General features: G+C 32.3%; 1 protein-coding gene across 1 annotated transcript; it reads right to left on the bottom strand.

The window, feature by feature from the left end:
- Positions 1-8,620: 8,620 nt before the first annotated feature.
- Positions 8,621-58,996, bottom strand: LOC129229930 (centrosomal protein of 192 kDa-like). Its single transcript, XM_054864310.1, has 18 exons — positions 58,834-58,996; positions 53,284-53,368; positions 52,381-52,542; positions 46,846-47,026; positions 43,491-43,570; positions 42,352-42,452; positions 42,127-42,224; positions 40,550-40,730; positions 39,368-39,604; positions 36,564-36,629; positions 31,842-31,944; positions 28,590-28,782; positions 22,703-22,782; positions 20,292-20,489; positions 17,711-17,793; positions 16,808-16,919; positions 10,245-10,303; positions 8,621-8,829 (listed from the first exon to the last, which is right to left on the bottom strand). Exons 3-18 carry the CDS (start codon positions 52,507-52,509, stop codon positions 8,697-8,699), a joined length of 2,034 nt encoding a protein of 677 aa, XP_054720285.1. The 5' UTR covers positions 52,510-52,542; positions 53,284-53,368; positions 58,834-58,996; the 3' UTR covers positions 8,621-8,696.
- Between the last annotated feature and the right edge of the window lie 4,312 nt (positions 58,997-63,308).

The following is a 63,308-nucleotide window of genomic DNA, read 5'->3' as shown; positions in this document are numbered from 1 at the left end:
GTGAAACTATCCAATCGAATTTTCAGGGGTTTAACTCTTTCCTTCTCAGAATACATAGTCGAACTCGTCCGAGTGCCTTGAATAGGGAAGTTTTCGATTTTTCAATTTTATTTTTATATGATAGAGTAACATGTATGAACATCATAGGTGAAAAAATTTTTGCGATACGATGAGTAGTTTTTTTTTAAATTAATTTTTAAAGTTCAAGCGCCTGTGACGTCAGATGGCATAGGAAGTGACGTTATGCGCCTTCCGGTAGGGCAGTAGCCGAAGGTCACGCATTCGACTTCGAAGACGAAACGTAAAAGGCTATCTCCTCGCATTTAACTCCTCGCGTTTCTGGTACATTAAACCTCTCATCCTCTCGGAAATATTCGAATATCCTCATTGATGTTACATGAGGAAGATTATTTAGATTGTGCTTTAACGAATCCGGTCTCCATAGTGTGTTCAAAAGGATTATTGAATTTCTAAAAAATATAAATATCAGCGCGCTCAAAATATTCCTAGCGAAAACAAGGGATCTTCGGCGGAAGGCCCGTTCGCGCCCTGTGACATAGGCTCGTGACGTTTCAGAAGAGCGCACTTTTGCGCGTGGATTTTTAAAAATTCATTAAAAATCAACCACGGTGTTTTAAAATTCGGCGATGGTGAATTTTTTAGTTTTGAGGGTCAATTAACAATATCCAATAGCCAAAATATGAACATTTAATAGGTTGCAACTTCCCTATTCTACCTTGAATAGACGAACGTAGCCTAGAATCTAGAATATTTTTTACCACCTTCAAGAGCTAACAAGCGTGAATAGGGGCGTGTGTGCGGGATCAGGATTCGACAGGTGATATCGGGATACAATGAGAAAGGAATGCATAGGCTGCGTCGAACTGAATGGTCCTGGCGTCGAAGTTTCGTTTCAACTTGACATTTTCAGTGCTGCTGCTTTTACTCTAGAAGCAAGAACATAGGACTCGAAACGGATTTTTCAGTTCATGAAACAATATCAATTCGGAAAAAAATCCCCAATATTTTAAAGTACAGTGACTCGGTGACATCCAGTAGCTTATCACAGGGGGGGGGGGGGCGGTGGGCGAAGGATGGGGGGTCCGTCGGGTAGCACCATTAGCGTACATAAGGGAGGCAAGAGGGGACACCAAGCTTCCTTAAAAATTAGTACTTCCTTGCTTTTATTACCACTTTTTCGGCCAAATTATTTTTAAAAAACTCTAATCTGCACTGAAATTGCTTTCAGAATCACAAAAGTGTCTCTCAGTATTCACTTTCTTCTATAGAAAATGAAAAGAAAAAAAAATAATAATCTAAAAATTATTATTAAAATTATTATTACTAACAGAATAAATTTGATATGGGTTTTCATCATAACCAGGGCCGTCATTTGGGGTTCGGGGGGGGGGGGATCAATTTTCCCCTTTGTTTTTAGGAAATTAATGTTTTTACAAAAAGTGGGCAGGTTTTCCTGTTTTTGGTTTTTATTTATATTGTAAATATACCCCTCCCCCGGGAAAAATTCGAAGTGACAGTCCTGATTATAACTAATGGTTTCTTCTTTATATCAAAGATATTATCGTTAAAAAATACTTTTCCAACTATTCGTTACGAAGGTTTGAAACAAGCTAAAGCATCAGTTCATCTATTCAACAAAATTGATGTTTGTACATAAAATGCAAGTTATAGGTTCTGAACAAACTGCTTGTTTTTCGACATTTTCTTTGAGCGTTCTCAGAAAACTCGGTTCAAAAAGTCTTTTTTTTTTGATAGATATTGGATTATCATGTTTGAATCTTATTATTTTATTTTCATTCTTCCTTTTTTTTTTTTAATTCATGTTCCTCACCAATTTTTTTGTCTTAGATATTTAATTTGCAAGAAAGACATTTAAAAAATCTTTAATTTAATCCGTTTATTACTCAACAACCTAAAAAGGAAATTTCAAATTTGAAATAGTATGTTTCACACTCCTAATTTGAGGGAAAACGCTGCAGGAATTTGCTCCACGTGGAACGGGCAGAGATGGGAGGACACTTGTCAGTATTTGATGGGAAGATAAAAGGGGTTGGGGGTTAAACACAGGATTCCCAAATCGCAACTGAGCCGTGCAGAGAGGACCAAGGGACAGGAGATAAGCATAGAACTCTGGCAAGGCACATTTACAACCCCGAATTTTCTATGATTTTTCCCATTTCTCATCGAAAGATCGCGATCGTTCTACTGTTATCTTGATTTTCACGCTCTACGTTTTGACTTAGCATTTTTATACGCGTTTATGTGCAGTACAACAAGCAATACAACAGGTTTGATCTGGAATCTTCCACGATGTCTGCATTGAAACCCACGAAAAAGAGAAAACATGATATTTCAACATTTTTTGAAAAATCGAAAAAAGAGAAAACCTGTATGGAAAGTGTTCTCCCTGCACACTCTTTGAGTGAAAAGAACCAGGACTCTGATATATTTACAGCCAAGTTCACTGAAGGATCAGTTACTAATTGTTCAGGACAGGATTTTGGAGTACATATTAGAGCTGGAAAGCAGGTAATTAGATTTTTTTTTTCTCATTGTACATTGCGAGCATCTTTTTAAAAATAAACTATATTGTACTTTTCCATAGAGTAAAGAAATTACATAGAGAGGCTCTACTATACTGAGAAATTGAAGCCGGAAGTTGTACCGCTGTATCCCAAGATCCTTAGCTTCTTGCTAAATATCTTGAGCTACATTTTGATTCAAGACATTCCATTACTGAATTTCAATTGGTTGTTAATTTAAACTTAGATATTGTTGCAAGTTTATGAGGCACGTTTTTGAAATTGCATTACAACATGAATTTAAGAGGTGAACCAATCCGCCAGCTACTTTATTTGGTTGTTATTATAGCTCCGCCCATTTTTGCACAGCATTATCCCATAATTCCGGCTTCAATTTCATCTCCTTTTTACCATAGACTGGGCCTCTCTATGTATATTTCTTCACTCTATACACTTTTCTAGAAATAAATTGAATACTTTTTTTTTTGCCGAATACCAAACATAAGGTTAAATTTCCAACCGTACCTTCGTTACCGAATGCTCAATTAAATATGTTTAATTCTAGTATTTTTTTATTTTATATATATAATAATATTTTATTTTATATATAATAATAAAATAAACAGAAAGAGCAGAGTGCATGCGTGCATATATGTTCCGGGTAATCTCAGGAACCACGGTATCAGGTCGAAAAATTCCCAGTCCTTCACTATTTGAAAATTACATACTTAGATAGTGAGGTAGGCAATGTATTATCCATTTATCCATATATGTATATACATGTGAGAGATAAATTTTTTGGTTAATGACACTGCGCTGCAAAAAATAACCTTCAAAATGCTTCTGACATTATTCCGACTGATTCTTATGAAAAATGACCCCCTGAATCCGAATGAGTCCTCCGTTTCCCCCCCTATACGTACCAATTTTTGTACCCCCCCCCCCACAAGTTTCTTTTTTCATTTGTCTTTAGTATCAGAGCTTTTATTTTATTTGGAGGGGAAAAGAGCATTGCGCTAATATTATTTTGGATATAATACTTGTAAGCTGTAGGTAGGTAAAAAATTTGCACTATTGTATTGTACTATAACTTTTGTTCAAAAAAAAAAACATTCGTTTGTTTACCAACTTTCGAATATTAAAATTTGATTAAATTTGGTGAAGTACAGCACTGCACGAAATCTGTACTTAAAATAAAGACGATGATGATTATTATTTATGTAAGTTCACGTGCATTCAACTGCTATTAAAATTACATTTAATTAAATTTAAACAATTCCTTCATCTTTTTTCGTTTTTCATGCAGATTAATGACGAGCTTAAACTTAACCTTTTGAAAAAGGATTGGACACCCGGCTCAAGTTTTGATTTTCCTTCCTCAAGTAAAAGAAATTTAAAGTTCCAACTTAAGTGGCTTTCGGAATGGAATTGGTTGATTTATTCGCCTAGTGAAGATGGGACATTTTGCAAATTTTGCTCTTTATTTGCAATGGGAGTAGGGCAGCAATCTCACTCTGCTGGCAAATTAGTAACATCAGCGTACCAAAACTGGAAAAACGCAAGAGATGACTTCAAACGGCATGAAACTCTTCAGTACCATCAAGCATGTAAAGAAAGAGCAGTTAATTTTATTGCTACTTACACTGGTGCCAAACCTACTATTGATGTAGTAATTGATAAAGGTCTGCAGGCACAAATTCATGCAAATAGAGAAAAACTGAAACCAATTATTAAGACAGTAGCACTTTGTGCTAGAGAAGGTTTCTCATTAAGAGGGCACAGAGACTCTGGACCTCTTCACTTGGATGAAAGCATGAAAAAGGGAGAAGGACACTTCAGGGCTCTATTAAAATTTAGAGTTGACACAGGAGATGAGACCTTAAAACAACACTTGCAGACAGCAGCCAGCAATGCTACTTACATTAGTTGGCAAATCCAGAACGAAATAATTTCAACTTTTAACGATCTTCTGTTGAAAAAAATTGTTTTGCAGGTTAATAAAGCTACATACTTTTCTGTGCTGGCCGATGAAACGACAGACATCGGTGGCGTACAATAGATGTCCCTCTGTGTTAGGTTTGTTGAAAATTGTATTGTGAGAGAAGAGTTTTTGCAGTTTTTTCCTGTAGTAGACGCTACAGGGAAAGCCCTTGCTGGTACAATTTTAGAAGGGTTGAAAAAATGTGGAGTAGATACCACTTGTCTAATCGGACAAGGGTATGATGGAGCTAGTGCGATGAGTGGTGCTTACAGAGGAGCCCAGGCTGTAATTTGAGAAACATTCCCTAAAGCGATATATGTGCATTGTAGCGCACATTGTCTCAATCTTGTTATATCACGCGGCTGCAGCATACTGCCCATAAAAAATTGCATGGCAATTCTGCAGAAAGTATACACTTTCTTTAGCTTTCCAAAGAGGCAAAGAGTTCTAGAAAAAGAAATTGAGAATCATGAAACTGTTTCAAAAGTTAAGTTAAAGTCATTGTGTCTAACGAGGTGGATTGAACGACACGACGCTGTAACAGCCTTCATTGAATTAATATCCCCACTTCTCAATGCTCTGGAAGAGATATCTTCTGAGTGGAATGATCCCAAAGTGTCAACGGAAGCGCAGATGCTTTCTACATGTATTTCTAAGTGCTGTTTCTTGACAAGTTTGTTTTAGATGCAGTATTTACTTTTACTCTGCCTCTCAGCAAATATCTGCAAACAATAAATTTTGACTTAATAGATGCGTTTGTTGCTGTGAGAAATGTTCAAAACTCATTGCAAAAAATGAGAGACAACTCTAGTGAAAACTTTCTGAAAATTTTCAAAAAAGTTGAAGAAATATGCAATTCCTTTGATATTCATATTTCTAAACCTCGCATTGCTAGTAAACAAACAATGAGGAGCAATACTCCTGCAGACACTGTAGAAAACTACTTTAAAAGAACAATTTTTATGCCATTTTTGGACGAATTTTTGAATGCGTTGGACGAGAAATTTGTAGAGCACACCAAAATATTGCAGCCATTTCAGTTACTAATAAGGATTGAAGACACAAAAGAAGAACAAGTCATAGAAGAAATGAAAACTTTAGCTGAATTTTATGAACTAGAAGAAAACATTACAGGAGAATTTGTTTTGTGGCGCCAATTTTTAACAACTTGCAAGGAAAAACCTCTAAATGCCATCGAGGCTCTTGGAATTTGCAACAAAACTCTTTTCCCAGGCATACATCTCCTGTTAACTATAACGGCGACTCTTCCAGTAACGTCTTGCAGCAATGAACGTTCGTTTTCGACATTAAAGATTTTGAAATCATATTTGCGAAATTCTATTTCCGAAGAAAGGTTAAACGGGTTAGCACTGATGTACATCCACAAAGACATCGATATATCTGAAAAGGAGGTCTTGAATGATCTCGCTAAAAAACCCCGATAAATGAACATAAGATTAAAGTGAAGGTAAATATAATTTAAAAAATCTTTTTTGTGCTTTTATTTTTCATTCCTCCCATTTTCTTCGTCTTAAACCCATCGTTACAGCAATATTAATTATTTATTATTTTAAGCAAATGAATAATTACTAAGCAAATTCAGTTAATTGATTAAATATATTGAATAATAATTTTTTACATAAAAAATGAATGGAAAATAATGCAAGAATTTTCGATTTTGAACCCCCCCCCCCAGAACTTTTTTCTGGCTGCGCCACTGCTATGTGTAAATTTTTAATTCACTATTGTCAAGGCAAAACATTAAAAGATCAATAAGGAATGTATAATAATTCCGTGTTCATCAGTAACACAAGAAAGTTTTTTTTTTCTTTTTACATTGTGGGTCCAAATGATGGTTGCTTACCTTAAAGCCTTTTTTTTTTGTACAGCAATATACCAACAGCACAATTAACCCAAGCTTTACCTTCAATTCACAAGTAGAACCACACAATGTCTTTGGACTCTTGCTGGTCAATAAATTTACTTTATCTACCAGTTTGTTGGCACTCTCAGCTTCAGTGAGATGACATCTACCTCCAGCTCTGTTATTACCTATTCTAGACTGACGAGTTCACAACAAGGAAAAAACTGCAGTCCAGACTGTCAGTATATTGCATGTAGTTCTGCCTTAACCCTGTTTTAGGGGCGATAACATTTTTCCAGCCTTTTTTTTGTCCCATATTTTTTCAAAAATGTCCTATATTTTGCAAACTGGTCCCTAAATTCCTGCATAGCTTAAAAATTTAATGTGATTGGAATGAAACCGAAATCATTTTTAGACTCGGAGCCAAAAACAAGTCATATATCCAAGTCAGCTAAATCACTGTTCCCCAGTGTAATCTGAGCAGTGAATAAAGAAGGAAATGAAGTTTTTCTTTCTGATTACAGAGTTTTTCCAAACTGTGGAAGGAATGTTTTTTCATCAAATAGTAAGAATATCAAACATTGAAAAGAAACAACCTTCACCACACTGAAATGCATTCTTACCAAAGCAGAAGCATTTTTTTGACAGAATCTAGTGCAATACAGTATATTCCTCAAGCATTTCCACAACTGAATCAACCCTTCATTGTTTTCAATATTAATTGCTAAAATTAAATACCATTTTTTGCTAATGTTTGTATTTTTATTTTATGCCAATTAAAAATAAAAAATGTTACATATTTTGTGAAATAGAAATGATATGCACTTCCATTTTACATCCTTAATTTATAAACAATAAGTATAATTGGTATTTTAAAATAAATAAAGTAATAAAATAATGATAAATAATAAAATACTGTAGGCTCTCTGTTTAACGACGCTCTTTTGAACGACTTTCTCTATTTGAAGATCGCTTTTCTCGGTCCATGATGGTCCACTATAGTGTTAAAAGCATTCTATTTAAGGACGTTTTCTACTTAAGGACGATTTTTTGTGGTCCCTACAAAGTCGTTAAACAGAGATCCAACTGTAATAATAAAAAAATAAAACAAATCAAAAATGAAAATTAATTTGAATTCTGAAATTTCGAACTAAAATTATGTTTTTTGCAATCACGAGTTGCGATAGGACCCTACTCATTGGTTACTCACTTGTTTCTAGGAACAGCTCCTGTCCCTTCAAGCCTGCCCCTCCTCTTGGGCGATTACGTGTTTATAGTTGTGTATGTGTAGGCTTGTGTGTGTGCGTAGACCTGTTTGTATGTATGTTGGCCTGTGCGTAGTGTATGTGTGTAAAGGCGTGTGTGTATGAGCATGAGTGTGAATAGGACATGGACGCCACCGACCAAGAAAAAGAGGATTGCTCAGGACCAGGGGAGCCGCCCCTGCAGAGGATGGTGGGGGTTGAAAAAGGAACCAAACATCAAGGACGATCAAATAGAAACAATTAGCAATCGTGATTACTCAAAAAAAAAATTTAATGAATATAGTAAATGGCTAATCACCTTTTCACACATTTATGAAATAAGTCATTTTTTAAAGCTGCATATGATTATAAAAAAATGTCTAATATTATGAGGACTTTTCTTTCTCTGCTAACCGCTTCATATTTAAATGAGTTAGTTATAGTAAGGTTAATGTAATATATAATATACAATATACAAAAAATTAAAAAGCTATCACATTTTAATCTTACATCTGAGTATTTTCTTTTACTTTGAAGTTATTTTAAATGTGATAATAGTTTTGAGTGATAGCAGTTTACACACATTCATTGTATAAAAAGCTTGTGGTTTTTTACAAGTGTCCAATGTTTACTTTTTGGTCGAAGAATATTAAAGTATTCGGCTGAACCAAATACAGTAGGCTCTCTGTTTAACGACACTCTAACGACTTTCTATATTTAAAGATGGCTTTTCATGGTCCCAGATGGTCCACTATAGTGTTAAAAGCATTCTATTTAAGGACGATTTTTTGTGGTCCCTTGAAAGTCGTTAAACAGAGAGCCAACTGTACTTGATTTGTTTGCAGTATACGAAATACTAATGGAATATTTGGTGCATACCTTGTCAAAATCATCAGTAATGTGACGTCAGATTCAAAAGCAACAATACTTCAAGAGATTTACAAAAAAAAAGAGCAAGATCCATGCAACAAGTGTATTTATTATAAAATATATATATATATGTATAAAATACATAGTGAAAATTTTATAGAAATATATGCAAGTATTTACATTTTTACACAATATCACAATGAGGAGCCTTTTAATTCAATTTTAAACTCATGCCCTGATGCAGAAGTCATCACTATCTTGTCTTCATACAGAGAGCCAGATGTTTGTGGCTTAAAGTACAGTGGAATTTTGAGAAGTTTTCTAGATCTGATGGGAGGAGAAAAGGAAAGGAAATGAAACTCTGCATGAAAAATTAAAAGCCACATATATGGCAGATGGATTTTTCAATAAATGAAACATTCATAACTACTTAATGAATTAACATACTTATGTATTCACAGGCAAAAACATTGTATTTAATCCTCTAACAAGCACAACATGGCAATAAATGGATCTTATTATTGAACAAGAAAAAGACGTTGGGTTTCTTAAATGATGAGTTACCAATATTAAGGCTTTAAAATGAAAATTACTGTTTGAAACACATTACTGTACTGCACTGCTACTATTTTAAGTATTATTCCGTATTACAACAATTGTATTGTTAAAACCAAGTCAAAAACAATAAAAAATAAAAATTTACTATAGGTAGGGTTTCAAGTTTTGCACTGCAGATTTCTGTGACTTTAAAAGTATTTTCCTAAAATCTACAAATTTTCCAAAAATGCAGTGATTTGCGAGAAAACTTCCTGCATTTGAGGCTCCATATGTTTTTCAAACTTATTGCTCCCGTTTCAATAGCACTTTATATTTTTCTGCTGTTTCAAAATTATTACTACATATATGAAACATTTAAAAGAATAGATAAATAGCAAAATAAGGATAAAATTATTAGCTAGAGATCGGCCCATTCCTGTCAAGAAGATGGAGTGCTTGAGATGGCAATCACCACTGACCGTTGGCAATACCATCCTTTCCTTGAAATACAAGACAGGAATGCCAAAAGACTCCATATCTCTATAGCAGAGAATTCATTGATATGAGGGGGTAAAGATTTTACACTACAGTCGAACTCTCTTATAACGAGCTGTTTTAATGAGAACTCGGATTTAGAGAGGAAATCAAAAAGTTTTGGTTGGTACAATGTTAAGCCTATGGGAACATTACTTGCTTTTAACGAGCAAACCCCGCTTAAAGCAAGCAATATATTTTTTATTCATAAAATTTCTGTTGACTTCCTCCTCAGAAAAAAATTTATTTTTAGAAAAATTCCATTAACATTCTGAATTCAACCGAAAGTTAGAGATAAGACATGAATCCTGAAAACAAGTGGTGACATATTTGTTAAAGTGAATGTTAGTTAGTATCATTTCTGAGACATAATTCTGAGGATATTGTAGCTCGGTCAAGCTAACAGATGAGAGAAAAAATGGGATGTTGGATTCAGATGGAGTGATTAATTCTTCACAGCTGCCATAATAAAATGGTTAGCTTTTAACTAATTATTTCCAACATTAGTTTTTATTTGGGGGTCATGGGGGGACATAAATAAATGAATAATTAAAGTAATTTCTTAACCCCGTGCGGTTGGCAGTCCCAGAATTAAATAATAAAAAGACGAGATATCTCGTCAAGAACTGCAAGGTAGTTAACATTAAGTATGTAGCACAGTTGGCACTTACTTGATTGTAACAGATGAATGAGTTATTCTGAAAGGCAGATTGGGTTTTACAATATCCAGCTGGAACAACCAAAAATAAACCATACATATTAGGTAAGACTACTCAAGAAATTACAATACAAATGCAATAACTACAGTGCAATAATACATAAGCCTACAATGAACTGTTTGGATGGAACAAGATAATAGATGAATTATCCTGGACATGCCTCTTGAAGACATTTCTGTTATGCCTTTGTTTTACATAGGATTTTCGCTAATCAGTATGTATGTTATGGATAAAGTAAGAATAGCGGGTAACCCTAGCTTTAACCGGTTAAAGCGGGGATTACCAACGCCTTGTGGCTAAAGCACGAAGAGCTCCTAATGTTTCCCACTTTAACCGGGTAAAACTGGGTCTAACCAACACCAGTCGGTTAAAGTCCGAAGTTGCGTTTTAAATTTTCATGAAGGAATTTTTTATAGTTATAGATAGTACACAAATGAAAGTAAATCGTAAATAAAGATATTAAGTTATCAATAAAATATATAAAATAAAAGTTATCAATAAATAAGGACATTAAGTTATATATTAAGTTTTTTTATACGTGTAGGCATAGGTAGTACACAAAAGTAAATCAAGTTATCAATAAAAGTTAAAAGTAATCGATGAATAAGGACATTAAGTTATTAATACGAATACAAATTAAAATAATCAGAGATATTTTTAACTTCTATTTGTTATTACAAGATAAACTTGAATAGCATTTAGAGTTACATAAAATATTTGCTGCTTTGCAAAGACATTTTTTGGTTCCATATTTTGTTTTACAGTGGCATTTTTTGAATCCTTGACCACCAGAAGTTAATTGTAGGTTTGCAAGTTGCCATAAAGATTTGTTCTCATCTGAAACATCCCCAATGTTTACAAATTGGGATTCACATACAGTAAATTGATTTCTTGAAAACATTTCAGGAATTGTTTCTTTCTCATTACCCAATTTATACAACCCGTTCTCATTACATTCAAGAACTGTTAAAATAATATTTCTAAAGTCACCCCTGCCGCTATCTACGTCAGGAATTTTAACTCTTAACGTTATCACCAACTTTGCAAGGTGGATACTTAGTATTGGACAAAGATATCATTTTTTTAGCCTGTTCTGCAAAGTTTGCTTTCGCTTCAATTCTATTATTAATTATGTTATCTTTTTTAGAGATAAATCACATAATCCATTTATGTTTTCGCATAGTTCACACTCAGCACTGAATACCATTTCTTCTTCACTTTCAGTTTCTTTGAGGCTTTGTTCTTGTTCTTTCATGTTCTTAATTAGTTTCTCTAAGTGCTCTTCACTAAGGACAGTATCAATTATTTCATTCGGGAGACCAGATGACTTCAAACCAACTTTCATATCACAGCCGATCATTGCTTTATATGGTGAACGTTTTATGCCATCATGGTAGGCTCTGTTTTTCATTAGCTGAACAAATCAAAGTCCTTCAGACCATTTTTTACAATTTTTGTCCTTCATCCAGGTCATGAGCATATTTTGAACATCCTGGTTTGCTCTTTCCACGCTACCTTGGCTTTGACTGTGACGTGGTTTCCTGTGTATTATTTTTAATCCTGTCCACAGAGATTTTAAATTTTCAACCACTTTGTTGGAAAACTCCCTCCCATTATCGGACAGCAAAATTGACGGGGATCCGAATATGCAAAAAATGTCCAACAGCACTTTAGGGACTTCTTCAGCAGTTTCACTGTTCAAGGGTCTAAGCTGCACAAACTTCGCCAGATGATCTTGGTATACGAGAATAAATTTATAATTGCCATCAGGATTAGTCTGCATGTCAATCAAATCTACTTGGCAATGACTATTCATTTCATTTGATAAAATCGGTTTCATCACAACACTCTTTTTACCAGATTTTAACTTCATTTGGCACGACTTGCACAGCTGAAGATATAACATTATAGCAGGGTTCATACACTTTTGGTTAAAAAAAGTTCCCTGACTTTTCCAGGTTTTCCAGGTTGTTTTTTAGAAAATTCCAGGTTACTCGCTTCCTTTAAAATTTAAGTTTAAATAGTAATATTTTCAAAATAATTAAAATTGTTTAAAGTAGCGATGCAGAAGAACTGAAACTTCTTCCCTTAGATTAAAAAAAAAAAACTTTTGTTTTCTCTGTCAAAATTTTAAGTTTTTTTTAAAAATTTTGTTCAAAATTGTTTTAATTTGTTTACTATTTGTTGAAAACAGAGTACTTTCAACTTATTTTAGCGTTTCTTTGATGTCACGCGTAATATTATAGCGTTTTGCTGTAGTCCTGCAGCAACCTTTTAGCATCCGCTTTTGGTTTACAATACTTTTTATTTTCTTATAAGTAGGTTACACGAAACATATTGAGCAAAATGCAATGCTAAATTTCAGTATAAATATGATTAACTTGTTGCATTAATCGGCATACCATGTAATGCATAGTAACAAAAATCAACATCTGCCAATCATAAGCCAATGCCAATAATCTTTTTTTTTTCCACATATTAAAGGACGCTTACATTAAAATTTCAAACTTTCTTTTCCAGAAAGTAATAGTTAATTTTCAAAAATTCATAACTTTTTGCACATTTAATGTTATTTTCAATATTACACATTGATATAAATGTCAATTCTGTTTCTGGAAGTTTAAGTCTACTTCCATTGTGCAATCAAATCAAATATGGCGACAAAGTGAAAAATTTAAAATAATAAGTAGATTTTTGGATTTGTAGTATAAAAGTAGCAATAAATAATTAATAATCCTTAAAAAACTACAATAAAAGCAAAATAGTCAGTATTTAGCACATAAGAGTCTAAATCAATTAAAACAAAAAAAAATGTTATGAAGATTAAATTTTGCATTTTTCCAGAAAATAAATACAAATTATCCGGAAAAAAAGGGCACAATTTGTGTTGTTTTCAATAGTTTGCATTGCAATTAACATCCAATGCTGTTTTCGGGAACTTAGGCACTTGAAAAAGTCTTGTGTACTTCCATCTTGGAATGACCAAATATGGCGGCTATGCCCAAAAATAAGAAATAACTTTTTTTTAATTTATTGCATGAAGACAATTAAAAAATAATAAATCTTCATGATACTACAATTCATTGAAAAGTTTTTATCACATTTGTGTCCGAGGCAGTGAGGATAAGATTAAGTTTTAATAACAAAATTTTTCATTTCTCAAGAAAATTATTTCAAATAATAATAGAAAAACAATTTGCAGACCATTTTTTGTTGTTTTCATCAGTTTTCAATTAAAGAAAACATCCAATTCTGCTTTGTTTTTAGAAATTTAGGCATTTTTGGATCGTATCTACTTCCATCTTGTGAATGACCAAAGATGGCGACTACGTTTCACACGTAGCTGAAATGATTTTCCGATCAAAAAAAAAAAAAAAAAAAAAAAAAAACCATTTTTCCCGATCGACCCTCCCATCTACAGGTTGTGCTTCCGAAGCAGTAAATTGTCTTCTCTCCTGTTGAGTTTGTGCATAATTGCTGTTCACCTGATTTTTTTTCCCTTGGGAACTACTGAGAGCCAAATTGGCAGCTGCTGAAGATTTTTTGGGTCGCCACTTTTTTCATTGCTTTAAAATTGTTACAATATTTTTTAAATACAAAAATGAAGATTAGATCTTATAAAACGAAATTCCCTGGGAAAAAATTGGGAAAAGAAAAATTTTGGGGACACATTTGGAAAATTCCTTGATATTTTTGACTAAGTCATTTTCCCTGATAATTCCAAGTTTTCCCGGAGCGTACGAACCCTGAACTGAACAGAATGTTGTGGCAACCCATCTAAAACTTTAGGCAGTAGAAAGAAATGCGTTCCCCTCACTGACTCCATGTAAGAAAATCTTCGCTCTTTTGGCGCATTTTTCGTTGTGAAAAAAAAACGTTCATTTTTCGATTGCAGTTTTTAAGTGCCAGCGTCGGTTTAGATAAAAATTTACAATTTTTTTCGTGAAATCACAATAAAAACGTAGACTAGATCTCATAGTACTTAATTCCTTGGGGAAAAAATGGAAAAAAAATTTTTGGAGGACAAAATTTGAAAACTCCCTGACTTTTCCCTGACATTTTTGACAGTGTCATTTTCCCTGACAATTCCCGGTTTTCCCGGAGCGTACGAACCCTGTATAGCTTCCTGAGTGACATTTTTGTATTTTTTTTGAGCTTCGTTCACCATTCTATTTCTTCCACCATGTCCGATAGAGACATGCATTTCATGAAGAAAGTCAAACATATCTTCATTTCGTATGTAATATTTAATTACAGGGTCCGTTGTAGAAACAGGAGCTAATAGTTTATCAATGCCACCAACATTACATATGTCGAAGCGCTTCAAACAACGATAATGCATCGTTGTTCTTTTGGCAGATTGCTTAGCTTCTTTCATGTCTTCAATAAACTGATTATATTGTACATTGTTCATATAAAAAGTATTATTACCTTCCTTAGAAGAAAGAATCTTTTCGAATTTCCCATAGAAACTTGATTTGAACATACTTTCAATGTCCATTTTTTAACTCTGTCTGCAGAAGCAAATACACATATGCATTACAAACGAACTGCGTCGCAAAAATGTTCTGAATTTGCTCACGAATCGGTAAGACCCGGTATAAGGCGGCTAAAAGCGGAAGCGTTGAGAACACTTCGGACCTTAACCGACTCGGGTTGGTTATACCCAGTATTAGCCGGTTAAAGGGGGAAACATTAGAAGCTCTTCGTGCTTTAACCGCAAAGCGATGATAATACCCGCTTTAACCGGTTAAAGCTAGGTTTACCCGCTATTCTTACTTTAGCCGTAACATATGTACTAGATGATTAATTTCAAAGTGTATTCAAAAACTTAAGATGTAAACAGCAAAATAAGACAAATGCTTCAATATTTGATACAGCAGGTTTAGGCCAATGCCCCTTGCCTTGCTTTTTCTTTGGTACCTTTTCAACTAGTCTTTATCCTCAGAGAATCCCACTTTCAACAAGCCCATGTTTCCATTTTGTAGTATTTTTAATTTAGTTGCAGGCCTGGATCTATAAATCCCCCCTCCCCCCTGCAACAAAATCTGTAGGGCCCCTCTCCAGAGGCAAACAGTGTATATTTGCAATGTTAAAATAAGTCTTAGAGCTGGTTTTATTCATTTTCTTGGGCTCTTGGGCATTTTAAGGATATGGGCCTCCCTGCACTGCGGGTGCGAAGGCCCGGGCCTGTTGAACTGTTTATATCAAAAAACCAGGCAGGCGATAAACCATAAAATTTCAAAAAAGCATTTTTACCTTCGTATTAAAATTTTTCTATAAGTATTACATTGTTTCAAACTAAAAGGGATGCATATTTAGGTATCTTTCCCGTATCATGACATTAGAAATATTCTTGAAGTTGGAAATTTTGGAACAAGTAAAAATAGCAAAACAGAAGCCTAGAGAGTTAAAGATCTAATAACCAAATTTCTGGGTATTAAGTACAATTGGAACTTCAAATCAGTCATTGAGAACATGCTGTGTGAGTATAATAACATAAGCTGTTCTATAATCTTGAAGAAGGTTAGCTTTCTAACTTCACTGAGAACTTGCCCGAGTTCCTGTGTAACCCAACATCCTGTTTTTGAGTGTGCAATTCAACTGATATGAACCCGAACCTCAGTAGCTTAGTTCCTTAATGTTTTCTTTTCAAGAGCAGCAGCTGGTCTGCAACTGCAGGCCAAACCAAAAATCAATCTCTTGCGTTAAATGTGAAAAATTTACTTGCATGTTTCACTCCAAATATGTCTGGGATAAATGCATGTGAAATTTAATATGGGTATGCATTAAGGGTATTTTCAGTGATGTGACATTTGGGGTGCTGTTTAGCTGTTTAATTCTTTCTACCTTGTTAACAAAGAAACATAAGGGTGAGACACTTGTAAGGATACGAAAAGAGGAGCCAGGGAAGATGGACTATTAGAGGGTAGATGGCTATATTGCTGACTATTGCTGGACGTTGCACAGAATAAAATTTCAATGTTTTACAAATTTTTAAATTCTGGACTTGCAAGACATTTTGATGCATTGGGGGAAGAGAAAAAATCATTTTTGGAACGTGGGTCAAAAATACTTCATACACATATACAGAACCCATGACAGTTGATTTATAAACAGTCTAATATTCAGTAAGTTACCGCCCTATAGCCAGGGCTAAGTCAGAAATACATGAAATACATCGCTAGCTCAGTCAATTCCAGCCGAGGACAGCAGTTTCATGCTTTACTGAATATACCATGCCTTGCCTTCAATATTCAAGTTGAACCGAACCATTGCTTCGATCACTCGTCTGGTCATTGCTAATTTTATATTAGCTACCAGTTTGTTTGGCACACTAGGCTTCCTTAAGAGGTTTTCCGCCTCCAGCTCATTCACTTCCTATGCTGGACTGATGAGTGCTAATAAGCACGAAACAGCAGTCCTCAGCTGGAATCGACTGAGTTGGTGGTGTATTTCAGTCAATATTATCAGAAAAAGAAATAAATAAAACTCAACTTCTGTAAAATACATACCTTAATATCTTGCGCAGAAAAATTCTTCATAGTGACATACAATGTAGAACTTTTTCCAGAAAGAGTTGGTGGAAATTCACACTTTTCAGAGTCAATGGCAATTGCGTTATAACTATGAAAGAAATCAGTTCAAATTACTCTGATTCGCCTCTCTCCAAGTCATACATGATCAGCTTGCATGAAACATACAGGTAAACAAACCAATAGCAAATTTAATTTGGTAATAATGGAAATAAAATGCTCATTGAATAGTAAAATTTTCAGCAAACAGAACAACTGAGGTTTGCTCTTAATGTCTCAAAGTCGATGAATTTAATAAAAGTAATTCAAATAGTCTAAGTCTGATGCATTGAAAAAATATAATTCTGCTTTCAAAATACTTTTAAAGCTAATGATAAAAATTAGAGATGCACCAAATATTCCATCGGCATTCAGTATACTACATATTCGGCAGGCAAACTGTGGACTTACAGGATAAAATCGTTACACACACACACACACGTTTAACATTTTTTTAAAGAAAAATTACCTCACAATAGAATTTCACCCATACACAACACACTGCAGTGATTGAATCAATGAAGGGGGGAAAACATTAAATGTAAGAGCATAAACATGTAGAAGATTTTTCAAGTATTTTAAATGAGTTTGATTTTTATTCACACTACAATCCAGAATGCGTGAGAATTCAGTCTCTAGTATTAATGAAAATCTCAACTATTCATTACATAACAATTTTCAATATTCAATCATTTCAAAATGGTCAAATAATACTACTTTGTTTAAAGTTAACTATCAGATAAATGAAATTAGTTGGATCTTAAGTTATTTTTAAAGTTAAAAAAAAAACCTTGTTAACATCCCTTTGAATAGGCAGAAGAAATTTTACGACATTTGTTTTACCTCTTGGCAGATTCAGCATTTTCACTCCTAGATATTTCTAAGCGTTCTGTTTCATTACTTTTACCTGTTGCAGGCAAAATGGCCTAGAGGAAAGAGAGAGAAAATTCAGTTAATATAAAATATGTTATATCTGTTACAAAATAACATTAACAATACGCAAAAAATACCACAGGGGAATAATTTTTTACAAAACTTCCGACAATTAGGCCTCCTACACAGGAAGCGGTAATTGGAATCAACTTTTCGGAAAAGTTGCCTGTCTACTAGTTGACTGGCGGTTTGAGCAACTTCCTTGCATTAAATTTTTTCTAATAAGCCAAATTTATTACAGCAGTTGCTCAACAAGGCTGCTAAAACTGAACTGAGTAGACTTTTAACTAGTTTACTCAAGCACAGAGCAGCGACGTGCAGTCCGCCCAAGCAAACTGATCAGAGCTTGGGCACTCCAAAAATAGTTTTTCTTTCTCATTTGTATGCTCATAATTGACAGGAAGTGTAAATTATAAGTTTTTTCTTATATTGACTTTGACTGAAAATAAGTTTAAATAAAAATAATTATTTCATAAAAACAAAAAACCCGACAGCGTAAAAACCAAAAAAAAAATAAGCCCAGTAGTTTAGAATTTCATTAAGTACTACTGAATAACTACACCATTGAAATAGTTTTATAATCGATACACACATAAGACAAATCATAAATTCGAAAGCAGAATAGAAGGAACAGTCGGGGCCCATTCTTTCTTAAATCAAGGAACCCTGTAAAATTTTAATGGACCCTGACTGTTGATCCTTCTATTCTGCTTTTGAATTTATGATTTGTCTTATGTGTGTATCGATTATAAAACTATTTCAATGATGTAAGTATTCTGTAGTACTTTATAAAATTCTAAACTACTGGACTTATATTTAATTTTTTGGTTTTTATGCAGTCTGGGTTTTGTTTTTATAAAACAATTAATTATATTTTACACTTTTTAGTTAATATTCATTGACTTGGTTATTATGATTATAAGACGGTAAATTTCGAAATCTTGTCATTTCATTGAGAGAGTTTATATCGTAATTTTTATAAAGTAACTTGCAGTAGTCTAAACTACTGATCATTTTAACTCTGCTTAAAGCTAAATGTGCTTGACCTTTAGCAAAAATGTGCGAACTTAAGTCCACCACATTCCAGCTATATAAGCAGCCTGTATAACTCATGATGACGTGAAATCGGAAACGCCGTCAGTCACAAATCTTTCTTACAAAACTAAAAAATCCCATCAAGAAAGCACACGTCGCGAAACTCAGTCCCTCGAATCAAGGCAAAAACAAATGCAACATGTTAAAGATTAAAATTGGATTCGAAGACTTAGTAAACAAAAAACTCTACCTGCATTTGCTGCTCGCTTTGTCGCATGCAGGTAGCATGCGACACAATTCCGAAATGACAAAATGGCGACTGATTGTTGATATCGTGAATTTTGATTACTGTAATGTGTTTAGTGACACTTCCAAGGTTAAGACAAATCGATTGACGTAAAAATTATCGAAATTGGCCAAGGCTTTTAGCCTCTAGAGCACCACATAGAAACAAACATACATACATAGACTCATAAATACGTTACACTCTTTTGCGTAGTGCACACGCATTCAGGTAAAAACATTCACTAGTTGCTCAAATGGCGATTTCCCTGTAGCATGTACCCCAGTAGTGATTGCAATACCGGTAGGGGAGAATGGGAAACTTGACCCCTAGGGATACATGATCCCACAGCCAAAAATGTACCAAAATCCTTAAGTAGAGATTTGAAACCTGACAATTATGTTAAAGGTATACTTGTACATAAAAACTGGCAACACTTTGTTTTTTTCAGGCATTTTGTTTTAGTTCGATTGTCTGAATGTGTCAAGGGAAACTTTTTTTTATTAAATCATTCTGAAGTTTACACTATCCGTTACATACAACTTGAAAAAATATCCAAGTGTAATGTTAAAGTATAGACAGTCTTTAACAAATGAGACATGTTTTTAGTAAATTGCCACTTATTGTTAAAAATAGAACAAGTATGTTTGTAAGAATTGCATATTAGGGATACTTGATGCATCCCCCCCCCCCTTAGGGATACTTGAAACATTGACACATGTTTTAAAATATTTACATACTTATAATCGTAAAGAATTTTGAAAAGAAAGCGAAAACGAACCTTTATCAGCAAACAATGTTTTCCGATTCAATGTAAAATGAATGACAATAAAAATTAAAACCATCAGAAGATAACAGATTTTTATCTTTTTAATGTAAAATAAGGAGAAAATATCATTAATTTATTCTCATAAAGGTGTTTATTACACTGATTTTCAAGGTTTTCATTTTTATCAAAATGTGGGATGCCCCCCTCCTTCCCATCAAGGCCACAGACTGTTACACTTTCACAAACCCTCAATTCAACCCACTTCAAAGCGTCATTAATGAATGGATGGATCTATCAAAGAAAATCGTTCTACCAACAAAAAATTGAATACTCTTGCTGAGAACGGTTTCATGAAATACATGAAATAAATGTTGTTTACGCAGTTAATATATTGTAAGAAATACCTCTCCTTCAATTTTGACATTGCATTTCCTCGTGCAGTTGTTTTCACAGAAGCAGCAAATTTCAAAAAATTGGGAGTAAGTACCCTCCTCAGGAGGCAAAAACTGAATAACTATATGTGCTGATTGCATAGGTTTCAGATAACCAGTGGATGTCGGAATTTGAATGATTTTACTTGTGTCTGCAACAGAATCATCCAACTGAAAAAGAACATATATAAAATAGATTATTACTTCACAATCTACATGCATTGGTAAGATAGTTAAAGAAGGAAAAATCAGGACGTTTTGGAGTATTACATTATTACTTTAGACCAGTTGACTTTAAATTTTGTTCTGCAAAACACCAGATTTTTGGGGTTTCATCCCTTGAAATCCAGCATCAAGCCAATTAGAAAAAATCCCCACAAATCCGCCCAAAAAAAAATCATGATGTTCTCATATCAGTTTGTCGTCAGTACTATCAAGTAATAGGGTTATTTCTTTCAGTCAAAAGTACTTTTAGTCATTGAAATTGACAGTAAAAAAAAACATGGAGTGCGAAAAAACTTTCATTTTCCCAATGCTTCATTTTTAATGTTTTAAAATGGCCGATTTTGAAAATAAGACGTGGTCTTTATGATGTCACAAATGATGTACTTTGGCGCTTCTGTCTACCGCGTTTCCACGTTATGATAATCAAGAAGGGAATTAAATATTGCGCTCTACACTTGCTATCAACCATATTGTTGCCAGTACATGTGAGTAAAGATACGAATTACATATTGTGCTCTGTGAATGACATCAGTGAATGGCATTTCATCATTTGTGGTGTCATGCGCAGAAGCGTAACAATAAAATTGCACTGTTTAAAATAATTGATTAAAAATATTAAACTTCGCCAATTTAATTAAAAAATGGTTAAATTCTATGTTTTTAATCATGCTCTTTCAGAAAAAAATACTTTCAAAATTTCGGAAAAGACCCCATTAAAAAATATATGACGGAAAATGAACCATGACAACAGAAAACATCAATATGGCTTCAACAGTGTGAGTAAAAAAAAAAGTAAATAAATAAAATAATAACAATAATAATAAAAAAAAACATTCCAGTTATGAAACATATTAAAAAGGTTTGGGTGATACCTGAAGTATGAGTTACTGTCACTTTACATTAGTTCCATGAAATTTCAATGAAGTAAAAAACAAAAACAAAACAAAGGCTTTACATAAAGCAGGGTTCCTGTTAAATTGAATATTAAGATTTAAAAAAAAAAAAAAAAAAACCCTCTATTTTTTTAAAATCTCACTCTAACTTCAACACAAGGTGAGATTTTCTCCCCCACATTTTTTCTTCTAATGGGAATCCTGCATGAAGTATCTAATGTATACTACTTTTAATACTATTTCACAGTATATTTCCTTTGGGGATGAGGTTTTCCCAGAAAAAAGAAGAAACTTTTTGTTTCTAAAAGTTTGGTGTGTCAACAAAATTTGAGCACAAGTGCTCTGTAGCATATAGAAGTGGTAATCATGCATGTCCCATAGAGACCTTCAAGCTGATTAAAAAAAAAAAAAAATCAAATTCAACAAGAGAAATACATTTTTAACCACAAAAACTCTGACATAAAGCTATTGATTGATCAGTTGATATTTGCTATTAATATTTATCACTTTTAAGAACTCAAAAAGAGTTTTGTGTAAGTCAACAAGACTTGACCCCCTCCCCATAACAAAATTCAAGATAAAATGGCAAAAATATTCCTCTTATTAGTAAATTTTAAAGAAAAAACAAATAGTTGAATGCTAACCTCAAAGGAAGATACTTTAGTTACTATACATTAAAAAATTATACAAAATAATTAAGTTACATATAGTTGTTTATAAATATCTCATGTACAACCACAAAGCTCTTTTTCTTGTTTTTTTCTGCAGGTGAAGGTGCTGAAAAATCTTATACAGCATAACTTCAATTTAACGATTTCCTCAATTTAGTGATACATTTCACTGGTGCAGATTTGACTGCATTGAATGTCGATGCTCTTGATTTAACACTATCTTTGATTTTGAGGCAACTTTTTCCAGTCCCTTGACAGTCTTTAAATCAGGGTTATAATGAAAGTCCAATGTTTACTAAAATTGGTAACAATTCTTTAAATAGGAAAACCTAGAATTATTATTTATGGTTTTCATATACCTAACTATAAAATATTTCAGCCAAATTTATTTTGCATATTTTTTGCTTAGTTTACGGCTGCAATATCTATATAGAAAATTTTATTGCATTATATTTTGAATGAAATTCAAGAATGTTTTCCTGTAGTTGAAATTTGTTTTTGAAATTTTCTGCATTTTATTATAGCCTACTACTGCACTAGAGCTTAGAACCTGTTGTTGGTTTTTCATAATGAGGAACAAAATAGGAACAATTACCTTAGAAAAAACCATGGTAGTTGGATGGATATCCCACTTAATGATGTCCCGGTTAGGATTCTGCACAGTTAAGTGGGTTTCTGGAATGAAAACAATAAAAAGACATTAGTACTCAAGGTTGATGTAAAATGAAAGATTTTTAGTGAATAGTAATTTCAATAGTAAGTTCTTAAGCTCACACAGACCCACAAAAAAAAAAAAAAAAAAAAACTTTTTGTATCAAAAATCAGTAAATTACCATAGTTTAACTACTTTAAAATAAAACGTTAATAATGGTGATTGAAAATAATTTGTACACATTCAAAATGTTTTGAAAAATAATCTTTAATAATAATAAAGCTCAAAATGGATGTCTGTAGGATGTCTGGATCTCTGTGATGTGCATAGCGCCTAGACCGTTTGGCTGATTTTCATAAAATTTGGCAAAAAGTTGGTTTTTAGCATGGGGGCGTGCACCTCAAAGCGATTTTTCCGAAAATCGATTTTGTTTTTTTTTCTATTCCAATATTCAGAACATTTTCCGGAGCAAAATTATCATAAGATGGAGGAGTAAATTACGAAATTATCATGAGGTGGAATGGGAAACCGAATGAACATAGTCAATTGGCGAGAAATTCGTCATCCATTATTTGTAAATAGACAGGCGAACTGTATGACCTTTTAATTTTCAACTATGGGCAAAGCCGTGCAGGTGCCACTAGTTATAAATAAACAAGTAGCTTATATTCAATTATTGATCACAATTAAGATTATGAAATTCTTAGAGACTATAGTTTGTTGACTAGTTTGCAGTATGGTTTCAGGAAAGATAAATCAAATGCTACTAATTTATTGCATTTTATGACAAGGTGAGCTTTAGATGAGGCTTTATATAACAAAAAGTTATGTATAGCTTGGAGCAAAGGAGAATCAGAGGGGACATGATTCAGTTGATTGAATTTATCAAAATGAAAGATGTTAACGAGTTAAATTTTTGCACGGAAAGCAGGACGAGGGGTCATTTTTTTAAGATATTCAAATCTCAGGCTAACTTGGAAGTCGGGAAAAATTACTACTTTAGTAGAGTGGTGGGGACTTGGAACAGCTTACTGGAAAAAGCGATAATGATGAAGAGGGTGGATAACTTTAAGAGGGTTCATTGGTGACTAATAAACTGACTTTGGACTGACTGGACCCCCAGCTGGGCCCAGAGCCTGTTGCTGGTCGCCATATTTGTATATCTAAATGGCAAAAAAACACCAAATTTGTAGATGAGTGTATAAATATTCACAAGACAGGCTATTAAAAAATGATATGATAACTACACAGCACTAGTTAAAAAATTACCACAATTTAACATCATCAAATGAACTTTCAACTTAATAATTTCTTTCCCCCAACCCACAAACAGGGGCGGATCTAGAGGGGGGCCATGGGGGCCATGGCCCCTCCCAAAGCCTTGTGATTGTAGGAATGTTTTTAAGGGAAAAAAAATATTATGAGAAGATAACAAAATTTAACACATGTATTTTACTGAAAAAGGAGTATAGACCTTAATTAGGAGATAAATTATATCCCTATCCTCAAAAGAAAACTTTTATTACCAACATTTTTCTCCATCGTTTACATTATTTCTTGATTCCAACTACAGAAACTTGGACGATCTCTAAATGCTGCGGTTCTCAGAGTATACCTATTGTTCACAAGAACAAAGAATGCCTAAATTTTTGTTTTATGGCTTTAATTTCGAAACTAGAAAGAGAACCCCCCTTTCCCATGCCCTTTCACAAATGCCTTGATGCGTAGCAAAAAATTGCATCTTAAGTCTTTTATTTGGAAAAAATGTCAACGGAAACTAGCTTATCCAGCCCTTATCACTTAACTTGTTTAAAAACAACTTCAATGAATTTTTTGGGACTTCAATTACAAACGAGTTTTGATAGGACCCCCTCCCTCCCTATTTTATATCGTGATGAAAACTTCAAAAGGAGGTTTTTTAGAGGAGCTCACGAATCTTCCATCCCTTTCTAAAATATGTATAAATATAGTTAAAAATCGAATTTTTTTAGAGCCTCGAAGGAAAAATATTTCCAGGAAGGAAGGATTCTAAGCACCTTCTCACTTCCTTTAATGTAAGCAAACATTACCTAAAGGTGCATTTTTAGACTGGACAGCTGAAGAGCTAGAAGAGCACCCCTCCTCTTCTAACTTCTCAATGTATAATGACAGAATATTTTGGTTTCTAAGCTTTATTTTCAAAAAGTATTTTGCGGCCAGCGCCCAAAAACGTACATCATCAAAAATAGACAAAATGCTTTTTAAGTTTCCTAATTTTCAAAAATTACTCGGAAATTTAAATTTTGAAACATTTTCGAGGGAGATTCCTAAATCCACCCCCTCACCTAATGTCTCGATACCCTGCAAATTGAAGTTTTTAAAACTTCATTTTAATAAAATATCTGGGGAGTTATCAGGACCCAATTTCCCAATAGGCAGAGTAGGTAGCTGCCTAGGGCGGCAAACTTTTCAGGGGTGGCAAATTTTCTATTATAAAACACATTTTTTGAATTAAATTGTTATTCTTGAAAGTAAAATGTTAGCATTCTTTCATTTTCTACAGAGACAATTTTTCTTGTAATTTAATAATGATTACTTACACACATCTTATGAAAGTCAAATGTTTTTCAATCATGGTATTTGCCGAATCATCAGCAAAATTTGGCGAATAAAAATTTTTTTGGGAGATCACTGTGATCATTTCGTCGGGGGGGCCTCAGAATGTGAAACGCCATCATTTCTTCATAAGTTTGACAGTTTGAATCTGGGGAACAGTTTTTTTACGTTTTTTTGAGTCAAGGATATTTTGCTTCTTTTATGGGGGGGGGGAGGGGGCGGAAGATTTCAAATTTGCCTAGGGGCGTCATGGAGCTAAATTTGGCGCTGGGGAGTTTGTTCAAAAATTTCGGATGGCCCCTCCCAAAACAATCGGCTGGATCCGCCACTGCCCACAAAGCTGCCACATCTGAGCCGTTGAAAGAAAAAATGGTATAGGTCAGTAAAACAAGATTTAGAGCATTTGAATAATTTAGTATCCCCTTTTGCACAAAATGGAAACTGCCTTTTCATTTTACGATTACTATCTATCATAAATGGTTGAACCAAGACAAACTACTTTCACACGAAGTAGAATGCGGTTAAAACCAATTTTTGACGGTGCAATACAGATTATAAATATATACATATTTTGCTCCCAAAGGCTCATTTTTATTGGCACAATTCCACCTAGGAAATTCAATGAAATCCATCTCTAAGAATCCCAACTTCCAAAAATACATCAGTCCCAGCAACCTTCAGAAAAATATTTAATTATTGAAAAAAATATCACATTAGAAATTGTAAGACACCCATAGGAGTGTGCATGGGGGTGACCATGACTGCCGTAGTACTTCCATTAGCGCATTGAAGCTGGATAAAGTCAAACTGGCAAAGGTTCATTCTTTTAGGTTTGTTAATTTCAAACTTCATACACTTTAAAAATGATTTTTTGCTCAAAACTTTCATGTGCAATCACTTTCTGAGCATAATTATATTATTTTTAAATTTTTCGGTACAGTTTGTCTCCATTTCTAGAGCTCTATGCACGCCTATGAGGACAACTATGAGTTAAACCATATTTTTCTGAATAAACCACTATAGAAAGAAAGGATAACTAAAAAAACAGTATACAGTTTTACAATATCCTCTCACAGCAAATGAATACACTGATGCAGACAAAACAATTTCAAGCTTCAAGATATGGAAGAAGGAAAACTTACTAAGCTAAGATAGTAGTGTATCATATAGGAAGAGGATCCAAGAATAAAGAAATAGATATGAAAACTTGACAAAAAGGGTTACCTTGACAAAACAAACAATGGATAAGCTCCTTGTGGCAGAATTGTAAAAAGCACAAGCAGAATTGTTTTGTCTATCGATTTAAAAAATATAATGTCAAATAAATTGTGAAAGGATGTATGTAGTGGGCCTCCGTCCAAGAAACCCTACAGAACCTAGAGCCTTGAAATTTTGTACAAAATTATTTCGAGCTCTGGGAGGTTTGTACCTTTTTTTTTGTAATACATTTTTTAAGCTAAAATTTCACATAAACTGCCTAATAAAGGAATGAAAGATTTCCCACATCCTTTTAACATTTGATGTTGTTCGAAAGATATTTTTTCTGCATCAAATAATTTTTGTTCCTATTTTTTTTCAATTAATTAGAACAGCAGATATAAGGGTCCCTGATTTAGAAAAAAGTCCGAGGTTCAGCTCAATTTAAGCCCAGAGTTAAAGAGCAAAACATATTAATTGAGATCATGATTTTGAAAATGACTTTTCAAGCATACAATGCTACCGTTTTGCAATTCTCAGAGGAGCTCCTAAGTACCTACAGCTGTGCAGGTTGGAGCAAATAAGTTTGGAGTCCGGGAAAGAGGTGCTCTTCCTTCATTATGCATATTTCTATTAAGTTCTTTCTGTCCTCTGGTAGGAGCGGGATTGCGTTCTAATTATGAGCTCTTAACTTAAATTCCATTTTCAATGAAAGGGAGAGAGGGATTTTTATTTTGCTTGAAATGGAACTCGTGGTGAGTTTTTTAATCTTATTCTTTCTACTAGATGATATAAATATAGACGAACTAAAAAAGATTTGAGAAGCAATCTTCAGAGAGTTGGTGAGTGCCAGTGAGCAACGGCGGAGTAGTAGATAAAAAAAAGTAGCAGTAAAAATAAAAAGTTCAATAAAAGGCTTTTTTCTTATTCCTCGAAGAAAAGCAATTAGAATAGAAAAAGATAATGGTTCGAGTTCTAATGTAGAACAAGCTTTTGAATAGAAATATTTGTTGCAGATGCATAAAACTGGAATAGTCAACATCTTGCATTGAAACCAAGATTACCTTCAAACTTCTAGCAAAACTGAACTTTGTACACCAGCAAGAAATTCAGTTTTACATAGAAATAATATTACTATCTAAATGTATAAGATGGAGCTAAAAATGTTACTGAGACAAATCACGAAATGGGACTGCTTCAGTGATGACAGGAAAAGGATAAATTAGGAAACTAGTGTGAAAATTCAGACTGACGAGTTCTAATAAGAATGAAAATGCAGTCTCTGGATGTGATAAATAGGCTGTCTGATATATTGCCTGTAATTCTGCCTTAGCCCTGCCTTAGGGGTGATAACTTACTACTAAATTTTATATTACCGTGGGGCTCTGCCCTGTGCTCGCTTACGCTCACCAACCCCCGAAGATTGCTTCGCAATTTTATTTGATTTGCAAAGATTTAAAATATCAGTTAGAAAGACTTCTAAAACTTCTTAATTCTTCATTTTAAGTTGATTTCATATTCTAAAACAAGGAAAATCTTGATTTTTAGACATATTGTGACATGTTTTCGCCAAGACAGGAAGTAATATTTTTAATAATAAAATGAAGCTTATCTTGAATTTTAAGGACTTACTAGTTGCCAGGACGGCTAGATTAGTGGTCTTTGGCAACTAGCTCAACCTCACTGCCTTTGGCAGGTCGTAGGATTTTAAGGGAAATGTTGACTTTATTTAAGAACTGTTGACCTTATTCGAATAGGAATTTTCAAGAATTGCCTGTGCCAACTTCCTTTCTACTGCAAAACATTTTCCTGATTTATATTGTATAGTTTTTTTTTGTAACTACTCGACCTCTGTCTGTGTTGACTTTTAACCTGAATGAATTGAGAAAATCTACGTCAATGAAAGCAAAGCCGTAGGTAAAACTATAATATTCAAACAAAGGAAAAAGTTTAGTAATAATGATGGTTATTAAGCATAATATTAAATTAAGGGTTTTTTTAATGAAAAAAGAGAAAAAAATATTAAAAAATATTTTACCAGATAAGATTCTTGGACTTGTTTTAAGTAGATTGATATGCTTTGGAAAGTTAAAGATATTTTCTACAAATATAGGGCTTGAAGACTCTGCACATAAAGAGTCTCCCAGAAATTCACTCTTTAAAGACACATCAGCAGCTGTCTGGCATTCTATAGCTGACAGAGACTTTTTAAAAATTTCTATTGCAACCATCTAACAAATAAATAAAAAATAAATAAACAACCAAACAAAAGTGCAGTTACATTTATTTAATTCTTAAAAGCGAAATATTTTATAGTTAAATTGCATGAAATTATAACATGGCACAATATAAGATAAAGTTTTGAGCATTAAAAATCTGAGATGTCAGTACCAAATATAATAAATACAAAGCAAATGTGTGAAAGATATGCATATTTTTTTTCTCTTTTATTATACACATTGAGAGCTAATGCCAAGATGAGAGGTACTGTTTGACCACGGATTGTATGTAATTTGGCAATTTGCCAAGTTAAGACGATTTCATCTGAATGAATTTAGCAGGGGAGAAGGGAAAATAGCGATGGGATTTTGATGAACGTGTTTTATAATGTCACTAGTGCGTAATTAATTGATTACATTCTCCAAGTTTAAAAAGAGTGGAATCAGAGTTTCTATGGAAACAACAAAAAGAAAAATTTTTTCATTTCGTCAGGAAATGTAAAAACAAAATGGTAAGTTTAAAATTATGTAATAAATTTTGTAGGATATAAATTGAATATAGTTTAAATTCAAAAGAATGGTTGCCGTGAACGAATTGTCATTTGTGCAAAAGTGTGTCTAAATAATTAAGAGGCAAAAGCACACATCTGTAATGAACAAACTACACCCCTATAAACTAATAGATACGTCCATTTCTTCCTATAAACCGGATATTAGCCTTTCCACATAATCGATAGTTAGACAGTCACTTCCCATTCCTCAGCAATGTAGCTCGCAGTCTGAGTTTTAAAGAATGTGAAAAAGATCATTTCTTTTGCCATTGAGAGCTGAGCAGATGACACATCCAAAAAAATTCACAATAAAATCCTCAGCAGAATAATATAGGAGAATAGGCTATAAATGAGGGAAAATGCTTGTTTTGCCATTCTGGCTGAGGTAAAAAATGGACCGTCCAGTTCTTTCTCCTCTTAGTACTAAAGCGCAATCAATGATTATACTTAGAGCCACTACATAAGATAGGCCAACGCATCAGCTTAAGTTCAGTTACTTTGGATCATTTTCATTGTTCCGGAGCTAGGATTACCAAAGTAAAGTTCCAAGTTTTGCCAAAATTAATATTTTATTTTACAAACAATTCATGTGCCGCTAATAATTACTCGTAGTGAAAAAAAAAAAAAAACAATCCCGATAACTCGCAAGAAGAGACAACCACTCAAACACTGGCTCTGATCCAAAGTGGCTAATCTTAAGCTGATGTGTCGACTCATCTATATAGAGGTCTTAATTATACTATGCTTGTAGCAGGAAAAACCACTGAATTCTTCAAAAAAAAAAAAAAAACCTTGTCGTCAAAGAACTGAAATAAATATAAATGCAATGTTGTGACAAAAAATGGGTTAGCATACAAGAAATTACAATGAGACATCATTTAAGTTAACTTTATTCACTATGGTCTCATGTTTGCAATAACTATTGTCAAAAGAAGTGGGGGGAGGAGAGCCTAACAGATTAAATCATTTTATCTTTTTCATTCAATTAGTTACTTTTGTAATTTAAATTCTCGTAAAAATTTCAAAAAATCAAAAGATCTTAGCACGTCAAAATTAGTTACTGAGTGCATTAATTTAATATGACGTTCATTCACACAAATGCAGAAAAAAAAAAACTTCTAAAAATTCAAATGTTTCAGCAGTAGATTGAATATTTGATTCATTAGTTTTATGCTTAATCAATCTCAATTTTATTTCTCATAAATTATTGAAAATCTAAAGCTATTTTCAATGAATATAAAAATAGCAATAACAAAACTAAATTAGAGTTTAAAATCTTGAGAAGCATGTATTGTAACACATACCAAATTAACATTTAATGGAAACTTTAAGAAGACTAATACGTATCAGCCTCACCACCCCCTCTCCCCTCATCAATAAACACCTAATCCTGAACACACACACACACAAAAAAGAAAAGAAAAAACTCCTTTTAAATATTGTGATTTTTTTAAAAATATTGAATGAAAGTAAATTTATTAAATCTATATATATAAAAATGAATGTTTGTATGTCATCCATGAACTCAAAAACTACCCGGCAGATTTGGCTGAAACTTTCACCGTTTGTTATTTTTGGTACTGGGAATGTTTAGAGAGAAAGGATATCAGGAGAATGATGCAGGGATATCCCCAATTTAAGGGGTCCGGTGGTTCCTCCACCGGAGATTCTACATTTTGAGGCCTTATAAGGGGTATTTGGAACTACAAAAATATCAGGAAAAAAAATAAGCAAAATACGCTTTTTAAAAGTTTTCACTATTTAGCAATGAAAGATAATCTATATATATAAAAATGAATGTTTGTCTGTATGTCATCCATGAACTCAAAAACTACCCGGCAGATTTGGCTAAAACTTTCACCGTTTGTCATTTTTGGTACTGGGAATGTTTATAGTCCAGTTCGAAAAAAATCCAATCGATAGTTCCTTTTTTATTCCAATTTAAGTCACAATCCATTGGATAAATACGAATAAAATTATCGGCTGCAGAAATTAATTCGCGTGAAAGATCTCATTGATAAGAAGTTAGCTGTTGCCATTTTTCTTGAGTTTGAACAAATAAATTCTTTCTTTATTGTTTTATGGCTTTTCATGCAATGGGGGGATTTAAAAACTTTTTCTACTTGATATTTTTAGCGATTGATTGATCTTGCAAACTGCTATGAGTACAAAATTTGAGTATAGTCACGGCTTCACTTGATACCTGGACCGATTATTATGAAAATTGCTATATATATGTATTTTTCCACGGAGAAGGTGCATAATATGCTCATTGAAGCCACTCGCCACCAGGTGGCACTGCAGAGTAGCAAACTTCTGCCCAGTTCAACCGATTGTCATGAAAATCAGTATAATGATGTATTTTTTTTGTTGGCATAGCAACGCACGTCGGGTTACAGCTAGTAATATATAAATATGTACACTACAGCAAAATAATTTAATGAATTATCCTTTTAAGACTGATTTCTTGCAAACAAATATTTTCTTTTCAACTTAGTAGCAGTTATATGGAAAACAAACCTTTTTTTGGCCACTTGAAAAAACAGATAGGAATCCTAATTTGTCTTCAGTAAATGCATCAAAACTATGTTCAGAAACAGTTACTTCTAAAGTGATACTGCTTCTGAAATTTCCAAAATGTTATAATTATCAATATCTTTTTACATTTTCATTAGGAGAAACACTTTTTTAAAAATCATTTTCTAGCAAGCAAACAAATTACAAGAAAGCAAAGATAGCACAAAAATAACGATTGTTGGGGAAAACCCAACCTGACAGTGTCCTTAAAGCTGCGATGAGAATTCGTATGGCAATCACAATGCTGCCAAGTTAGGTTTTTCCTCAAATACACTGTATTTTCCTGCATATAATCTGTTAAAAAAGGGTTGTAATGTATAAGGTGCAGATTATTATATGCATGCTTTTTCTTTTTTTCATCACTAATGCATTGGACCTTAATATCTACAGCAGGATTCACCAATAGAGACTGTTTGGCTACCTGTAAGTTGTTTATTTTACATAGCTTGAATGTCCCTCTTACGTGATTCAGGCTATGTAAAATAAATAATTATACAGTCAAGGAAGACGCCTTAATTTACAAAAGATCAGACCATTTGCTCCTGTCCGTTGATTCTTTGTCATTAGGCAATTTGCGTACAATGATCATGATTTCAAGAAGAAACCATTGTTTGTTAGATTATTTTTCAGATTTAATTTTAATTATACCATAAAAGTCATTGTTTCTTCACATATTTGATTTAGATGCTAAAATTGTATGTTAAATCAAAACTTCCATTTTCTTAACATCGTATTATTCCCAGATTATACAAATAATCTTTTTTTTTTAGGCCAATTTTAGAAACCTGCAGAATATATGCTGCCGCAGATAATACACAGGAAAATACGGTACATGAAATATCAGAACAGTAAAGGAATAATCAGGCTTTTTCCAAAAGGTTTTCCCCCCAGGCCCCTGCACAAGATTTTAAAAATAAAAAAAAAACATACTTTTCAAAATCTGATGCAAATCCTACACAACATCCTTGTGTACCTATTCCATAATTTATGATTTCAAAAACTCAGAAGAATGACGGCGTGCATTATGTACTGGCATAAGTAGATATAAAGGCTGTTTGCAAATAATTGTTACTTTCTTATAACATAAATTTTCAGGTTCGTGAGTATTGTCTAGCCCAAGGGTATCCAACCTTTTTTGCTGAAGCAAAATTGCATTGTAAAATTTTTCAAGGCAAGGCAGGCCAGCAATCAAAAAAAAAAAAAAGCTTAAAATGATTTTAAAAAAAAATAAAATTGAAAAAAAATAGTTTGAACTTTGACATCTTGAACTCAAATTATGTTTTTCGCTATCGTGAGTGTGTGTGTGTTATGCGTGGGGGGGGGGGGGGTAACGTGTAGGTGTGTGTGTGTGTATGTGACTATGTATGCGTGTGTTTGTGTGTGGGGGTATTTGTATGTGTGGGTAGTTGTGTGTATGTGTCTGTATGTATACGTGTGTATGTGTGTGTGTAAGTGTAGGCAAGTAAGTGACGCAACCTGGAGATGGTTTTTCACTAGAGGAGCAGCCATCCTGAGGCCGGTTCGACGGTTGGTGCTGCAGAAGGAGGCGAAGGGGGGGGGGGGGGGGGGAAATAAAAACCATTGGAATTCAAAAACTGTCAAGTGAGAACAATAAGCAATCTTGATTGCTCAAAAAAATCACTTGATTTTTATCATGATTTAAATCAATAAAACCTGCACAATGGCATCGGATTTTGAAAAATCAGAGGGCAAACAGGAAATCCAAAAGAGGGCGGGGGGGGATTGAATGAAGGCGAATTTTCAAAATGTAACTTTCGAAAAATGCTTCAGTTTTTACTATAGGTTAACACAGAATACATAACTTCACAAGCACAAAAAAATCAACAAAAACGGACCTATTGATACTACTGGCCTTCTTTATTGATTTGATTGCAAATGGAAAATATACTATAAACAGAAGGACTAGAAGAAAAGCAATTATTGTGGCAAGCAGTATAGTAACAAGGGAAAAACTATTAGACAAATATACATTAGGGTACAAAAATGCACTATACAAAAGGACAGGGTTTCATTACACTTGTGGTTTAAAAAAAATACCCCGACTTTTTCCAGGTTGTTGTTTAGATAATTCCAGTTTGAATTAAGTTTGAATAACAATATTTTCAAAATAATCAAAAAAAATTAAGTAGCAATACATAAGAACTGAAACTTTTTCCCTTAAATAAAAAAAAAAAACTTTGATTTTTTTATTCTTTTTTTCCCTGGTCAAATTTAAGTTTTTTAAAAAACATTTGGTTTAAAATTATTTTTCATTTTGTTTACTACTTGATGACAACAAAGTACTTTCAACTTATTTTAGCGTTCTTCGATGCCATGTGTCATACATATTAGCGTTTTCGCTGTAATCATACAGCAATGTTTTAGCATCCGCTTAAAATTCTTTATATTTTTTTTACTAGTATACAGTCAACACTCTGTAGATTAACTTCCTATTACTGTGAACCTTCCGTTATAGCGACAGGCGTATTAAGTCCCGTTCCCCATTCCATAGATGTAATGCTGTTTTAATGTCTATTAGAGCATCCAAACTGAAACCGTTCATTCCAATATAACGTCCGTAATTAAGTTTCAATTTTTTAAACATCCTCAGGATTAACTTTTTCTAAAATTAATATTAAAGACGTTTTATGTTTCTAACGGTAAAATATTTCCATTGAAAAGGAATTATTTGTTGTTATATGGTTGAACAAAATGGTGAAAACCACACAACAATAGTAAACATTTAGAATTATATTTCTTTGAAAAAGTTTTAAAAAGCCGGAAACATATACAAAGTCTATATGAGGAGAAAATACACTTGGGAAAAAAATCTCAAAAGAAAAGAAACATCTTAAAAGACTAATATCTAATTTTAAAAATAACGAATTTCTCTCAGTTATTTTCAATGTATTTTGTTGCTAAATGCATTATTTTAAAGTTATGTGTAATTTATGGATGGTATTGAATTTTAAAAAATATTTAAAATGCAAGAAAATTAACAAGAAAAATTTAAAACTATTTTATTATTATCTTAGCTTTTTTTATATTATCTCTTTATAGTAAATAAAAGTAAAGTTTCAAAGAAATTCTGGAAGAAAGTCTGGCGGACGTGCGCGTCAAGGAGACCCCATCCCACAGCACCTAACAGCCTTGAAATTCTGTACAAAATTACTTCGAGCCCCGGGGGTGTGCACCCGGGGTTTTATTTTTTAAAATTCGAATTTGTTTTTTTTGTAATTAATTTTTTAAGCTCAAATTTTGCGTAAATTGGCTATTATTGCCAATTTAAAGGGGTGAAAAATTACTTGTACATATTGATATTATATATCGTTGGAAAGGGTAGAATTTTTCGCATTCTAAGCAATTTGTTTCAATGCTCTAACTTAAATACGGAGGGAGTTATTTGCGTTTTTAGCTCGAACTTTTTTAGGTTTAGCTAAAATTTAGGTACTACTTTCTTTATTAAATCTATGAGTAAAAAGCAAAGGAATTGTCTCAGTTTTCTTTTTGACACCACTGAAAAGAGCGGTTTTTTTACTCCAGATCTAAATCGATCTATGGTCGAAAAACTTAGTATCTATCTCCAAAGGAAAAAAGTTACAAACCGTTAAAATTCAAACTAAAATAATCTCAGCTCTTAAAATTATTCATGATTTATTTGGTGATGCTATGTTACGTCTTTTGGATTTGCATGTTTCTTCTTTCTTATTCACAAACTTTAAGGGTTTCAATTTTAATGAAACATCTTAGGCTCAATTCAAGCGCCAAGCTAAAGAGCAAAATATATTACTAGAGACCACGAATATGAAAGTGACTTTTCAAACGTACAAAACTGCAGTTTCGTAATGCTCAGGAGCCGCTTAGCCCTTATGGCTCTGCAAGTTGATACAAGTTATTTTGAAATCCGGGGAAGAGGTGCTTTTTGATCTAAACATAATGGATTTTTAATCTGTTTCTTTTTAATTGACCATTTAGATCTTTGCTAATCAAATAAGATTGCAAAGCAATCTTCGGGGGTTGATGAGCGACAGTGAGCAGGGAGCAAAGCCCCCTGGTCTTTTAAAATAAAGCATGCATTTAAAAAATAACTAAATATCACGCAATACGTTATAACGACCTCTCCTTATAGTGACTAATTTGGTTTGGATGACAGGGGTCGTTATAACGAATGTTGACTGTATAACACAAAACAAATTGAGCAAAATACAAAGCTATTTTTCAGTATAAATATGATAAACTTGTTGCATTGATCAGCATACCATAGAATGCACAATAACAAAAATCAACATCCACTGATCATAGGCCATTGTCAATAATCATCAGTTCTTTTTTCTTTTGCATATTAAAAGATGCTTACATTAAAACTAAAAATTTTCCTTATCAGAAAATAATTAAGTTTTAAAAATTCATAATTTATTGCACATTTACTTTCAATAGTTTACATTGAGATAAACATCTAATTCTGTTCTGAAATTGTAAGAGCCTTTATAGAGCAAGTTATGCTCTTAAATAATTAAGAGTAAGAATGCTAGATATAATAGTATAAAAAACTGGGATTTGAACACAATTCAACCGTTTAAACAACTTAAACATCTATTCAACACTAGAATATTTATTGTGTTACTTAAAATGTATAAATAAATAAAATAAAACTTATTTTCTTACCTAGGTCCCAAGATTTTCATAACAGGCGAAATGCATACAAAATCTAATGAACACTCCACATAAAATCTATAATTAAAGAACATTTATTTAAGAGATTAATATAGTTATGAAATCATGAATTACAAAACTGAAGGTTACAAAAAAATACTTCTATATTTTAAGATGTTTATTTTATTATTTCTTTTTCTAATGTAGTATTTGTTTTAATTTTAGATCTTTCCATTGCTAAATAAAATGATTTGCAAACACAACAGCAGTAAGATAAAACTAAGAGGTAAAATAGTTGAAAGATGAGAAAATTTCAAACACAAATTTAAGTATTTTTTAGAGAAAAGTTTGCTATTTTCCAGTTTTTTAACTTTTCAGAAAAAAAATCACCAAATGGCAGAATTTGTCAAAAAGTTGGAAACATAAAAATATTTTCCAAATAATGACTACAATATGTAATCATTATTTGGATCATTATTACATATTGTCACATAATGTAATAATGATACATATTGTATCATTATTACATTATTTGGATCATTATTTGGAATCTTAGATGGTTAGAAATGTCTTAAGAGCTACATATTAAGCATTTGAATAGCATTGATTAAGTTTAGAGCATCATTTTCTTTACAGAAGTTAAAAGCTTAGGTTTTTAGGGAGCAAAAACTATTATCCATTTGTATATTACAAAGAAATATATGTAGGAATTTATTAAAATATTTATTCAAGGGGTTACCAAACTTTTCTGACTTGCAGAACTCTTTGAAAAAGTAGAATTTTTTTTAGAGAGAACCCTAGTCTATTTCAATTACATACATGCTGATAACATGAACACTTTATTGCACCTCTCACCTCTTCCTGCGATATCCAGTTTGGGAACCCCTGTGCCATTCAAAATTATTTTTTATCTGACTTTTTAAAATTTTGCAGCGATTGCAATATTAGAAAAAAAAGACAATGTTAGAGAAAATCAAAGTTTTACGCAAAACTAATTTAAGTGTTTAAGTGTCCAATATTACAATACAAGCAAAAAATCATGTGATATTTACTGGTTAGTTTTTGTTGTCTAAATTAGTGATTTTTAAACATCTATATCATTTTTATAGTAGCAGTTAAATTTATAAAAAAGAAAACTTTTAGATTTATCCAGTGGAGTACTTAGCATGGGTGAAACCTGAGGTGGTGATTTGCGGTGTTCCCTCCCCCCCCCCCCACTATAATCGCAAAAAAAAATATAAATAAATAAATATAAATAAATAAATAAAAATAAATAAATAAATACATAAAATAAAATAAATTCATAAATAAAAGGTTTGAATGTTCTAAGTCAGCGTTTCTTAAATTGTGTTCTGCGGAACCCCAGGGTTCCATGAAGTTTACTCAACGTTCCGCAAAGCTTGTATTTTTTCTTTTCATATATTACGTTCAAATTAGTCACCTAAAAATTCTACAACAACACGGATTGAGTGTGATGCTTTCAATCCTTGCAACTCATATGTTTAAATTAGTGGCATTTTTGTAATTCTGATTCAGTTCAAAAAATAAATATTCTGAACAGTGACGAAACGCTGGGAGGGTTCTTTTTTTCATTTCTAACAACATATGAGGTAGTGAGAAGCAAAAGGATGCAAGTGACAAAATTAAAAATTTGGAGATAACCAGTACAAATGGTAGGTGAACCTCTCCTCTGTCTTGGGGCAAGTGATTGTATTAGTAGCACTTGTAGGTGCTGCTGTACAGCTTGATTTAGAAAAAAATTTCAACGAAAGCCTACCTAAGATCTGATCTTTAAACGTGTTTTACTCGAAATTTAAAATAGTCCACTTGCATCCCTCTGCTTCTCACTGTCTCATATATGTTACATTTGTTACTTCATATATGTTGATTGTATTATTGAATCAGGGTTCAATCATACAGCCTAGTATTAAGTATACTTGCGGTAACAAAAATAAGCAACACTGATCTCATCAAGTTTAAAACTTTAAAAAGTTTTTTTGTGCTAATGTTTGAAATTAGTTTTAAAGCCAATAAATGGAAATGATTTTCACTGAAGTTGCAAATTAACCATTTTCTTAATGCCACCTAAGAATCGAAGAAAAACCAAGGGTTAAATAAAAAAAAGGAGACATCTGAAAGGGGAACAACTTATCAAAGAAATTCAGAAACGCTGTTCTACGTGAACATGAAATTCATACTATTTTCAGAAACAACTACATTTGTGTGTAATGGAATTTTTAGGGGGTTAATGTGCCAAAGACAAATAAAAACTATGACTAATTTTTATGTAATTCACCTGGACACATGTGGTCAGGGCCTCCGGAGGTCAAAACAATAATGGGGTGCATGAAATTGATGGTCTCAATTATTTCAACACAGGGAAAGGTAATGGGTTTCGGTTTTTTGGTTTAAGAGATAGTCACTACTAGGTCTAAATATTAACTACCTCCCCCCCCCCCCCCCAGAAAACTTTCAAATTGGTAGTTTTAAAAATGCAGTTTTATATACATTTTTTAAATTTTTGGTCAAAAATTTCAGCTGTATGTTTCTTAAAAAATTTCACTTTGAGTGTCACACCCCAGAGGGGGGTTAGTTAAGTTTGGCACTTAAAATATTATTTTTAGCCACACGCAATTCAAGAGTACCAACATTTGAAACTGCAGATTCAGGAGAATCAAGTTACAAAAGATAGAAGGTAGCATGTACACTAACAAGCACAGTTGTTCTTTGAACTTTATCTAGATCACTAGACATCAACAAAATTCTACAAGAAAATAAATAAAAATAAATTATCTGCAAATTTTTTGTAAACTCACTGCAAATCATAATTAGAATGGTTGAACACAGTAACTTGGCAGTTCCTCTTTTTGGCATTGAAGGAAATTGTTTCAGGCACTAAACTCCAGAGATTGTTCCCATTTTCTTTAACTTCAAATAGGGATTTGCAAGAAGTAATTACTTCTTCTGAAGGGGCATGTGCTATAGATGGTCTGTTTGTTTTACTCTCAGGTTTGTCTTTCACTGGTGGAGAATGAACATGAATGCTGCTCGTCCTAAATAAATGTTAATTGAAAAATTAAAATCACACTTTAAGGTAATGAAAACTGAAACAGATAAAAAGAACAAACACCAAACACTTGATATAGGGGCAACATTTTTTAATACAAACAAGTTATTAAAAGAATTTAGAACCCTTTTTTACCAGATCATAACTATTGCTGTCCTACAGCAACATGAAGATAAAAATAAAAAATCTACCAGCAGAGGTACAATTTATTATTATTATTATTTTAATTACACATTGAAAAGAGGACACTTAAAAAATGTTCTAAAAAATGTTTAGTAATACCTGTATTAAATAGTGTTATCTTCTTCCGTTAATAACAAAATTATTAACTTAAATACTACCTTAAATATTTTAAATGAGAAACACTAATTTGTTTGTGAAACGCTGACAAATGCAGCTATGTATGTTTCACTCGCTGAGCCATCTTCAAGACTAAATTGCTTTTTTACTCCAACTTAACCTACATAATAGGGGAGAAGTTGGCAAACTGGACTAGAAAAATGCTGGTTCAGTAAAAACAGGTTGTAGTAGAAAAAAACTGAAAGTACGTAAAAGTATGTAGCAGGAATTATTTGTTTATTTATTTAATAATAATTTTAGTGATTTACAATTCAAATTTATTACAAAGGTGGCTTGAATTGATTTTTTTTTTTTTTTCAGATTAGAAATTACATGGTGTAACACAGTGGTGCTCAACCTATGGCCTGCAAGGCTGATCCACGTGACACGTTGTAAAGTTCAATGTTCTCATACATTTTTTTTTCCAGAATTTCCAGTTAAAATCTAATTTAATAAAACAATTGGTGAGGCAATGTCATGGATATTAAAAGTAAATGTAACGTTATTTACAAGAGTATGGAAAATGATAATTAACAAAAATTACAAAATGCCCAAAACTTCAATTTCAAATGTGAAACATATAACTTAATACCTTGAATATGCTGTGGAGTTTAAAGTAAGATCTGTACAGCTTTCTTGCATAATGGACAAAGCATCAAAAGACACCCTACTAAAGCTCACGTCTTGACCATTTATAAATAGATGTATCATAACCTTTCTTAAGCTTGAATGAAAAAGTCTAACATCTCTTACAGAAGGAGTATAGTTTAAATCTAAAAATCAAATACAATTCAATTAAAAAAGAGCACATTACGAAATAAACACAGTTAAACTACTTTTTAAAAATCAATAATAGTTAAGGTTCAATTTGAGACTAAAGCTTCGTCAGCAATTAAAAAAAAAAGTTAAGCTTTAATAACATTTATCAGATTTATGAATAAAGCCCCGATTATAAGCAAATGCATCTGTTCATATACCAGGGTTGGTATTTTTTTTTTTTTTGAAAAAAACCAAAAATTCCAGGTAGTTTTGGTTTAAACACTATTTGGTTTTTAACACTATTTATAAAGAAAAGCAATTTTAGTTTGAGAAAATCATAAAATTTTATGAATTAATTGTTAAAGAATGTTTAACATTCATATTTGTACCTAATTTCTTTAATAATTAAATATATAATTACGAGAAATCTTGTAATTTCATTTCCTCATACTTAAGAGATTTCTATAGGTGGATATTGTTTGAAAATCTCTTAACTATTATAAAACATACAATACGTAAACGGGTCTTGGTATAAATAATCAAATAAATAATTTACTGTGATACTTCAGATATTATTTGCCGTGCAGATCTATCCCGAAGTTTTCTGAAGATTATTAGTTGAGAGGAATCACACTGTTCCTGTTGTTCCAACCAAACAAGACCTTTTGAGAAACTCTCAAAAGCATCATCGTTACTTAGCTCATTAATTCTAGAATCATTCTCATCTTCTTTCTCTTTTGGAGAATTAAGAAAATTCTGATCTTAAATGTAGCAGCAGAAAAAGAGACCCAACAGAATAGCACGGAAATTTCGAATTCTGGCCAGCTGCCTAACATGACAGAGAACAGGAAACGGGTTTTTCTTCCTTACCCCTTTTTTTAAAATAGAATTGTCCACTAAGGATAAGTGACCTCCCCCTTTTCAAATTCTGCTGCAAAGAAAACTTCTCTGTTCTTGAGATGACAAAAGAGGTGACTCTTTGCATTTGCTTACAATCAGACGGTGCAATAACATTCCATTGTTCAGGTACTCAGCAGTTTGAACTTCCAAATTTTGAAATAGGGTGTGTTTTTGTTTAGAACAGGAATGTTTGGAAGAGGGCAAAAGTACACTCATATCAAGAATTGAGCTTGTGAGATGGAATTCCAAAATATTTATCTGCACTCCTAGTTTGGAAAGGACGGCTGGCATACAAAAGAAATGTGTGGGGGGGGGGAGGGATTTAAAAATGGATGTTCGTTAAGAGAAAATTTTAGATGATAATAAAAAAGGAGAAAAAAAAAAAAGAAATTGAATTAAAACCGACTTTGGTTAACAGCGAGTTTTGGTTAATAGAGGTTTGGATAACAGCTGTATAATTTTTTAAAAAAAACAGAGAAGGATAGTCGGGAAAAAAAAAAAAAAACCTACCACAAGGCACTTGCTTTTCTCCCTCATAATATACATCAAAGTTAACATCCTGCACTGAATCATTTAATGTCTCTTTGGGTTTAGAATCTTTAATTGCTCTAAAACATAATAAATAATGCATTAATTTTATGTAATGTATATCACCAATGAAATTTAACATTATTCAACTGTAAAATGTTCAAAAATGCAAGAGTTTAAGATTAAAATTCAAAAGCATTAACAAACCTAAGTCTTTGACGCATAATTTCATCACCATATATGATAGAAATGACACCATAATCACCAGTGAAGCGTTCTTTCGTACAGTTGAATGAAACAAGAATGTCCTTAAAATATTTAAAAAAGAATTAAGGATAAAACCAATGCAAAAAATTCATTCTTTAATAAACACAACAAAATACAATTTAATGATTTTAAAAGATGTGACTCAGCATTTTATACCTTCGCACATAGAAACTAAGCAAAATCTTTACTAATAATAAAGCTGAGAGTCTCTCTGTCTGGATCTCTGTGACGCACATTGTGCCTAGACCGTTCGGCCGATTTTCATGAAATTTGGCACAAAGTTAGTTGGTAGCATGGGGGTGTGCACGTCGAAGCTTTTTTTGAAAATTCGATGTGGTTCTTTTTCTATTCCAATTTTAGGAGCAAAATTATCAGAAGCTGGACGAGTAAATTACAAAATTATCATAACATGGGCACAAGCCAATTGGCAAGATACAAAATTATCATAATGTGGAACTGTAACATGGGTACAAGCCAATTGGTGAGAAAATTCACCATACATTATTTGTAAATATACAGGCGAACCAAAAGACCTTTTAATTTTTCTATTACGGGCAAAGCTGTGCGGGTACCAATAGTAAATAAATAAATAAAATAATTAAAAAACAAAAAAAAGGGGTGAGGGTGGACTTAGAACTTCTACTATTTTGCAAAGGAAATCTCTTGACAAATAGTATTTTGGATGATGAAAGATGAAATTGAATTAGCAGCTGAAATTCTTTCTATTAATAAAATGGTTTTGATAGAAAACTGAGTAAAGAATAACGGTTCACATACCTAAATAGAATAAATTAATTTGAATAGGAAAAATAATTTTACAAATTGTAAGACAATTAAAAGGAAAAAAAACTTTAAATGATACCTCATTTTTTAATTACTACAACAAAAAACAAACATTTTAACATTTTTGATACTTTTAAAATTCTACAAAAGCAAAGAACTTTTGCCACATGTCTTTCATCCATAACCTTACATCTTTTGCGTCAGGGTTCTTCGTAACATCAGCAGTTCCTGCAAATTTGTGCATATTAAAGGGCATTTGTTTAATTCTTATTCAAGAATATGTTACTTAATTTTACCTTTCTTTCATTTTCTAATAAAACAAATTCAGATGGATGAATTGAAATTACATTCTGTGTACAGTGTGGAGTAAAGCCATCTATAAAATAAAATATTAAATTAAAAATTAAAAAAATAAAGAAAGAAAAAAAAAGAGGCAACACAAAGTTTATTATTAAAGACAGTCAAAATCATAAATAAAATGCTAATAACCACAAAATGAAATAAAGTTTCAGCATTTTCTTAATATCTAGGCTTAATTAGAAAAGGGAAATAATGCATAAAAAAGTTTTGGTTACATCAGGGGCTCCCAAATTTTTCTGATTCACGGCAACCTTTGAAGAGTTTTTTATGACACCCTTGTCTTTCTCTATAACGTAGTTCTGTTACATTGAAACTGCAAACACTATGCGGAACTCCTGGCCTCTCCTTACTGCACCCCATGGTGCCGGGGCAACTACTTTAAGAAACCCCTGCAGGGTTCCCACTCAAAAATGGAAATCAAAATAAAGCACTTTTAATGAACTCTATTTTTTCTCCAACGAAAATGATTTCTTTGTATTCTTGGTAAACCATAGTATTTTCACAGTTTATGTACTATCGTCTCTTTAAACATGCTTCCTGAATATCCCAAGAACAAATGGGAAAATACAGAAAACAAATTTTAATGAAATTTAAAAACCGGGAAAAGAGCGTTAACGAATATTGAAAACAAAAAACGCTAAATTTAAGCATCATGCAGGTTTGAAATTGTTAAACGAAGATTTGACATACAATACAATACTTTCTTTTTTGTAAAAGGAAGTAAAAAAACATACCTAAGGTTTGTTTAGCAGTAAGTACATGCAAGATGCAATATACTAGACAGCCTAGTTATCACATCCAGAGATTGCATTTTTGTTAGTATTTCGATAAGTTAAAACACTAGCATAAAAATATTTATTTGTAATAAATTTTTAAACATAAACTAAATCAAAGTCTGAGTACAAAGAACTTTAATTTCCCATTTCCACACATATGTGATTACAATGTGAAAATAGCAAAATATAATAATGCATAATAGAAAAGACTGAATAATATTAAAAGCTTTAAAGTTAATGAAAGTTTCAAAACTTAAAACTATTATTATAAATTACAATAATACAAGAGAAATGACCAGTAGAAAAAGAATACACAAGTATTAGACTGTGTAGTATAAGAACTGATAATAATGTAACCTAGGGCCTAGGTTACTTTATTATCAGTTTTTGTTCATGGGTCATTTAAGTAGAGGTTTACAAAACATATTTTGAGAATTAACGATTGTAGCTATGACAGTACTTATAAACTACAAACTTATTTTAATTCTACTTACTTATTTTTGAGGCAAACAAATCAAAACATTTTCATTTATTTTAAGTATGACAATTATAATTCCTTTTTCATAGAGTGCCTACTTAGTAGGGGAGGGTGGCCCAAAGTGGGTAGGTTTTCGAAGAACGCTTGAAAATTGTAGTTTTTGGATTTTTATCGCAACAATTTCGGTTTTATTCCCTAGCAGGGTTCTTGAATTTTAAAATAAAAAGTGATTTTTGTATTATTTCAAACCCAATATTTATTTATTATCAAAGTTTACAAACATTGGAAAAACCCGCTTTGCCCTACCAGGAAGCCCAAAGCGGGTAAGCTTAACTAATTGTGGTTTGGTACATTTGCCAATCAAATATGAAGTTATAAATGATTAAAAGAGTTGACTAGCTACCTGCCATTATAAAAAAATATATATAAAACAGTAGTACTTCTCCAATTTAAAGTCACCACATTTGTTTATAAAATATAAAGAAATAACTGATTAAATTAATAGACTAATTGCCATCCTAAAAAATAACTTTTTAAAGTTGTACTTATCCTATTGAAATAGAAAATTTAAGTCAGCACATTAGTTAAAAAATTATAATAAATATATGATTAAATCCTATTCCTGCTTCGCCTGACTCGCTTTGCCCAAAGGCACATTTTTTATTTCAATAATTATAACCTAAAATTTAAAAAAGAAACAAACGAATTGACTATTGTAGTTTGTATGTGGATGGTGACAGAATAATGTAATGTTATTGACAATCAAAAAAATAAGCTGGTCTTCAACTAATCACAAGTTCCAAAACTTAATTTTTTAAAAAAGAAATGTATCATTTTTTTATTTTAAGCCTGGTGGTCGCACTATGCCCCTTCACTGGGACTGATAAAAACTTGGAGTTGTTCATGTAAACACAACATACTTATGCATCGCCGCTTACATATTATGGGGCGAAGGGGCATACAAAGGCCTACCTGCTTTGGGCGATCTACCCGCTTTGGGCCACTCTCCCTTACGTCTTTGCTCCTGCTTCTTAAAAAAAATTGATTATTAATGATACTTAAACTGAAAGAGGAAGAAATATATGCTTAACTCTTAATTTATCAATGAAATTTATTTTTTATCATGCTGATGGGATTTCTCATAACTATCTATATTGGTTGAAAAAGGGGCATGGCAGTAGTCTTGAAAATAGTTTCCACATTTTTGTTAGTTAGGCACTGTATTCAGGACTTTTGTTTATTGAAAACAACAAGAAAATCTTAAGGCACTGCATTAAAAGATGAGTGTGAAGAAAAGTAGTGATGAATGAGACCAGTTGTTACGCATTTGAATACATGCATACACATACATATTTGAATAAAATGAAAAAAAAAAAAAAAAAAACTTAAACCAATGATGCTTTAAGCATGAATTTTGGTAAAAAGTTTAAACAATATACATATACATTTTTGGAGTAACAAAAATAGATATTTAAAAGTTACTCCAATTGAAAAAGTTAAAAAATTTTGAATGAACAGCAAATATACATAGGGCGTCTCAGTTAAACATCTTAGAACTCCTAAGTGGGGTAGGATACATCCTGACTCGAAATCATACAGCAATGCAGGGTCGAAAATGCTTTCCTGAAGCAGTGATATACACAAAAGCACCAAAAAGTTAACAGACCGTAAGTGAAAAAATCCTTTTTATAATGCATGTAAAAAAGCAAAAGGTACATGGGTAAAAGTAAGTGTTCAAAATGTTTCCCACCGGCTACAATGCACACCTCACATCTTCCGAGCATGGAACTCCGAACAGTCTGGAATATTCCCGGCATATCTCGAATTTTTCGGATTAGGAAAGCACTTCAGACCCCTCATCGAGTTGTCAGAATGCATCCTGCCCCTCTTAGAAGCTCTGAAACAATTAACTGAGACACCCTGTATATATATATATATATATATATATATATATATATATATATATGAAAAATTTCATACTTTACTTAGTTATTCAACAAAATATATATATATAACTAATAATAGAACATGAAATACCTGCAGAGAGAAAAATTTTCACAAATGCAGCACGGGATCCCATATTTTGAATCATAAACTGCTCCATCACATTTTTACCATGAGTAGGAACTCCTATATCCAGATAATAACCAACACCTTTCCGATCAGGTAGTCCTAAGACTTTCACGTTGCTAATTCCACCATAGCCACTTAATGGTATCTAAATATTACAGTTGAAAATATATTTTTTGTCAAAATATATATATGAAATGGGTACATAAAATAGTTTATAGATCATGATCTAATTAATTGAGTCATTTTTAGTAAAGGCAAAATAATTATCTGTCTACATATCATATAATTATCTATCCTACAAAAGTAAACAGCATCAAAATATTAAACTAACAAACCAACGATAAAAACAAATCAAGCACTAACCACAGTATGAGGAGGGAAATGAGACAGCAAATATTAAAAAGATAAAATTAGCAAGTAGTCATATCACTGCTGGCAAACTATTTGTTTTTGTGAGAGCAAAAAAATGGATTTCTATAGGAATCTAAGAGCAGGCGAGGTAACAAATGAGATTGAACAAAAGAGAATACATATATGAGGCATTCAGAGTTCATAACCTAAATCACAATCATTTCCACTTACTGATATAATGGGGTTGTTTCTAAAATTTTAAAAGTATTTTTTTCTGAAAGAACATGCTTAAAAACATAGGATCTAACCATTTTTTTAATAATTTGTTTAAGTTTAATATTTTTAAAAAATTGCTTAAATCGGTGTGCTTTCAATGTTTACATTTTTTCCGATGACATCACAAATGATGAAATGCCATTCTGTGATGCCATTCACAGATCAAAATATTTAATTCGCATCTTTACTCATGTATTGGCAATGATATGGTTGATAGCAAGCACAGAGCGCAATTTTAATTCGCTTCTTGATTATAATAACGTGGAAACACGGTACAAGATGCGCCAAAGAGCATCATTTGTGACGTCATCAAGACCACGCCTTGTTTGCAAAATTGGACATTTAAAAAAATTAATTAAAAAATAACTGTTGGGAAAATGAAAGAATTTTCTGGGTCCATCTTATTTTCTTTGCTTATTCTATCAATTTCAATGACTAAAAGTACTACTTTTGATTGAAGGTAACAACTCCATTCTCTTCTGGATAGATAAATTTAGTTTTAGTGAGAAAACTTGCAAATAATACTTGATGTACGGAGACATTATAACCTTATACTACCAAGAGCAGGTAAATTCTAGTATCTGCAGAAAGGAGCGAGTTATTTTGAGAGACGCATTCTGGAATTCAATACTAACATAGGTAAATGTTGGAATTAGATGATTTTTTCGCGCTTTCTTTTCAACAGAAACCAAATAAGCAAGTTAGTACAATAAAGCTAACATACAATAAAAGACAAAAGTGCCAAAAAAAAAAAAAAAAAATTGCAGCTCTGCCCTTTGCCTGCTGCATTTATTAAAGTCTGTTTACATGGGGGATATTGAACATGAAAAGCAATAGAATGCAAATGAATTTCTGAGTATAATATTTTTTGTTTTTTAATTCTCATCCCCCCCCCCACCAACTATTCCCACCACCAACCATTCCATCCCATTAACTGAGATAAATAACACAGGGGCATGCTGTATATTACAAATAATCATTAAACCTAGTTCAGTAACATTCAGTAACATCTTAGTTTTGTATAAAATGATAGCACACTATTCAAAATAAGAAAACAAAGGAAATTTAAATTAAAAAAAAAAAAAAAAAGGAAGCGGATTTTGGGCACTATACTGTATAAATCATTTTAACATTCTATTTCATGAGTGAATTTTGCTTTAAGAAAAGCAATAAATTGCCAGTTTTTAAAAGGCAGATTTTTATAAAAGGGTCATTCCATGTCAAGTGATCCAAAATTTGGGAAATTTTTTCCCTCACCCTTTTGTATTTCTTTGAAATTTGGCTCATCGATTGTACCCTTTGAGGTAATCAAAAGTCCAAATTTTTAGATTTTTATCTCTATTATTTTTTTATTTATGACACTTTGATTTTTCGAAAAACCCGCTTTTTTTCATCGATGTTTGAACACAAAATGGACGATGACTCAGCACCAAATATAGATAGAACGATTTGGTAAAAAGCATTTTAAAGTACATTAGTTGCTGTTTAATTGGATATGCAACATGACTAGTTTCAGAAAATGTTTGATTTTAAAAAAATAAAATTTAAATTTTAAATTTAAATTTCTCAGAAAAGGTATAATGAATTCTTTTTAAAAAATTCTCAAAAATTTGTGTGTATTTTATCTTTATTTGTGCAAAGTTTCAAGTTGGGATCTCAATGGGATCATATTTTTATGAATTTTTAAATAAAGTTTGACTTGTGAAATAATGACATTTTTCAGATTCTAACTAGGTTAAGTATGGGGTTTTCTTACTGGGGATGGTCTAGTAAGTAGTAATTGATCATGATTATGCTTGAAATAAGCTGACATGAATTTGTAGATTGGCAACCCCCCCCCCCCCATCACTTTTAATTTTTTTTTCAAAACTTTTCAAAATTCAAAATAAATAAATAAAACAAAATAAATAGTAAACTTATTAAAAATTGGTAAATAATCTTCTTTAAAGCAAGAAAAAAGCCCCCCCCCCTCAGCACCACCACTTTTATTATTTTTTTTCAAAATTATTTTCAAAACGCAAAAAATAAATTAATAAAATAAAACAAAACGAATAGAAAGCATATTAAAAGATGGTAAATGTTCTTCTTTAAAGCAAGACAAAGTACATTACCCCCCCCCCCCCACACACACACATACGATTAACACTATACTAGTATCACGCCTCACCTGACGCTTTTTTTTCCGGACCAAGTGTTTCTTTTTCAATCCAAACTTCACAAAATGTACTTGATTAATTCACTATCTGATAAGGAAAGTTATGATTCATTTCATTCCCTACCCCTGCGCCAACTTTCAATTTTGGAGGGAGGAAAGAAATAGTTTGCCCCAAGATCATAGCAAAATAGGAGTGTTTCCCCCCATGTTGTTTCATTCTTTTCACACTAAACTAAAAATCAATCTAAGTATCAGATCATATGCATCTCCGCATAAAACTGTCTTTCTACAACATTTGGAGTGCAGCGGTCTTCTTTTCTTTAATGCTAGTTTTCTTTTTAATTTCAGTTGTAAAGGAGGGCAATGCAGCGAGATCTATTTATACATATATTAAAAGCAGTTATAGATCAAACAAATTTTGCTAGTTTGAGCATAACCTTCCATGTTGTTAAGCTTCATTCCAGATTGCTCTCCCCCCTCCCCGTATCGTCCCACTTTCCGAAAGAAAAAAAAGCTGCAAATGAGTGGTTCTATTTGTCTGTTAAAGTTTTTCTGACTTTTAGTTTTTATGACCCCCCCCCCATTTATAAGCCGTAGTCACTACTGATGTTTAGCAGCGTGCATCCCAGTTTATTATGATAACTCTTACGTGCCAGCTTTTTTTTTTAAATACAGTTTTGAAAAAAAAAAAAAAAAGATAAAAAGTGGTTGTGTGGCAGAGGGGGGGGGGGGGGTTTACCAATCTACAAATTCATGTCAGCTCATTTCAAGCATAGCCATGATCAATTACTACTTACTAGACCATCCTTAGTAAGAGAACCCTATATTTAACTAGTTAGAAACTGAAAAATGTCATTATTTCATAAGTCAAATTTTATTTAAAAATTCATAAAAATATGATCTCATTGAGATCCCAACTTGAAACTTTGCACGAATGAAGATAAAATACAAACAAATTTTTGAGAATTTTTAAAAAAAAATTCATTATACCTTTTCTGAGAAATTTAAATTTAAAATTTAAATTTCATTTTTTAAAAATTAAATTGTTTTTGAAATTAGTCATGTTGCATATCCAATTAAACAGCAACTCATGTACTTTAAAATGCTTTTTACCAAATCTTTCTATCTATATTTGGTGCTGAGTTATCGTCCATTTTGTGTTCAAACAGCCATGAAAAAAAGCGGGTTTTTCGAAAAATCAAAGTGTCATAAATAAAAAAATAATAGAGATAAAAATCTAAAAATTTGGACTTTTGATTACCTCAAAGGGTACAATTGATGAGCCAAATTTCAAAGAAATACAAAAAGGTGAGGGAAAAAACTTTGGATCACTTGACATGGAATGACCCAAAAGTGGCAATTTTTTTTCAAAAACAATAATTGCAAATTCCTGCCATGCTTCTAAAGTGATTTTATATATATTTTTTCAGAGTAACTGCTACACAATCAATGCTTTTATTTCTCTTTAATCGCCCCCCCCCCGCCCCATCTTTTTATAATCCTATAATTTTTATTCTCCAATAAAAAAAAAATTTTTCTTTCTCAAACATTTTCAGAGTAAGCACTATACTTTGAATGCTCTAGTTTTAGCCCTAAATGAGATGTGTATAAATGGGTAAAAGAAAAGATGATTTATTTAAAATTCTTTCTGTCACATTTTTGTTTAAGGAAGAGGGGGGGGGGAGTAAGGTTTTCAGCATAAAAAAACTCACTTTTTTTACGATTTTTTTTTTTATTATTTACAAAATGGTTCGATTAAATTTATTAAACCTTTTGTGCATTATTATACATGGTTTTAAGAATATTCTATAAATTTTCAATCAAAAAATATCCACAGACAAGCCGGTGACAAAGATTCCCCAGAGCACCTTGGGAGAAAGATTATTTGCAGTGTTCATTGTTATCTCAGCTGACATTTACTGGAAATCAAATTCTATTTGAATTTAGTCAAAGTATTAAGTAATCCTCCCCCCCTACGTTCTCAAATCTTTTTTTTGTTTGATTTAAAATTTTTGGCGGTTATTTGAAGTTAAAAGTGCTATTTTTGACGAAAAATTCCACTATTTTGTTAGTAAAAATCGCATTTAAAAAAAAACTGAAACTCAACGCAGGGGGGAAGATTTTTTATATGCAGAATGTGTGTACAAAATTTGAAATGGATCGGCCAATTGGTTTTAAAATGGGAGTGAACATCGACTTTGAAAAAGTCTTTTTGAGAAAAACGGGTTAAAGTTTTAGAAGCTAAAAGGCATCAATTCCAGCTCAATAGAAGACAGTCCCAGCAGCAGCTTTGGTTTCCTCAGCCTTTTCTTTTTTCATTATTTATTTGTATATTTAACTAACCCCAAGCAAGCAGCACTGACATTCTGAGTGTCTGCAGCTTGTCAGAAAAGCTATATTCTTCGGCAGCTGTCGGAGCGACAGTTTGAAGTAGCAGACTGAATACTTGATAAGTTTGAGAAATTTTCTTGGAACGACTTGAAATTTTAGGAATACATTTTTGATATGTTTAATTACAAGAGGAAAAAAAAAGGAAAAAATAACTTTTTCGAAATTGCAAAACCCTACCCCCCTTAACAGAACATCCTTATCCATAATGGGAAAGACGTTTAAAGATAACAGAATATCCTTAAAACTTAAAATTAAAACTTTCACACAAAACCTTTGTAGCCCCGTCTCATACACCACAGAAAGATGTCTAAAATGTAGTTACTTACAGAAAAAACTTTCTTTTCATTCCTAATTATAGGTCTAACAGCTAGAAGGCCAGAAAAATTAGCAATTTGGACAGGCTTGAAAGCAACATCAATGCTTTTCTCCTCACCCGGATCCATTCCAATCGTCATACAGCTTGTTTTGAGATCAGAATTATCTAAAAGCTGCGACAATTCAAAACAAGCAAAAATTATACCATCATATTGACAGAATCATTTGGTAATATTTTTTTTAAAAAATTAATAATGTGTTACTTTTATATAATTTTTCAAAGATATTATCAATCTTTACATAATAATCAATGTTTAGCAAATGTTTCGTTTTTTTTTTTCTTTTTTTTTTTTTTTTTTTAACTGATGTCCAGAAGCGAGACAATCAACATAACAGCATAGATTTCAAAATCATCCCCTTCCATCTCTTTTTGTCAAAACAATAAAATCCTAAAAAATAATTTTATTTGAATTCACAGAACCAGTGGCAAAAATTATGGGTGTACTGAATGCATCCCCCAATTTTTTTCATTAAATTCTTTTAAATACAATCCCTTCACAACCCTCCCCTTCCAATTTTTGCAGCCGTTGTTCATTACTGTTTAAAGTTAACAATTAATTTTCTAAAAATTAATTTTGTCCTTCCAACTGAAGTTAATGATTTAGGCAAAAATCGAAAATAAAGGAAACAATGTTAATAATTTTCAAAAGATTAAAATCCACCTAACAGTACAAGACCCCCCCCTCCCCCCATGTTAAGAAAAAGTCATTTCATTTAAAAATGATGGTGACATTTATGCATTTTACACCTTCCAAATAATTTATCAGATTTATTTTCAAAAAGTAACACTACAAAAAAGATGTATGGATCAGAAAATTTTTTAGATCAAAGATGAAGAATATTACATTTCGTACCTGAAAACTGTGAGAATTTTCTTTAACAAATAATTTTGCTTGCAAAGCACTACTTGACGCATTTCTAATAACAAAAGACTTGGTCCTAAAAATAAAATAGGAATACTATTTCAAAAAGGTTTTAAAAGAAGCAAAATAGATCTGATTAAAAATCTTACTAAGAAATAATTATTTTTGGTGAATTATAAATCACATACAGCCTTATTGGTAAGATAAAAAATTTCGCTACATTACATAACATACAATACTATACTGATTAGAAGCAATTCAAACAATTTTGAAATCTAGCATAAGTTCTTACAAGACACAAATCTCTTAATATCTTATGTAGCATTATGAGGATCCTTTAAACTAAAAAAATATAAAATATATAAAACAAGATAATCTTGACTTTGCATCAGCATTTTTCTTTTGGCAACAAATGGCATATGAGTAATGCTAAAGAGACTCTTCACCAGTAAAGAGGGCACGCAGAGAAGCCAGCTGGTTAATCTCATTCTTAACTTTGCATGTAGTTTTCTGTGTTTGTACTTGTCTGAGTGTAGAGAGTAGTTAATAAAAGGTTATGAAAAGCAGTGGAGTTGTGTTATATGAATATGGTTTCAACAAATTTAGAAACTTATGTTGATTACTTTGGTGAACAAATAAAACCTTATTTTCTGGAATAAGAGCAGCAGCACATACAATGGGAGTGGTCCATATGACTTTTATTATTATTATTTAGATATTTTGTCAAGTTCTGGGCAAATAAAATATTTCTTAGATGAGAAAATAAGATGCAATTAACATGTTTTAAAAATGATTGGAATTATGCCTGATTTTCATGTTTGTGTATGAAAAGGATGAATTTTTTTGTGATCATCATTTTGGTTTTTAATTTCTGATAGCATTAGTGCATGTTACTGTTTTAAATAAACTGATTTTCACATAATCAACTACAAAAAAAATTTTTGCGAATCCAGAATTCAGTGTTTCCAGCATTTTTCATAGTTTGGCCTTTACTGAAATTAAAGTCCTTAATTCAAGGTCAGACAATATCAAATTATTACAGAATGTGTCTGTATTTATTTCTTTAGTGTTTTGTCAAAAAGGTTGTACTAAAATCAGAAAAATGTCAAGAATTTCACGTGTTGTTCGGGAAACATTTCCAAAAGTTTTGTCTTGTGAATAAGTTGCTGAACATCACTTTTGTACTGAATTGCTCAAATTTAGGAGAACATGAACAGTAATTATGCCAATAAAAGTTCATAACTTCACAAAACATCCATCAAAGTGATTGTTCAATGTTTTTACATCCACCATATTGAAACTTTTGGTCGCCATACAAAATTAGGCAAAGTGCGTGGTTGTTGGAATTAAAGTTTTAAAATGTATAAGTTGTTCATAAAACCTTTAAAATATATCTAAACTGCAATCCAGTTTTCTTCACAGTTAAACTTTGCTTTTAAACTGTTTAAATTTGGTCTGTGGTGTTGAAAACTGGTGCAACGTCTATAGTAGATTTTTTGAGCAGTCACATAGCTTATTGTTCTCACTTGACGGTTTTGATGTTCCTATGATTTTATCCCCCCCCCCCCCGCCTCCCTCTGCAGCACCACCGTCGGCCGGCCTCACGATGCTGCTCCTTAAGCGAAAAGTCTCCAAGTTGCGTCCATATCCTACACATACATCCACACACTCATGCCTTCACACAAACACAGACGCCTACATACACACACACATGCACACAGACACAAACACCTACATATAAACACTTGTGATTGCGAAAAACATAATTTGAATTCCAGATGTCAAAATTCAAATTAATTTTATCTTTTTTTTTTTCTTTCTTTGATACATACAGAAGAGAACCAATTATCCAGGAAGTTTGGGATCATTGCTACCTCGGATATCTGAACTTCCAGGTTTTCTGGATCACTAAAAAGTGCTATTGGTTGATTGTTCATAAAACTTTAAATTTAAATAGTAATCCAGATTAAAATGAGAAATAAACAGTTCAGAAATGCTTTTAAATATCGAAATATTAAAAACCACAGGTAAGAGAATAATTTAAACACCAAAAAACCTAAGTTATTCATAAAACCTTACACCCTCACATTCAGTTTGAGAAAGAAAAAAAAACCCACCACTTTTTGATGTTTCAAAACGAAAGAAAATGAAGAGAAGGGCAAGAAAAAAGTCTGAACTTAAATATGCGATTTTTTTCACTGTGGTGTATAAAAGAATGTTTCTATGAAAGCGTTTTTTTTTTTAAATTATTTGTAAAGATTTTCTGTTTGTGATTATAGTAGTTTTTGATTCTCTGCTTTTGCATTAAGTTAATATCAATAGAAATTCGATTTGTGAGCCCAGGGGAAACACCCACGTGCGGAGGCCAGTGGACCACAAAAAAGGATAGGACATCAGCTACAGTCAAGTGAAAACAATAAGCAATTGTGATTGTTTAACAAGTTCAGAAAGCATTATATTATACACATTAACATAGAGGGATGCAGAACAAGTCGAATTTATGAATAACTGTTGGCAAAGCTAACTCCAATTAATTGTTGTTTAAATTCTGAATATTTTATTTATCCGAGTCAATTATGTAAATTCAAACATATATATACAGTCAATTTGCAATATAACGATATATCCAATAACTCGATATTACTATAACTCGAAGTTTTTATCAAGACCCAACCCCTTTGTCTTTAATTCTATGCTACTTATTCTCAATATCTCGAAGTTAACTTCCTATAACTCGAAGTTTTCTCAAAGATCATTAAAATTTTATTTCGAAAGAAAGAAAAAACAAAAAGAAAGAAGCAAGTGACTGTGACAGAAAAATAGCTTGTTTTCTCTTGTTGTACTGTACTGTTTACACTTTGACACATTGCTGGACTAAGAATTTGCTTTTAAGCTGTCAAGTCAAATGATTGTACCTTTATTCAAAGGCTGACCTAAAAGTAAAGATGCGTTCCCCTTCATACTTTAGTTCAATCATATGCTGATAAGTTCCTGAGAGACAGAGTGAGTTTTCTTTACTATTTTAAAGATGTCTAAGCAAGTACTCTGTCAATAATATTAAAAGAAAAAGAGAAACTTCTAAAGCGGTAGAGTCCATGAATCCGAATTTAAAACGAATGAAAATGTGCACCTTTTTTGAAGTAGAATCAGCTCTATTCAAGTGGTTCCAGCAGTATCAAAATCAAAACAATGCTTTTCATTTAGCTTCTCTAAACAATTTTGATTAAACTGTGCACATTGTGCTTAAAAACTTTCAAGTTTTGTAATTTTGTCTGTTATATGTACATATTAATTAAAAAATTCGATGCTTTTTAACATTAAAATGTCGAAAACCGAAATTAGCGGTAAATCGAACTTCCGATAAGTCGGAGTTTTTCGTCGGTCCCTTTAGATTCGAGTTATCGCAAATTGACTGTATATTTACTTGAATAATAATTTTAAATTATAACAGCAAAAACAGAACTATAAAATTGCCAAACATTCTGTCTTCAATTTGAATAAAAGTACAACTTCTCTGTGGAATGTGAGATTAAATATAGTGATAATCTTGCGTACAAGGAGCACCGGTACAACACTGCACCTGAACTATGAATGATTAAGTAGTTGTGAGTAACAGTTTAATGCAATTTTGTTCAAAACATAGTTTTTTGCTGTAACGAAAGATCGGTTTGCTTATTAAAGAATGTGTTATGCTTATTATTGATTTTAACCTGATTTTTGTTTATCTGGATTGCCTTTGGTACTAGTTAGTCCTAACACATAAGGTTGCACTGTACCTCTTCGTTTTTTTTATTTTTAAATAAGTGTAACATATTATTTCGTATTATTTTTCTTGATTTTAAAATAAATGATTAGGAGAGATAATTTACTTTAACATTAGCCAATTAAATGTTGCTAAACCAATACCTACCAATTAAATATTGTGTCTGAATAAAAACATTATGAACACTTTCTCTTAAGCTTTGTCTTCCAATAAACAAAACAAACCAAGGAAATAATATTCCGAACTACTAGCAGAAACATTTAATTGAAAGGTTAGCAAGATAAACAACTGAAACCACGAGAAGAACTCCAAAGAATCACATAGTGCTTTTCAGATGTTAGTGAGCCGAGGCACAGCTTCCTTACAATAACAATCAAAATATGCTTCATAATGAGTTTTATCATTACAATTGATTAAAGAACCATCAAAATACACAACTAAGTGAAAAAATATTTTTTACAAGAAAAGAACAAATCACAGCTCATTGTTGTAAGACTTGTTATTTACAACATAAACTAGTATGTTGTGGCCATCACGAAACTTTCTTCTATATATTTTTTTTTTTTCTCTGATCCCTCCCCATGCTTGACGAGGAAGCAATATTCCCAACAAAAACAAAATTACACATGAAAAAACTTGACCACCATCCCAATGTCTGCATTATTGCAAAAGTAAAGCAAAGAGCGAAAATTGAAAGTTATTTTAAAAGCCTTGCTTGAATTAATTACAAATATTTTATTTGTTAACAAACATAAGATGGCAACAGTTAAAAATTTTAAATCATTGAGATAATATTTCCTATCATTTCCATACAATTAAAATCACGAGAAATACGCAGACGACAATCTATTACGATTTATCTTTCTTATCGTTGCATTAATAAAAATATTTTTATTCGCAAAAAAAAAAAAAAAAAAAAAAAAAATCAACACCTCTTGGAGCGATCGGCGTCAAAATTGAACCAAAGCCTGTTTACATATGGATTCACATATATTCCAAATTTCAACCAGAACGTAGCATTACTTCTTGAGATAGGGCACTCAAAATGGAAAAAAAGAACGGGTGATTGCGCTACCCCCCCCCTTTTTAGCTGTTGACACAAAAATAAAATCAGTTCTTATACCCACTAAGGGCTACTTGCCGATAATTTTTTCTTTCATTCCGTTCATTATTTTTTGAGATACAGCAGTCACAATTGACGACAAAAAACGTTCTATAGCTCAACCCCCGTTTGAGTTATTGACACCAAAATTGAATCAGCACCTATTCCTGTTAATACCAACATATGGACCAAATTTTGTTTGATTCCGCCAGTTACTTCCTGAGGAATAGCAAGCACGCGTAACTCGAAAAACGTCCCATTGCTCCACTCCCCTTGGAGGAATTCGCGCCAAAAACTAATGGCACAAGTTCACATAGGGGCACATATGTGTACTAAATTTCGTTCGATTTCATGCGGTAGTTTTTGTTGTAGAGCGGCCACAAAAAACTGGTCACACACAGACGTGACACACATACACACACACACACACACACACATACATACACACACACACACACAGACAGACAGACAGACATTTTCCAAAAATGGTCGAAATGGACTCAGCACACCTCAAAACGTTCGAATCCGCCAAAATTCGAAATTCGAAAATTTGCACGAATCCAATACTTTCTTCTATATATTAGATATAGAAGAAAGTAAAAACTAAATATGGAACTTATTTTTACTCAGCATAATAAAAAAGTAATATTCAGAATGTAAAATTAGCTTTTCTTACACTGAGTTACCAATGTCAACTCCTCCCCAGGCCAAATATTTTCTATTGCACTCAATCAAATTCAAAGTAACTTTGGGTACAGCTACTGGTTCAGAATTTGAATGTGATGCTGTAGTTTTGTGTGTTGAAGTTTGAGAGCCATGCCTAGGTGCAAAATAGCTGGTAAGCGTCATTCCAATGATTTCAGTGATGCAGAAGACTTTTCCATATGGTTGAGCTGCAGCCTGAAGAGTGCTAAAAATTATAAATGATAATTAAGACAAATTAAAAAGTCTTACTATAGAATATAGATGCACACATTCAGGACAAAACTGATGTTTCAAAATGTCATGAAGGTTCCGAAGCATATTACAATTGTATTCAGTAAGTTACTACCCTATAGCCAGGGCTAAGGCAGAAATACATGAAATACACCTGGTCAGTGCTAATTCTACATTAGCTATCAGTTTTTTTTTTTTTTTTTGGCACTCTAGGCTTCCTTAAGAGGTTTTCCACCTCCAGTTCAGTAACTCCTATGCTGGACAAATGAGTGCTAATAAGCAAGAAACTGCAGTACTCGGCTGGAATTGACTGAGATGGCGGTGTATTTCATGCATATTACAATTGTACATATTTCTTATAGCATTGATAATCATACACTACATAAATCAAACACTAGAAATTAAAAATTTATTCAAAGGTTCTGCACTGTTCTTACCATTTAGTCTCAGTTCTTGAAACTGGTGAGAAATTTACAGTGACCGTAGCTTTTTCAAATGGTTTTAACTGCAGAGAGGAAGGGTTTACTTGAAATGCTTCATTATCTTCAATATGCAAGTCATAGACTACAGGCAGAGAACCTTCATGGAACACTACTAAATTCTCACTCACAGTGCAACCTTCTTTTGCTCTCATTATTAAAGGATTCTGAGAAGAAAATATATTACAAAGTTTAGAATAAGTGCAAACAACAAATACGTTGAATCATCAAAATAAACTTTGAAAATGTAAAATATTAACATTGCTACTATGTATAAAAACAAATGAAAATTTCAGCTTGAAAATTAAATAGGATACTCTTAATCAAATTTTGAATCTTCTGCATGGCGAAAGCAGTCTTTTATGCATGAAAAAAAAATGCAATGATAAAAAAGTACAAGCAAACTTATGAAATATACCTACAATAAGAAAGATTGATTTTCGACTATTACGAGTGATGACTAAAAAAATTTTTAGAAAAATTTTAAAAAGTTGGAAAACAGTTATGAAAAAAGAGTACCTGTTTTGGATCTTTCAAGATGAGCTTTGAAATACCAACAGAAGCAGAAATTTTAAAAATTGCCAATGTGTCATTAAAACTAGGTGTTTCAATACTGGCCACAATAAAACTATTCATTTCATTTGGACTGTTACCTAAGTTAAAAGAGTGAACATGTTACATAAATTAACTCTTACTTGTAGAAATTGCAACATCAAAAAAATAATTTAAAATAATAATAATAATAACAACAACAATCAGAACTGAATAAAATTCATTTAATAAATAACCTGTGCTTTTTCAATTAATGTAAGAAAGAGAGAAATGAAGAAAGACACACCAGAATCTCAATATTATAAGGCCAGTGTGCTGCAATAATTAGCACTAGTATATAAATAGCATAATGTCAAATAAAATTTGAGGCTGCAACTGAGAATGAAGAGCAGTTTAAATTATTTCATTAAAATGTCTAATAAGAGTACTAATTTTAACAATTGTGATTTAAGAAATTTCAGGGTGTTAAATAAAAGAAATTTGAGTACGCTTAATGTTTTCTATACCAATGCTCATCAGCACACACTAACGCAATGAAAACTTTAAAAATCTGATTTTTAAGTAAAAACACTAAAAGCGAACTAAACAGATCAAAATGTTAAAAAGGGCTCGAAAGTGGACTTGACCCTTAAAAACGGACTTTGGCGGGAAAAGCAGACCATTTGGGAGCCCTGTAACAGTAACAGTTCTGGATTGAATTTGATGCGTACAAAGATGAAAATTTTAGGTTTCTGCCCAATTTCAGAAATGCTGATTTTGTTGCACTTAGGCAGGGCTTGATAGAGTTATTTTCGTCAGGATTGGAAAAATGACGTAGATCAACAGTGGACTGAATTTAAGGAAAAACTAGCAAAAACAGTTGGGGATTATGCTGTATTTAGGAGAAAAGGTATTCATGACGTGGTTTTCCATAGAGATTAAGGAAGTCCTAAATTATAAGCAAGCTGCTTTCGGTTAAAGTGCTGATGGGCTCCAGTATTGTAAGGCAAGGCGTAATTTTAAGTATTTGGTACGGATTCAAGTCATTTCGGCTCCGAGGCCCCTAACTGCAGATTACGGGAACATTAACGGGAATCCTAAAAGATTTTTTGCTTACTCCAATTCTGGGAAAGCTCAAAATAGTGAAATTGGGCCACTGGTTGATGAGCAAGGAAATTTAATTCAAAACAATAAGGATATTGATAATGTTTTTAATAACTTTTTTTTCCAGTGAGTAAAACAATAACTGTATCTAAACAGTTGACAATAGCAAGGCACAAGCTTTTATACAGCTTGAGGATTTTGTGTTTTTCAGGGAAGAGGTTGTACTTTATTTAAAAACAAGTTGATGTGTGCATCACATGACTTCCCTTTACTTTAATTTTGAAGTCATTTTCCTATTATTGGCAATTTTAATGTGATTCAATAGTTTACTCTCTAAAAATCACCTCCAGTGGCTAAACTAAAACCGGATTTAAAAAAAAAAACGCCAAATTTGTCGTTTACGACAAATTTGGTTTTGGTTGTTTTTTTTAAAAATCCGGTTTCAGTTGTCAGTTCAGCAGTAATTGGCGCCAAATTTGGCTCAACGACCAAAATTTGGTGACCAAAAAACTGATGATATATCGCCAAGTGTCCGCCAAATTATAACACCAGTTGAGTATACATCCAAACTAACAATGATTTCCCCCCAAAAAGGGGCAAAAGACCCCTTTAGAAACACCCGAATGCAACCAAAAGGGGAGGTGCACAACTAGGCCCCGTTTGGAGTCTACGTATCAAATTTCAACTTTCTACGACATATCGTTCTTGAGTTATGCGAGATACATCCGAACATACATACATACGAATCACGAGAAAAGTCGTTGTAATTAACTCGGGGAATGTCAAATTGGATATTTCAGGTGTTTATACGTTCTTTGGCACTTATCGGCGTGTTTTCGGGTTGAAAAAAAAAAAAACATAAATTCGGTGGTGAGCAAAATGGAAATTAAGGTCGAATTTTGAGTGAAAACTTTTTCGCGAATACAATACTTCCTTTTTTATAACAGAAAGTAAAAAAATTAAAGAAATTTAAAGCTGTGGGACCAAATATTTATCCAAAAATTTTAGTTGAATGTGCAGAGGAATTAGTGGATGTTATTTTAAATATTTTCAATTCTTCTTGTAACTCGGGGACATGGCCAGAGGACTGGAAGCTGGCTAACATAACGCCACTCTTCAAGGATGGGGCTAAAGGTAATAAACAGAATTATAGATCTGTAAGTTTGACTTCAGTGTTTTGTAAGATTTTTGAAACTTTGATCAAAATTAAGATTATGAAATTCTTAGAGACTAATAGTCTGTTGACTAGTTTGCAGTATGGTTTCAGGAAAGGTAAATCACATGCTACTAATTGATTGCATTTCTATGACAAGGTTATCTTGGTTTTAAATAACAAAAAGTTTATGTATAACCAGGAACAAAGGAGAGTCAGAGGGGACATGAATGAGTTGTTTAAATTTATCAAAATGAAAGATGTTTAATGAGTTAAATTTTTGCTAAATTTGAGCTATTCAAATCTCAGGCTAATAGTAGTGTGATTTCTAAGTTCTAACACTGTGAAAAGTAGTTTTCCCCATGAACTAGAACTGCAACACCACTGGTCAACAATAATCCAATTAAAAAAAAAAAAAACTTAACCAATAGAGTGGGCCGAAAAAACTCATTTTTTCATTTCGAAGTTGTAATAGTGCGGAAAAGTTACGAATTATAAAGACAAACAAAGGAAAAAAAGATTTATGGAAATCGATTGACATCTTCTGTTCGCGCATGGGGCCTAAAGTTTGACAAAATTTAAAAAAAAAAAAATCATTTTTGATATGTTTCTAAAAATTTTTTAATTAGATGTTTTCTTCAGAGTATTGCTGCCTGATCCCAAAGATGGATCAAAATGCGTTCAGCAAAGATTAGCATCATTAATTTGATATTTCAAAGGCAATAGAATAATGGACTTGTAAAGAAGATTTGGCTGTACGAAATCCGCGACATTTATCACATTCGAGGTGGTTGACAACGGAAAATAGAACTCTCAAATTGTGTGTATAAGTGAAGAAACCTCGGATCTGAACTTCAAGAATTAGTACAGTTTATATTGAAAGCATTCATGCTAATGTAGTTTTCTATGAAACCATCTTAAGAGGGCCCAAAACTTGTTTACCAAGCA

The sequence above is a fragment of the Uloborus diversus genome, chromosome 9, assembly GCF_026930045.1.
Source record: "Uloborus diversus isolate 005 chromosome 9, Udiv.v.3.1, whole genome shotgun sequence".
In the NCBI taxonomy this organism is placed as follows: Eukaryota; Metazoa; Arthropoda; class Arachnida; order Araneae; family Uloboridae; genus Uloborus; species Uloborus diversus.
The sequence above is the reverse complement of the archived record's forward strand: the minus strand, read 5'-3'. Positions and strand labels throughout refer to the sequence as shown.

Coding starts and splice junctions, on each gene's coding strand:
- LOC129229930 (XM_054864310.1), bottom strand. CDS start 52,509: ATGACGATTGGAATGGATCCGGGTGAGGAGAAAAGCATTGATGTTGCT. Junction 43,571..46,845: donor GAAAATTTTTCTCTCTGCAG/GTATTTCATGTT, acceptor TTTATTTTATAG/ATGGCTTTACTCCACACTGT. Junction 40,731..42,126: donor AGAAAAGCAAGTGCCTTGTG/GTAGGTTTTTTT, acceptor TTTGATTTTTAG/ATTTAAACTATACTCCTTCT.